Source organism: Gossypium arboreum, chromosome 5, assembly GCF_025698485.1.
Source record: "Gossypium arboreum isolate Shixiya-1 chromosome 5, ASM2569848v2, whole genome shotgun sequence".
In the NCBI taxonomy this organism is placed as follows: domain Eukaryota; kingdom Viridiplantae; phylum Streptophyta; class Magnoliopsida; order Malvales; family Malvaceae; genus Gossypium; species Gossypium arboreum.
Genome location: NC_069074.1, coordinates 79,507,810 through 79,579,898, shown reverse-complemented (window position 1 = coordinate 79,579,898; position 72,089 = coordinate 79,507,810). Strand labels below are relative to the sequence as shown.

Sequence of the window (72,089 nt, the reverse complement as noted above, 5' to 3'; positions counted from 1 at the left end):
ACTTCTTTGTGATTCCAGCATTTGATCCCTCATTTCCTGCTGGATTTTAGCTGACTGTTCTTGCATTTGTGCTTGCATCTGCTCCTGCATCTCTTTCTGCATTTGTTCCAGTGTTTCTAATTTTTATCTATTGCTTGAGTTTTTCTTCTTGTACTATAGGGATGTGCACTTGAGAGGTTTTCGTTGGTTTCCAGATTACTAAAACATTTTTAATTAATTAGAATCTTTTTATGGTCTTTAATGCATATGAAGTAATGTAATGCAAATGCATGAATGCAAAGGAGGCATCAATTTTGATTCAATTCCATTTAGAAAACTTTACTAGAAAATAAAAGTCTTTACATAAAACTGAGTTACAAATAAGACTTCACCCTAATGCTCAGAGCCTTAATTTTCTTAAACAATGAGGCTAGCTCCTACCCCCGATCTGACTCCAACTCGTATTTCACGCCCAGTATGTCTTCTTGTACTGCCAAATCTTGCAAGTAATCAGCTACCTCCCGAATCTGGGTTATGGCTTCTCCCATAATATAATCTCTATTTCTGACTTGGTCTTGCAAATAGTGAAGCTGTTCCTTCCAACGCTCCTCATTTGCTTTAAAAAACTCAATCCGCATCTCACAATTTTGTAATGACACTTCTAATTCTTCAATTTTTTCTTTCATTTCTTCTACTTTGCTCATGCTTTCTCTCAACTCTATTGCAGAATTACGACTTCAGTACAGATGAAGAGATTTCTCGAGTTTCGCCACTCTAGCCCTCGTTCATTTCTACTTTCTGATAGACTCTTCTCTAAATCCTTATTTCGTGCATGAGCTTCTCGAAATTTCCTTTCCCATCGGTCGGCTTTGGTCTTTTCCTCTCGAATTTCCTGGCGCCATTATTCTGATGTTTTACCTAACCCAGTAGTCCTCATAGACAGGCGTAACTTCTTATAATCTGTCTTCAAACTGTCCAGATCTTCTTCAGCCTTACTTTTCCCTTTTCTTAACTTTTCAGCTTCTGACCTCTAAACCTCAACGTCTAACCTCAGATGCATCTTTTCTTTCTCCAATTGTTCGATCTTTTTCCCAAGATCAGAACTCTTTTTCTCGAAGTCTTGCTTTATAATTTCCAACTCTGATGGGGTGACTTGTAATTGTTCCTCCATTGGTCGGGTTCTTTCTACACTTGGTCTAGAGATATTATCATTGACTCTTTTTCTAAACCATCTATTTTATTCAGGTGTCACCATAGAACCAACAGCCAACCTCTTCATCCAGCGTGTTTCCTTCCAAGCATCCGATAGTTCCCGAACTTTCTTCTTATAGTGGTCACCTTTATAGAAGAATTCACACTAAACGAGCCCGTAAGTCGTGGGTACAAACTGCCTCGAAACCTTGTCCACCTTCCAAAAGTGCCCATGAAACCACACTATCAACAGCTGCGCACATCCAATAAACCGCCCATCACCTGACTTCCGACACATGCTCAAGGATCTGAACATCTCAGCCAATATCGCAGGTACATGTGTGATTCCCTTCTCAAGATGATCGAATAAGTCAGTGACTGCCTCATCCACGTGCCTTAAAGCCTTAGGAAAAATTACCAATCCATAGATGCTTAAGGCGAAGATATCGACCCTCTTTCTTTCATCCGGATGTATTAAAACCAAATCTCTCAAATTCTCCCAAGGGATACATTTACTATCTCCCTTTTGTTGAATCCGAGCAGTGACCCAACGCTCGCTCATCCCTGAAATATTCATCAATTTCTTCGTTAAGGTTTGACCATTAAAAACCTTAGCATAAGCTTTTCTAACTTGCATTTTTGGACACCTGAGCAGGGTAGTATATTCCTCCACGGTAGGTACTAAATCCACTTCCCCAAAAGTGAAACACTTGTAAGCAGAATTCCAAAATTGAACCATAACTCGGAATAGGTACTTGTTCACTTTAATATCTAGCAAGTAAGATATATCACAATAGCTTTGATAGAACAACTATTTGGTTCCTTCATCCCAACGAGCCCAGATATCTCTCAACTCTTGCAACTCATTCTGTGCTACATTGACGCGAGTGAATTCCTACAACTCTGATGTATATCCTTCTGTCAAGCTATCCCCTTTCTCCGATTGTAACTTCTCTGACCATGCGCGGACGGCCGTATTATCCTCAACTTTATTAAGAAATTCATTCTCTATGTTAAAATTTCTAACTTAGTAATTGAATACGAATCAACACCTCCTTTAGTATGCAATGTCATGCAAAACACAATCAAAACACAAGTTAGTATCGAATATAAGTAATAAAATACAAGCACAACAAAGATAATCATAACACACATATGGGAAAATACTAAGGCTTGATGCAGCTCTACCCAAGGATAGCTTTTAAGGTTCACTATATGTGGTTCGATTCTAGAGTAAGGGTACCCGAACCAACAGATTCCTCGATCCTCACCCATTATAGGCTCATATGGATCGAGTTCGATTTGGGGGAATACATTTCCCTATGACCATGCGGAGATGAAAATCTCACGAAATCATAGGTACGGATGTATCCCGGAAGCAATCCACTAGCCCATGCAGAGGTGAAAACCTCACGAAAGCATAATTTCTTACTCCTACTTAGAAGGTGTGACCACAACAGTCATGCAATGCAATGCAATATTATTCTACAAGACCCGAACCATAACAATCATACAATCGAATGCAATTGAAGAAATCATGATTTTCAAAACAAATTTCCAATTCATTGACAAAAAGACAGCAGATAATAAATTTTATGGCTTGACTCTCTTATTGGTCCCCAGTGGAGTCGCCAAGCTGTCGAAACCATTTTTTGAAAACGGGGATCGACTTTGGTTTTGAAAATGAAAACGAACATGGGAGTCGCCACCGATATTTTATTAGGTGTGATGATCGGACCACCTCATAATTTAATTGTTTTAAAAAGTTTTGTTTTACTAAAACAACGATTTCGTCTACGAAAATAAAAAAAATGGGTTCGGGAGTGGTTACGTACGAGGAAGGATTAGCACCCTCATAACGCCCAAAATTGGTACCAAATTGATTAATTACTGTCCTTATGTCTAAGATTTAAAGTTATTTTTAAAATATGGTTCCTTAAAAAATTTGAATAATTCAAGTTGGTCGTCAAAATTCTCTTATTTCAAAAGAATGCAGCATCATATCCAACACGATAGGACACGATGTTTTATTAACTTGAGAACACGATAAATTTTTAACTTTCAAAAATCTATATATTGAAAATTACAAAAGGATGTCTAATTATTTAGTTCAACGAGAAACCGAAACCCAGCACGGTAGGGCATGATCCCTCGAATTTCCAAACATTAGACATTGCCTTGTTTTAGAATTTAAAGAATACGAATGAAATTCTAAAGGAACATTTGATTATTTTGAACAAACGAGAAATCGAAACCCAGCACGATAGGGCACGATTCCCTGAATTTTCGAGCATCAAACATTGCCTTGTTTTAGAAAACCTTATCTCGGGATAACAAAATGTCACATCCAACACGTTAGGACACGACATTTCGAATTCTCGAGAATAATTTTTTTTAACTAAAATTTATGTATTTTTATTTTTTTTGATAAAAAAGGATATTCAGTTATTTAGATTAAACGAGGAAAATCGAAACCCAATACGTTAGGGCACGACTTCTCGAATTTCTAAATACCGGATATTGCCTTTGCAAAAGAATCATTTTTGTGTCGAATAATGGTTAATATAACATGAATTTGTAATAAAATGCAAAAACAGGCTACGGTGATGATATGTACAAACAAAATAAATGCATTAATAGAAAATTATATAAGAGACAAGCATAAAGGAATTAGCAAGCACACGAACTAATTACGATCAAAGATAACCAAAAATAAAATAAAGAAAAAAATACATAAATAAATGACGATAAGAATAAATAATGAAAATAATGATACAAATAATGAAAAATATTAAAATATAATATTAAAATATTAAAATAAGAATAATAATATTTACAATAAAAAGAAAATAATAAAATAATGTACTAATAATGTAATAATAATAATAGTAATAAAATATAATAGTTAATATAATATTAAAGCAATACTAAATATAATATGATAATAATAATTATAATCCAGTACAAGAAATAAATAGAATATATTAATAATATTAAAAAAGTAGCAAATAATAAGTAACAATAAAAAGAAAAATATTAAAATAATGTACTAAGAATGTGATAATAATAATAATAGTAATAAAATATAATAGTTAACATAATATTAAAGCAATACTAAATATAATGTGATAATAAAAATTATAATGCAGTACAAAAATAAATAGAATATATTAATAATATTAAAAAGTAGCAAATGATAAGTAACAATAAAAAGGAAAATAATAAAATAATTACTAATAATGTAATAATAATAATAATAAAATATAATACTTAACATAATATTAAAGCAATACTAAATATAATATGATAATAAAATTGTAATGCAGCACAAAAAATAAATAGAATGTATTAATAATATTAAAAAGTAGCAAAGTAACATAATCATATTAGAAAACAATAACGGTACCTACGGTAATAAATCTAATAATAAAAAAATATTAAATATGATATAATAATTATATTAATATTAAAAATAATTAATTTAATGATAAAGACATGAAAATGAACAAAAAAAGGACTAAAATCGCAACAAAAACATAGTTCTGGGGCCAACTCAAAAATAAAAGTAAGAGGAAGGATCCATTTGAAGTGCGCGAATGACATGGGGGACTAAAAAGGAAATTTTCCCTTCCCTCCAACATGTTGCGCTTTACACGGGACCAAAATGAAGACGAAACAAAATCAAATGGGCGAAATTAAAAGCATAACAAACTTAATTGTAAAATGATAAAAAAGCGGAGGGACTGTGCGCGTAAATTTCCCATTTTCATAAAACACGCGGATCCTAGCTTAACTGGGTTGGGTCGGGTCAGGTCAGTCTACTCAAAACAACGTTGTTTTGACGTCTGAGGAAACCGACCAAAAAGGCGCCGTTTTGGTCCTTTATAAAAGCTTAAAATTTTTTTAAAAAAATCATTCTCCCCAAGTTTTAAAAAAAAAAAACAAAAAAAGGCTTCTCTCTTCTCTCTGGGTCAGCCCAGATTCCGGCCAAGAAGCCAGCCAGCCTCAGCCGTCCTCGCCGTCGCCAACCCGCCGCCAGTCACCGCACACGGTGGCCAAAAATCCAAAGGGGTGAGATTTTTTATCCTTTTTATGCCCCTTTTTTTACTTCGTATATATATATATATATATATATATATATATATATATATATATATAACCAAAAAAATAAAAAATCAAAATAAAAATGAAATCTTTGTATTGTATATGACTATTTAGAAAAAAAGAAAATGAAATATCGGTGTGTATGTATGGTTTCAAAATAAATGAGAAAAATTGCCAATAAAAGAAGAAATACCCTTAAATGTTTGCTTTGTTTTATTTTTTTTTCTTCAAACCCTTACTGTAATTTTGTGTTTTTGGGGATTACTCTAAAAAATAAATTGCTTGTATTCTTTCCAAAGAAAATCCAACCTTTATAATTTGATCTCTTAGGCTTTTATATAGCCACTACATATATTTTCTATTATTTTTCTTGTTGCTTGCGTGTTCCTCTTGCAGGAGCAGTTGGGGCGGTGGCAGGTGGCTGACAAACGGTGGAGCAAGTGGCTGACAAGGCTAGGGCGGCGGCTAGCTTAGGGTTTTCTTAGTTTTTCCTTTTTTTTTTAATTATTGTGGGCTAGGGTTAAAAGGATTTTAGGTTGTTGGGTTTAAGGGATAGTTGGATTTAAAGGATAATTGGGTTTGGGCCAGGCAAATTGGGCTTGTAACAGCTTATCAGTTCTCAACATGTCGATGCTGGTGAATTCCTTTTTCTTTTTGTTTTATCTAAGAAGCTGAAAATTAATAATATTATTTTATCAAAGCATATTTGTTATTTTGTCTCTTAAAGTCAAAACAAAAGCCTGCCATTGCTATCAATAGTTTATACTTCATAACGACCACTTCCCTTTTATACACTGACACGTACATATCATCTTTAACCTCAGGAAATTTTTTATTATCATTGTTGATGAAAAATATTGAACTTTCTTTTTTTTTTTGGTTCTGTTCAAGGGAATGATTTTTTTTTTGAGCATAGAAGTAAACAGTAAAAAATGCATTTTCATATGAAATGCCATGCACTAATTAATATTAGTCCTAATCTAATAATTAAATTTATTTTATATTTTTAAATAATGGGTTGCAAGGAAAGCTGGGGAAAGAAGCATATTTGGAGGACTGGAACTCTACAATAACATCGGCAGTGGCTGGAGGATCTAAATTCGACGTTAACTTTGATTTCGAGGAGGAAATCGGATTACCTGGAGCTTTCCTCATTAAAAACAATCATTACAGTGAGTTCTACCTCAAAACTCTCACTCTCGAACATGTTCCAGGTCATGATCGGCTTCACTTTGTCTGCGGTTCTTGGGTTTATCCCGACAAGAAATACGATAAACCTCGAGTTTTCTTCACTAACAAGGTCAGTTCTTCGATTGTTTTTCTCTTTGGGAGTTTCAGTTTTTCTTTTGGCTAAAATCGTAGTTTAAAATGTTTGATTTTTTTTTTTAGACGTATCTTCCGCATGAGATGCCGAAGCCGCTGCTTCAATACACAGACAAGAGCTGATGGCCTTGAGAGGCAATGGCCAAGGAGAGCTTCAAGAATGGAATCGTGTCTATGACTATGCTTATTACAATGACTTGGGGAACCCCGACAAGGGCCCCAAATACGCCCGCCCGGTTCTCGGAGGATCTGCCAAGTACCCCTATCCTCGTAGGGGAAGAACTGGTAGACCTCCGACCAAGTCAGGTGAGGATCACAAAATAACAAATATGCTTTGATAAAATAATATTATTATTTTTCAGCTTCTTGGATGAAACAAAAAGAAAAAAGAATTCACCATCGACATGTTGAGAACTGATAAGTTGAAATGGAACTCTTTTGCCTAACAGTTCATGAAACCCATCAAGAAAAGATGCATGGAAGTCATTGAAATCCAAAACATTTTTCTTCATCAAAATAACAGTAACTTTGATCTTTTCCGGTTTCATCTTCTTGTTCCCATTGTCGTTACCGGCTAGGGTGTGGAGCAAATGGCTCAGCATCTCCGAATAACACGAAAAGGAAAAGGAATACAAGGACGGTGGTGGTGAAATAATATGTTCGAAACTTGGTTTAACTAAATGTGAAGACTTGAGATAAAAAGGGGCTGGGGCTTTGTAGGAGTATTTATAAAGAAAAAGATGCAACTGGGAAGCTTCATCTTCTGTTCGTATTGGGGGTAGTAGTTTCTGTTAATTTTCCCTACAATCAAAGGGTATACCATTTTTGTTTTAATTAAGCCACTTTGGTTTTTTTAACCTTATCTTATTTCATATTCTCTCTTTGAAATGACTCACCAATGAAGCCAAGTCCCTTTTGGAACCCCTCCCAAAATAAAATATAAATATATGAAGCCAAGTCATATACCTTGTTTTAATTTTTTTAAAACGGTGGAGATGTGAGGTAAGCATTTATCCAATTACAAGAAAGGTAAGATATATCTAGAATAGCCCCGAACCTTTGACATACCTCTATTCAACTAAATGTAGTTCTCAATGCCTTAAAAGTTAAGCATTTATCTGTCATTCTGGAAACAAACATGTTGAGTACGACAATCCTCCCTATTAAGTGTTGAATGACTTTAATAGTCTTCAGGGATGATATATCTAGAATATCCCCGAATCTTTTCAAGGTTCGCCTCTATGCCTTTTTTTAAAGGAAAGTTATTTTTAATTCAAGGCTTAAGACTGTTTGTTTCCAAGCTAAAATTACAAGGCTTTTATACGGATCTCAAAAATTAATTTTAGCATGACTTCCTCTTAAAATTATATTTAAAAACTAACAAAAAAAATTAGATATTTTTCTAATTACAGGATTTGACAAAATCAAAATTTGAATTTTTTTCATCAGCCACCAATTTTGCAACTTTTCAATTTAGTCCATTTCCTTGCTTTTTGTTCCAATTTAGTCTAATTTACTGATTTTTTTAAACTTCGACATTCCAATTGTGTCCTGATAAAATTTAAACAAGAAAACACAAGCTTAGTGGCATTCTATTCAAGATTTTTGACAAAAAATAAGTACAGTAAACACACAAAATTAGCTTGTTATCAAACCTCATGTTGTAGGTGTGCAAGATAGCGAATGCTTCAAAAAAATCCTCAATGTGCTTTTTTAAAGTGGTACTCTTCACTAACATATCATCCACATAGACCTCAACACTGGGACTAATTTGCAATTATAAAATTTTATTAACCAACTTCTAATATGTTGCACCTGTATTTTTTAGCCCAAAAGGCATAACCCTATAATAGAACAAACCTCCTCTGTAATAAAGATCATCTTATCCTGGTGCTCTAGAGCCATAGAGATCTAATTGTACTAGGAGAATGCATCCATGAAGCTCATGAACCTATGACCAGATAAAGCATCTACCAGCCTATCAATTAAGGGCAAAGGAAAACTATCTTTTGGGTAAGCTTTGTTCAAGCTAGTAAAATCGATGCACATTATTCATTTTCCATTAGCCTTTTTTTTTCATCAGAACATTTGACACCTAGTCTAGGTATGTCACTTCTCTAATAAACCCTGCTAAAAGTAATTTACTTGCTTCTTTTCTGATGGCTTCCATGACCTGTGGAGTAAACCTTCTATTTTTTTGCTTAACCGACTTGACCTCAAGGGACACATTCAGTCGATGTACAATTACTTGAGGGTCCACACCAGGCATGTCCGCTGCTGATCATGAAAAAATGTTTGAGTTCTCCTTTTAAACACTGTACCAAATCCTTCTTTTCTTCTTCTGTTAATGTTGATGATATCTTTACCAACTTATCCATGTTATCATAAAATAATTGCAGAGTTTCTATAACTTCTATTGCCTCTGGCTTGCGAACTCTTTCCTCTCTTTTAACATCCAAACAATCTAAATCTATAACTTGGCTAGCCTCCTCTGCCTGTTGTGAACTCTGACCCTGTGGCTCTTGCTTATCAGTTTGTTTAACTGACAATATGTGACATTGTCTGGCTATCCGCTAGTCAAGTTTCATGAAACATACCCCCACCCTGGTAAGGAATTTGATCTTCATAAAAAAAGTGGCTATCATCATTTTGGCCATTCTCATAACTAGATGCCCAAAAATGGCATTATAAGCCATATGGTGGTCTACCACAAAGAATTGAACATATTTTGTGATAGTGTGCTCGTCGTCTCCAAGAGTAACAGGTAAAGTGATGAATCCTTTCACATTAATTTGATGGTTAGCAAAGTTATACAAGGGGCTCACCTTCTTTAAAGCTTACTCGTTCAGACCCATCTTCTGATATGTATCTCAAGTTAAAACCTCTACAGCATTTCCACTATCAATCAGAATCCTTTTAACTTAAAACCCTGCAATAATTGCTAACATAATCATAAGGTCATTTCCTTCCTCATCACATATTGAATCCTCATCTTCCTCATTAAAATTCTACCTTCCACTTCTCTTGTTAACGTAGCCTCTTCGACAAACTGGTCGACATCACACTTCTGAGGTGAGCCTTTCTTTTCATATTAGAAGTCGTCTATTCTTAATATATACCAAGTATCACATGTATGATGCCTTTGACTTTTTGTTTACCTTTATTAACACCACAAGAACTCTAATCTGAGGGTGAAGCATCCTGAGCCATAAAATCTTTTAGCTCGTCATTTTTAACAACCTCATCTATAGCATCCTTTAAAGAGAAACAATCCTCAGTCTTGTGTCCCCTATCATTGTGGAAACTACATCTATCTCCCGAGTTGGACCTTGACTGGCTACTTCGTATAGGTAGTGGGCTTGGTAAAGGCCCAAACTTCTAATCTGATTAAGAATGTAGGTACGTGAAGCATTTAAAGGAGTGTAAGATTCAAATTTTCCATGGGGAACATACCTTCTTGTATGTTCGCCTTGAGGTCGAACACCTTTGGTAATTTATTTTGTGAGCAATTCCTCTATTGTCCCCCACTTTGGATTCGTAAACTTTGAGAAGAAAGACTTTTTTGGCTACGTGCACCCTGAAAATCCCTAAATTGCCTATCATCCCTCTAGAAAGTGTTGCGAACCACTCTTTTAATTTCTTTTTCCTCAACAAACTTGTAGGCCCTCTTGTATAAGTCTCTCAAACTCTATGGTTTGTTATCAATAAATGAGTACTAGATGTGTTCATTTTGAACTCTTATAATGAAGGTATTAATAGCTCATTGGTCCTCTAAGTTCTTTGTGTTTAATGTGGCTGTATGGGATCGTTTGACATAATATTGCAAAGATTCTCCATCTTTCTGTTTTACTGACATCAAACTCATAGGAGTGCTCATTATCATCCTATGGGCACGAAACTTCCCCAAAAACTTCTGACCCAATTGTGAGAAGCTTTGAATGGAGCCTTGTGGCAAAGAAAAATACCAATCTTTCGTATTTCCCTTAAAAGTCGTCAAGAAAACTTTACATTTCACTGCATTAAAAGCTCTTAACACAGTCATGTAATCATTATACTACATGAGATGTGCCTGAGGATCTCTTCTATCTTTAAAAATCTCTTTTGGCACTTTAAAATAGAACGGTAGGATCATAGCTGCCACTTTTGGAGATAAAGGGTTGTTAGAACAAAATAACCAGTCCATGTCTTGTACATCAAGGTGCAAAGCTCGCACATCTCTACGCAAAGCATCCATCTCATTCTGCTATGGCTTTGCATGTGCTCCCACAACCTCCTCCTAGAGAGGCGTGACATGGTCCTAAATATCAGAGGGGTCGAACTGCACTTTTCTTCTCAGTTCTTCATTCTGTCTGAGCAACTCCTAGTGAAATAATTATTACTATTCAAACCTGGAACTTTTTTGAGTATTTTTTTCTTTTATTAACCTTAGGTATTCCTGTAACCCAAACAACTATTGTTGCGATGCTCCCTGATCAGAGGGGAAGGATGACCCCTAACTAGAAAGGGAATTAATATTAAAGGAATTAGAATCACCTCCTTGGCTTAAGTTGCCTAAATTTTTTAGCCAATCAGCAAACCAACCAGTGAAGAGATCCATTTCTCAGGGTTAGTTGTCGGTGCCGAAACCTCCTGCTTGGTCCGACGGGAAATCGCTAGGGAAATTCTCATTAGGGTAAGTCATCTTGGTTTTCTGATTTTCTGAAGGTCGAAAGTCTGTCTACGCTCACCACACCAAATTGTTGAATGTTTTTATGTGTTTTTCTCTCAAAAGGGTTAAATTCTCTATTTATATTATACGGTTACTGTTCATGGATGTGACGTCGTAGTAGGTCTCCATACATACCCTATTTCTAAGGTTAACAAGTGTTTCTTATGTGTGGGTTTGCATGCATGATGGTGCGAACCCATATCGTGCAAGCTCATGAAAGGATGAAAATACCTTACGTGCGAACCCAAGAGACGAACCATGCAGGTTACAGGTTGATACCCAATCCGGTAACTGGGTAGCAAGTCGGTAATGACGAGTACGATAACAAGACTCTAATTTTAAAAATAAAATTCAAGTTAAAATCTTAAAATTAAAACCCAAAACTTTGTGATAAAATGGTAGAATCTCTTATTTAAAAACTCAATAAAGATAAATAATATATATGTTGGACAAAATACGTTAGTGAACAAAATAAATAAATATAAATAACCATATACAAAATAAAATATAACTAGAATGATTTATATTTAATTTGTTAAATACGAAAACAAAATAAAACGTAACATAAGTTAAAATAAAAAGGGAGGAAAAAGATTTTACGATATGTTGAGGCTTGTGAAAACACAGTTTCCTTAAGACAGATTTGGCTGCTCCTACAGTACTTGGAGGAATGTTGGTCGAATGTCTCCTAGGACACAACAATAATAGTGATCAAAGTAGTAGCACCTCTACAATGATCAACAAATGAATGTTGCATTTTTCTATCACTGAAACATTTAAAAAATTTGGAAAAGAAAAAAAGAGTTTTGATAGCAACAGAAAATTGGTGTGAGAGAGTGGAAAATTGAGTAAAGAACTTTGAATAAGTCTTAGCCTTTTATAGGCATTTAAAGTTGAGGAGTTTATGGAAATAAATCTTCATTAATGGGGCAGCTGAATTAATTTGATTAAAATCAAATTAATCCTTTTATATCAAATTATATATATCTACTGAGGAAAAATTAAATTTCGTATTTGTAGCACCCCAAACCCGGCCCAGAAGTTATGGCCAGATCTGGCATGCCACATAAAAAACGTAAAAAAAAATTTCCATTCTAAGTTCAGAAAATTGTACTTGATGTTCAAAAGATTAATTCATTAAGGGTTAAAGTGAATGGAAGTCGGCACCGTGTAGGAAACCGAAAAGAGGTGGTGAGTCCATCTGATTGCTAAGTACCAAACTCCTTCGGATCCAATCCTAGACATGCATACCGCCATTGCCACACCTTAACGTCATGAATATTTCTAGGAAACCGATTCGATTAAGACATTTTAGGAAAAGTGATTAATTTTGGAAAATACTTTCATTGCGGAAGCTTTGCTTGTTGTCGTGTTATTTTGAAATCAACTGTTGTTTTTGAAAACGCGCCTAAAGCTATCCAATTTCAACAGTTAAAATAAGTATTACCTATCTTAGTAATACATATTAAAAACCATCAAAATAAATAAGCGGCCTTATTACATTTAAAAGCCCAAAACCTCAAACGTAATTAAAAGGATGTCCAGTTCACCGAAGAAAATCAAACTTTCGAACGGTGGCCACTCCAATTCCTCACGACTCCAAGCCCACTATGGTTGGGGATTTCTGCGTGGATGAAAATAAAAGGGTGAGTTTGGGGAAACTCGGTGTGTAAGGAAAACCCATTCAAAGTCCAAGTCACTCAAGCCCATTGGGCCTAAGCCCATTCAGTAATGAGAGTATTGGGCCGAGCCCTTTTCAGATTATAATAACCGGGCCTTAGCCCTTATTCAGATAATAAAGATGGCCCATAGGCCCATTTCAAAATACATGCAACATCAGTAAACATATGCAAGCCTATTTGGGTAACAGTGGTACTAGGCGAGCCCTTTTCAGATTATAATAAACCGGGCCTTAGCCCTTATTCAGATAATAGTATGGCCCATAGGCCCATTTCAAAATACATGCAACATCAAGAAACATATGCAAGCCCATTTGGGAGACTACTCAACCCACCAACCACTACACTCCACTCGTACCAGCCATACACTCCATGTGGGGATAGCTCAACCCACCCAAATTTAACACTCCACAGTTGAGCATTCTTTGCTCGATTATCAAAGAATTGAGGCAAAGCCTCCAAGACGTGGACAAGCCACTTTCAAGACTTCCTCCGTCAATATCCCAATCCCATGCATCAGATAATAACAACATGGCATGCAAGAAAAAAACAACATCAAACATGCATTTAAGTCAATTTAACCCTAGGGGTATTTTGGTAATTAATCTCCTAGGGTAAAGCGTAAATTTTCCACTTTTAAAGGTATTTCAGTAATTTATCTATTTTAGGGTTTTTCATGCATTTTCCTACTTTTCACGTACTAATGAATCACGCATCGAGGGTTCTTACGAATTGGGCCGTTGGCCCATCATTCCAATTTTGGCCCATTAAACCCAAAAATATCGAGGGCACGTAAATCATGCACTTTGCAGTCCAAATTTTGCAGCTTACCAAAAACATTAATCGATTTACCTCACGAGCATTCGTGACACTCGCAAATCTACAAAATACCGATTTTCGGCATTTCGACTTTTCGACTTTTGCTCGATCTAGACTAAGAAAGAGGGTGTTAGTTACACACCTATTTGCATTTATATATCGATGGCGAGATCCACACACGAACTGCCTACAATTGGATTACTAACACGTTAATCTAACTATTCAAATACGAACTACGTATTAACCCCTTACAATATTCAGCCAACCACACCTACAGATCATAGTAAGCTTATAAGAAATCAATAAGCAACTCGTTAACAAATTTTTGTCAATGTTTACCACATAATCATAATTTCACTGCAAGCTGTCTTCCTGAGCAACAGTCACTAAATTATTTATAAATGGAGCTACGAAACTCCAAATCAAGTTCCGTTAATTTTCCTTGAAAATAGACTCATATATCTTCTATCCATAAAATTTTCAGAATTTTTGGTTTAGCCAATCAATACCAGATTTTTCTCAAAGTTTCCCATGTTTCACTGTTTGACTAATCTGACCACTCTTCATTACGAATCAAATTTCTCATTGTACAGAATTCAAAATATGTTCTTGTTTATTTCATTAGAAACTAGACTCAATAAGCTTTAATTACATAATTTATTCAGCTTCTAATTCATCTCCCACAATTTATGGTGAATTTCCAAAGTCACATTACTGCTGCTGTCCCAAGCAGATTTATTACCAAATCACACTTTCATACACCTATCTTGCATGCATGTTATTTAAACATGTATATCACCAATCAATCATCACATATCTATGATTTTTACTTAAGCATAATCTCCATTTCATCATTTCAAAGCACAACATGTTAGCCGATTTTTCCCTTTAGCATCTAAGGCACATGCATGCTCATTTGTTTGGCTCAACTTCACATATCTTCCATTTTTCATCAAAAGAACATGAAACAACAACCATTTCCTTCATTTTAATTCATGACCAAATGCTCACAACACAACTAAAAATCAAAATATACTTCAAGAGTTAAGGTAGAATCAAGAAGAACTCATGAACCTCAAAATAGAAGCAAGGTACCAAGAACTTACCTTCAATTTTCCTCCTCCTTATGACCGAATACTCAAGAGCTTTCTCCTCTCCTTTCTCTTCTCTAACTTTCAGCTATGATGAACAAAGATAGACAAAACTTTGTTCTTTTCACCCCTTTTTCTTTTAATAAAACTTCATATTTCATCCATTTAATTCTTTAATACAAAAGACATGATATTCTTATCATGAAACGTTTACCTAATCCATTATCATGAAACATTTACCTAACCCATTATCATGGAACATTTACCTAACCTATTATCATGAAACATTTACCTAACCCATTATCATGGAACATTTACCTAACCTATTATCAATTTGTATCAATTTGTACCATAAATTATGGATATCAAGTGTACATTTTGTCTACAACAACATGATGGCTGGCCACTTCATGTAAAATGGGAGGTTTGTCATGCAAATCCTCCTATTTTGCACTCCTATTTATTTGGCCACTTCAATTTAGCCTATAGCATTTTCAAATATTTTCACATAAGTCCTATTTCATAATTTCACTCCCTTTTTCTTATGGAACAAAAATTAACTAAAATTACCGGGTTCTATCTTAAGCTTGGGCCTTCTAGAGGCCCACAAACATAATTAAATCTATGCCAACATTCACAGAATTCCCAAAAATTGGGGCGTTACAGTATTAGGCTAAAATATTCATAGGCTCACTATAAGCCCGACCAATCCAAACATTTCGCGTTGCCCATGTCATGCAGGTGCAACCCAACCCGTTGGATTTAAACCTACACCTCCTTACGCAGAAGGCAAAGTTCCAAACTTATTATTCAATGACCTTATAAGAGGGTTCCCGAATATAAATACATTTCACACTTAGTATTTAATTAATATGGGATCTAAGCTTTTACCTTTCCTCAACAAATATTTCCAAGTAGCTTACTTTGAGCATCAATTTCTCATTCATTACTCAACCATTTTGAGCTTATGATATACCATTGTAAAGGTCTCATGGAGTAGAATATGAAACTATAATTTTATGATTCAACTCTCCACCTTTATTTATTGAGAATACAGCTCAAAGTTTCATAAAAATACAATTTTTCCAACAATATATTATGAGACCCAACAAATGTGTTAATTTTGACTAGTTGTTTTGAATGACAAATATATTGACCAGTTGTATAGATGGGGTTGTTTTTATTTAATAGCATTTAGCCATCTATTAGGTTTGGTGATGGGTCATTTAATTTTTCTCGCAAATCTTGACTTTTTGAAAAGTGTATCAATTTTTCTTTAAAAAGAATCATTATACTAGTGATGAACGTAACTTGAGACAGTTATCAAATAGTACAGCTATGATGTAATTAATTATATTAAAAATAAGTTAGTAAACAACAACAAATGTTGATAGAAAAAGGGATGAGAATTCTGATAGATCCAAATTGAGAAACTGAAATGGTTTTTTTTAATTAAATGGTTTTGATCATGTTTTATTTTGTCTTAATAATATTTTTATTTTAATATAAAAATATTTTGTAAATTAAGTGTAACTTTGCTTATATTTTGTATTTTTTATAGAAACTATTATATATTTTAATATAATATAGCCATTATTTTTATCAAAAAGATGAAATGATTTAACATAAAAGTTTTATTATGATATTATTAAAAGTTTCACTTAATTATGATATTATTCCACCCAAAAAAATTCAATATATAAATTATTAAATTTATTTAGGGTAAACTATAAAAATAGTCACTTAATTATGCTTTCGATTCTATTTTAGTCATCTAACTACTATTATTTTTTATTTAATCACTCAACTTATTAAATATTTGTGTTAATATGCAAATTTGTCACTATGTTTTAAATGGAAACTTAAAATTACCTCTATACTTCACTTTAATTGAGATTTGTCATTGTCCATATGAACTAAAGATAAATTTACCACTATACCTTAACTCTATATTGAATTTTGTGTCTTTATTTTTATTTGATTGAAATTTGTCACTAAAGCTTTTTTTTTAATTTCGCTAGTCAATTTTAATTTAAAATGATTTTAAATCAAAATTTAATAAAATTTTCATATTTTACTTTTGTATTTAAAATAATAAATTAATAAACATATTATAAAAATTAAATAAAAATGGTTGTTTTATAAAAATAAAGTTTATTCTTTTACATACATGTATTTTATTTTTAAGTTTTATTCCATTAAATAGAAATTCTAATGTAGTTTACTAATTTTTAATATTATAAGTTAGATTATTGTTGTCTATTAAAATAAAATATTTGAAAGATTTTTTTATTATCAAACTATGTTTTCAAATCATCAAATTTAATATTAAGTGGTGTGGAAAAGTTTAATAAAATTCAAAGTTTATGAGTAAAATTCAATCACATAAAAGTGAAATGACAAATTTATTCGTAGTTTAAAAATATAAGGCAAATATAAATAAAAACAAAGTATAGTGACAAATTTCAATATTCACCTATACTATGATGGTAAATTTGCACTTTCACCCTAAATATTTTAGTCACTCTCCCGTTAGTTAGTAATAGAAAGTTGAAGTGGGCCCTTTTTAATATTATTTTTTTAAAACTTTTAGAATTTGAATTGAATTGACAAATTTTATAAATGTTGAGGCTAGATTTATTATAATTATTAGAACTAGAACTAAAATAACAAATTTTGTAAACATTGAGGGCTAATTTTGTTTAATTTTTTAGATTAAGGACCAAACTGATAAAATATGTAAAAATTAGAGGACTAAATTTGTTATTAGGCCAATAAAAAAAATCTCACGTTAGCTTTCAGTCACTCATCTAACGACAACTAGCTGGGGAGTGAGAAAAATATTTAATTTCAAAAGTTAAATGATTAAATTAAAATAATAATAATTAAGTGACCAAAATAGAACCAAAAGCAAAATTTAGTGACTATTCTTATAGTTTCACATATATTTAACATAAAAGATAAATAATTTGACGAATATTAAAACAATAAAAATCAATTTCAATTTTTTATCCTAAACAAATCATGGTCAACTTATTTTATTAGTAATTTATTCTATTTCAATTTCTTAAAATTTTTTATTTTCACCTATTTTTCACTAAATATAATGATATAATAGAAAATATTTGGTATATTACGAATGGAGTTTTAAATTCCACAAATAGACTTTTTTTTTTACTGGCCCCTTTAATTCTTAAATTTTTTAATTTTAATTTATTTAATAATTTAATCCAAGGACGTCAAATTCACATTGCTGTTCAATTTTTTTTTTTAGTTCAGTGTAATTTTCAACCTAACAAGGGCAGAATCACGCTCTGTAGGATTTAAACCTACGATATTGGGTTTTGGAGACCCACATTCTACCGAACTGAACTCATAGAGCTTTCTTATCATACTAAATAAGATTGTAAAAAAGAGGATTCTTTTATTTTATAACCCCAATTTGACAAATGTCTTATAGAAGTATAGTAAAATTTTAAAACAAATATTTTAAAAGAATGCATAGCAATTTTTAAGGTTGCTTGGAAAAAAAAGTACACTACCAATTTACCAAACATTAACTCATAATATAATATCAATATAACTTTTAAACTAAAACTTTAAAACCATTATTAATAATATTAATAAAATTTTAGATTAGTATTTGGTATCTTGGTAATATGTGTTTTTTATTCCACAAACAACCTCCAAAAATTGACATGTGTCTCATGAGTTATTTTAATATTTTATTGTATCCCTACAAGATACTTGTCAATCCTCTAATCCTGCTTGTGAAATATAAAACTTCTGTTGACAATAAACCAAATATTTTCCTGAAAAAAATATGATAAGTTGCTTTAGATATAATTAAATAACATCAAAAGAAAATTCTTCTCCTCTTAAATTAATAACTTAATACATTTACACATTGAATATTTTATGAAGCTTGTAAATATTTTTATTTTCTACTTTTACCTTTTTTAAGTAAATAAGATAGAATATTATTAATTTAATGTTTATACTAAAATAATAAATAATAAATAATGTTTTATTAAAATATTAATTAAAATAACATATTAGAAATTACTTTAGCTATAGCAAAAATATTATTAAGCCTCTTATAAAATTAAAATACAAAATGTTTGTTCATCAAATAAAAAGATTATCTTGAAAAATAATTTAAAAATGGTTTCCTCGATAAATAAATAAATAAAATTATTTTATTAATAAGTTTGTAAATTACTTTCATGTTTCTTTTTCAATACAATTGATAAATAATGTTTAAACTAAAAAAATTATAATTTATTTTATAATTGACATTATATATGACCAAAAATATCACTCATACCTTATCAAATACAAATTCTTTCTTTATAAATCAAAGTAACATTATCATTTAATGCATTTATAATATAATCATTTTATTTACATTGATTTTTAATGATCAAAACAATAAAAATGGAAGAATAGAAATATATATATATTTGAATAATCATTACTTAATTAATCAAGTATATAAAATTAAAATATTTGTAAAAATAAAATAATTAGATACGTAGATTCATGTTGTAGAAAAAAAACCTAGTTTCTTTCAAAAATCATTATTAATTTGAGAGAGAGATTTTGTGTAAACTTAATTAGAGATAATTATGGAATGGATTGAAAGAAAATGGGGAATTATCAAACAAATTCCAACATGTATTTTGAATTACTACGTGAATGAATATATTTTGAATTCCTACATCACTTGTGTATTATGATTGAAGCAACATATATTTACTACCTATACCCTTGGTATCCTTGGTATCGATACCCGGATAAAATTTAGGCAAAAATCAATTTAAAAGTTCACTAAACCCCCTGCAATATATAGTAGATTCTTCTGATCAACACTTAAGACCAATTCAAAATGTATTAAAACTATTTAAAACCATTTGAAATCAATCATAATCATCATATTAGCAAACCACATTTGCAAACATACTTATGGTTTCAATAATTCATTTCATATAGAACCAAAATACTTCAAGTAAAATCAAAATAGATAGAGTTTCAAGAGTTTGCATTTTAGTCCCTAACACATAGGAACACACATAGGAACATATTTAGTCTACCTATGTACATGGCGCCATTTTAACTCAAACTATAGTATCTACTCTTGCAGCTCTTGGGGATGTGATGAGATGAGAGATCTCCTAGCCCGACTCTATCTCTTCGAGTCAACTATACCTACGCATTAAAATAAACGTGTTAAGCCGTAAAGGCTTAGTAAGCACGACAAGAATAAATAGGTAAATGAATCGTAACATATTGTTTTAAAATCATTCAATTTAATACATGTTACACACATACTAAATTCATATAACTATATCTTGCTTTAACAAAATTTAACTTACCTTTGAAAGTTACTAAACTTACCTTAACACTTTGATGATTCACCATTGTTTACATTTCATATGTTTAGCCCATAGTAGACTTTTATAGAATATACCGAATATACAAAACAAATACAGAGGTGAATTATTATGCACTAATGAACAATGAGCACCAAGATGCTATACAGATAGCACAAATGTGCTAAACGAAGAGTACTAATGTGCTAATAATCGGAGAACGCGCTTAGGTCCCTTAATGGCGTGCCACTAATATCCTAGTTATTCTAAATTTCGTCTACTTGGGCATTAAAGCTGAATTTCAAACATTTAAATACTTTACATAAGTATTTCGGAAAAGATTTCACATTTCTCCATCATCTACAATTTAGTCCCCATTTCACAAATCATAAATATCACACCTTTTTCATACATATACTTTTACCACAACATAATTACTTAGTGTTCAAACAAATATACCATTTCATATTCTCCCACCTATAATTTTCTTTACAAATTTCATAATTTCATAATCTAATCCCTTTTTATTATCTATTTACAAATATAAATATATATTTTACATTTTTAATCTAAGTAATTCCATATTACAATATAAGCATTTTGTTAGAATTAAGTGACCGAATTCTTATTTAAATAAAATACGATGGAAAATAAAATAAAAGTAAAATCCATATATAACTAGACTTCTTTTATTTTATTTTAGATTAAGGTTTTTAAACCTTATTAAACTCCATCTATTTTATATTGATTAGGATAAGGTGTTTCAATCCTACTAGAATATGGCTTTACGAGCCTATAAATAGACATAGTCTATTCCTCTTGTATTGATTCAAATTTTCGACATAGTGAATTTTCTTCTCCTCTACCCGTGGTTTTTTCCCGAAAGGGTTTCCACGTAAAATTTGTGTGTTCTTTATTTTATTTTATTTTTATTTCTCTTTTCTTTGCGATATATTGTCATTACCGATATTATATATTTTCTCAAATTGGTATCCGAGCTTCCGGGTTGTTCATCTCAATCACGGTAATGGTGTCTTTAAGTATGAAATTTCGCTATTGGATAGCAACACCAGATTTGCATTTTGGCAGATTAAGATGCAAGCAGTTCTCGCACAGATGAATCTGGAGGATGCCCTGTTAGGGATAGATAAGATACCTTCGACATTAACAGATGAAGAGAAGAAGCGTAAGGATCGAAAGGCGTTAACACAATTACATCTGCATTTGTCCAATGAAATTTTACAGGATGTGATGAAAGAGAAGACCACCGCTGCATTATGGAAGAGGCTAGAACAATTATGTATGTCGAAAACTTTAACAAGCAAGTTGCATATGAAGTAACGCCTTTATGCTCATCGTTAGAGGAAGGTGCGTCTGTACACGAAGACTTAACAGTGTTTAAAAAAATTCTCTCAAACTTGGAGGCCATAGAGGTTCAGTATGATAAGGAAGATCTAGGGTTGATTCTCCTTTGTTCGTTGCGCCCGTCATAATCAACCTTTAGAGACACGATTTTATATAGCCGCGAGTCTCTCACAATTGGTGAGGTTTATGATTCTTTGACCTTGTATGATAAGATGAAGCATCTTGTGGTTAAACTCGACTCTCAAGGAGAAGGTCTCATTGTTCGTGGGAGACAAGATTGGAATGCTGATATTGATCGTGGAAGGACACAGGAACAGAATCCTCACGGTAAATCTAAGGGTAGATCAAAGATTTCAAACAGAGGTAAAACTTGTAACTTCTGCAAGAAGAAAGGGCACATTAAATCTGAGTGCTATAAGCTATAGAATAAGATTAAAAGGGAAGCTGCAAATCAAAAAGGAAAACAAGCAGAAAATTTTGGTGAAGCTGATGTTGTAGAAGACTACAGCAATGGTGAACTTCTAGTTGCTTCTATCAATGATTCTAAAGTAAGCAAGGAGTGGATACTTGATTCAGGCTGCACCTTCCACATGAGTCCCAATCAGGATTGGTTTACAACTTACGAAACAGTGTCTGAAGGTATTATCTTGATGAGAAATAATGCTTCGTGTAAAACCGCAGGTGTTGGAACAATTAAAGTTAAGATGTTTGATGGAGTTGTCAAAACACTTAGTGACATACGACATGTTCCAAAATTGAAAAGAAATTTAATTTCATTGAGTACTCTTGATTCAAAAGGGTACAGATACACAGCTGAAAGTGGGGTTTTAAAGATTTCCAAAGGTTCCCTTATTGTGATGAAAGGGCAGAGAAAGATTGCCAAGTTATATGTTTTGCAGGGTTCTACTGTTACTGGTGATGCAGCTGTCGCTTCCTCTTCCTTGTCAGATGATGATATTACTGAACTTTGGCATATGCACCTAGGGCATATGAGTGAGAATGGCATGGCAGAATTGAGCAAAAAAGGACTTCTTGATGGGCAAGGAATTTTGCAAACTGAATTTTTGTAAGCATTGTGTTTTTGGGAAGCAAAAGAGAGTTCGATTCACCAGAGGAATCCATAACACAAAGGGAATGTTGGAGTATATTCATTCTGATCTGTGGGGGCCATCCAGAGTACCTTCGAGAGGTGGAGTTAATTATATGCTAACCTTTATTAATGATTTTTCCAAAAAATTTTAGGCATTCTTTCTGAAGTAGAAAAGCGATGTGTTTTCTACATTTAAGTTTTGGAAATTATGATTGAAAAACAGAAGGGAAAACAAATAAAATACCTCCGCACAGACAATAGCTTAGAGTTCTATTCTGATGAGTTTAATAGATTGTGTAAGTTAGAAGGGATCGTGAGACACTTGACAGTTCGCGATACTCCACAGAAAAATGGCGTTGCAGAACGAATGAACAGAACAATCATGGAGAAGGTTCGATGTATGTTGTCAAATGCCAATTTACCAAAGTCATTTTGGGCAGAAGCAGCCTCTACTGCATGTTTTTTTATGTTGCCATTGAGAAAAAGACTCCACAAGAGGTATGGTCTGGGAATCTTGCTAATTATTCTGATTTAAAGATTTTTGGGTGTCCTGCGTATGCTCATGTTGATAATGGAAAATTGGAATCGAGATCTATTAAATGCGTTTTTCTTGGTTATAAAGCTGGTGTAAAAGGGTATAAGTTATGGTGTCCTGAAAATAGAAAAGCTGTGATTAGCAGAGATGTTGTTTTTGATGAAACTGCTATGCTACCTAACTTATCTCTTAAAGAATCTTCTAATAAAGAAAATCAAAAATAGGTGGAGCATCAGATTAATACAGAGTCAACTCCTCAAGCCAGTACAAAAATTGAGAATAGAGTTGTTTCTTCACCACAATACTCTATCGCCAAAAATAGAACTAGAAGAGAAATTAAACCTCCAAAGAAGTATGTCAAAGCTGATTTAGTTACTTATGCTTTAAATGTGGCTGAAGATATATATGCAAACCAAGAGCCATCTAATTATTCTGAGGCGGTTAGCTGTGAAGACTCAGAAAAATGGATGTTTGCTATGCAAGAGGAGATGGAATCATTTCACAAAAACAAAACATGGGATCTTGTGAAACTTCCTAAAGGTAAAAAGACTGTTCGTTGTAAATGAGTGTTTAAAAAGAAAGAAAGGACTCTAGAAGTTGAAGAACCTAGATATAAAGCAAGGCTTGTTGCAAAGGGTTACAGTTAAATTCCAAGAGTGGACTTCACAGATGTGTTCTCCACAGTTGTGAAGCATAGTTCGATTCCAGCTTTGCTTGGCATTGTGGCCATACATGATTTAGAGCTTGAGCAGTTAGATATAAAAACTGTATTTTTGCATGGAGAACTTGAGGAGGATATTTACATGCAACAACCAGAGGGTTTTACAGTCTTAGAAAAAGAGGACTATGTTTGCTTGTTGAAAAAGTCCCTTTTACGGTTTGAAACAGTCACCAAGACAGTGGTACAAGAGGTTTGATTCATTTATGACTTCTCATGATTTCAAAAGAAATAGCTTTGACAGTTGTGTTTACTTTAAGAAAAACAATGATGGTTCTTTTGTGTATCTACTCCTTTATGTTGCTGACATGTTAATAGCAGCAAAAGATAAAGGAGAGATAAGAAAGGTCAATGCCCAACTAAGTGAAGAATTTGAGATGAAAGATTTGGGACCAGCAAAGAAGATACTTGGTATGAAAATTCTCAGAGATAGAAAAGTAAGTAAATTGTACCTAAGTCAGAAAGGGTCTCTGCAGGTTCAATATGAAAAGTGCTAAGTCTGTTAGTACTCATTTAGCAGCTCATTTTAGACTTTCATCGGCTTTTTCTCCACAATCAGATGATGAGATTGAGCACATGTCACACGTTCCATACTCTAGTGCAGTCAATGCAGTTAGCAGATACATGACGAATCCCGGTAAAGAACATTGGAAAATAGTTCAGTGGATTTTAAGATACTTACGAGGCACTACTGATGTTTGCTTACAGTTTGAAAGAACTAAAGATGGAATCATAGGGTATGTTGATGCTGATTTTGCTAGAGACCTTGATAGAAGAAGATCTCTCACAGGTTACATCTTTACAATCGAAGGTTGTACAATTAGTTGGAAAGCCACTTTGCAAACTATAGTCGCTTTGTCTACCACTAAAGCTGAGTACATGGCGATTACTGAGGCTTGTAAAGAAGCTATTTGGTTGAAGGGACTATTTAGTGAACTCAATGAAGACCTTCAACTCAGTACAGTATTTTGTGACAATCAGAGTGCCATCTTCCTTACAAAAGATCAAATGTTTCATGATAGAACAAAACACATTGATGTTCGGTATCATTTTGTTCGTGATATTATTGCTCGTGGTGATATTGTTGTGAGCAAAATTAGTACTCATGAAAATCTTGTAGATATAATGACTAAGTCACTTCCTATAACCAAGTTTGAGCATTGCTGAAACTTGGTTGGTGTTCATTGTTGAAGTTAAACCCTTAAGGGGTTTTATGGAAGAGGTGGAGAACTTGTTCATTGAAAGTTCGCGATGAAGAACTTGTTCATTGAGAATTTGTGTCAAGGTGGAGATTGTTAGAATTAAGTTACCCGAATTCTTATTTAAATAAAATACGATGGAAAATAAAATAAAAGTAAAATCCATATAGAACTAGACTTCTTTTATTTTATTTTAGAATAAGGTTTTTTAAACCTTATTAAACTCCATCTATTTTATATTGATTAGGATAAGGTGTTTCAATCCTACTATAATATGGCTTTACAAGCCTATAAATAGACATAGTCTATTCCTCTTGTATTGATTCAAATTTTTGACATAGCGAATTTTCTTCTCCTCTGCCTGTGGTTTTTTTCCCGAAAGGGTTTCCACATAAAATTTGTGTGTTTTTTTATTTTATTTTATTTTTATTTCTCTTTTCTTTACGATATATTGTCATTAGCGATATTATATATTTTCTCACATTTAAATAAAAATAACTTAAAAATCTTGTAGTACTTATAAAAAAAGTTGAGATGAAATATCCTCTTCTTCCTTCACTCCTTAGCCTTCTCTTTCCCTTTTCCTTCAATTAGGTCCTCTCCTTTCTTTTCTTTCTCTTCAATTTTCATAACAAATATATAATATTTATATGTTAAAAACCACAATCAAGTGACTTTCCCATACTATTTAAAATAAATAAACATGTATGGTATGATAATTTCATCATCTCTTACCTTAGCTCTTTGAAAACCCAAAACCCTAACTCATACTTTTCTCTCTTTTAACCTATATATGAAAGTTTTCTCATGAAATAAAGTTGTTCACTAGTCTTCTTTTTAGTTTTTACTAAAGAATTTTCAAAAAAAAAAAAAAAGGTTTGAAGCTTGAATGGTTCAACAATGGAGGAAGGACATGATGGGAAATAGAAGAGAAGTTGGATGGAAACTAGGAGAAAAAGTGACGACCTATAGCAAAATAGGTTTTTAGCAGCATTTTTAGTGGCGTTTGGACAAAAAATGACGCAAAAGTTATATATTAGTGGCGCTAATAGGAAAACACTGCAAAAGGTCAAGCAGTAGCTGCATAAACACCGTAAAAAAATAATTTTATTTAAGGGTTTAGGTTTTAAGATTTAATGTTTAAGGTTTAAGGTCCATGGCTTATGGTTTCAGGTTTAATGTTAAGTATTTTGGGTTTAGAGTTTAGTGTCTTAGAGTTTGGGGTTTGGGGTTTGAGGTTTGAGGTTTAGTGTGTTGTAATTAGGGTCTTAGTGTTTAGGGTTTTAATGGTCAAGGTATTAGGGTTTAAGGGTTAGGGATTTTGATAAAAGTGATAAAAAATAAAGTTATTTTAGGGTTTAGGTAAGCAATAAGGTTTTTTTTTAATTACTTTTATACTTTGTAATATATATAGGGTTTAGGGTTTAGGGTGTATGATTCAGGGTTTAGGATTTAAGGTATATGATTTAGGGTTTAGGATATAGTGTTTAAACTTTAGGGTTTAGGGATAAAATTTGAGAAGTTAAATTTTATAAAAAATCAATTTGGATAAATTCTATTAGCTTCACAAAAAAAAAACTCGTGGACACAAACTCTTCGTAAGGAAGTTTGGTTTCATTTTTTATTATTATTTTCGTACACAATTATAAAATTTTACAAATTAAATATATTGTTTGAAACAAAAAAAAATTAATTTAAAGGAATTTAAGAAATAATTAAACTATAAAAATTTATTACTATCAAAGGCGCAAAATAAAAAAAAAACATTTTACTTTAAACAAAACGGCGCCGTTTCTATAGCGGTATTAGCGGCGCTAGGTGAAAAACGCCGCCATAGATCAAGATGACCCCGAGGATATTACTGACGATATCCCTTCCTTTTATGAGAACCCACCTTTTCCGCCACCGCCAAGTCACAGACCAACTCATGCAGCTGCTTCATTGACAGAAATTTTTGACCACCTGGCTCGATTCGAGCAATATTGCACTCAGCGATTCGATAGCATAGAGGCTACTCTACAGCAGATTTGCCAGCATTTCCACATCTCGCCTCCAGCACCACCACCTCACGATCCAGCTGCCGATGAGGACTTTTGAGTCCATTTATTTTCACTTTGTTTTTCTTTTCCTTTTGTTTTATTTTTATTTTCATTTTTCATGTTCTAAAAGACTTTTATTAGTATATTTTGAACCTCTTAATTTTATGGCTATTCCTTTATGAGTAACCATAACAACCCCATCAATATAACTCCTTAAAACATTACTGGTGATATCGCAGTTTCAAAAGGTTCAGTCGATTGGTGCTACTTAGGAATATACAAACAATCCTATGGGGAAAGATAATCCACGACTATCATGTCCTGCTCGATCACGACCATAGCCACCACGAACCGACCACCAAGATAACCTCTTCGCTTGGCGCTGTGATTGTGGAACCCAACCTCTACCACCACCTTCACCTCTGCCTCGTTCCACATGCACTTCATTCACAATGTCTATAAACCCGCTTTTGCTATTCCAAGGACTACATCCAAATTCAGGGCAGTCGCTTCTCCCCTTCTTTTATGATATTATGCTTATATTGTTATTATCTATCTTTGTACATTGAGGACAATATACATCTTAAGTGTGGGGAGGTTATGATATTATGATTATCAGAAAATCCCTGAATTATATATTGTTCTCAAATAATTTCCTCATATTACTATTAGAATAAATTTTGATTGATTTATGATTTTTATTGATATGTTTCGGATTAAAACGTAGGTAATTATGCATTGATTATTTAAACTTGAGGACAATAGAGAATCCAGCATGATAAGTTGCAATTTTGAGAATTAAAATTGCTAGGTTGTTTCCCTGAATTGATGTATTATCTTAAAGTTTTGAATTCACAGGATTGATATCAAATACCCATAATTTTCATGAGATTTTGAGCCTTTTAGAGCTTATATCTTTCTTGCTCACTTTTATTGATGATTATGAGTGAGTCAATACTGATTTGTTATTCTAAAACTTGCAGCGATTATACATGTCGAGACCACACCTTTGATTTGATATACTAAGATGATGAAGGCACTTAGGTTTTAACCCACTTACTCCATAAAAAGCCTACCCACATAATTAACTTTTAGTGGACCCCTTTGAGCCTTAAACATCATTTCTTGATTTCCCTTTAATGATAACCCACAACTTAACCTTTTTTTATTCGTTAAGAATTTATCCTTTTTTATTGACTCCCTTTTTATCGAGATTTAATTTGATTAGTTACCTAACTATGTTCATTCATTTCAGTTGCTGAATTATTCCTTATTATGTACTTTCCATTATTGTACTTGTTCTTATTCCTAAAAAAAAAAAAACTTATATTTATATTCATATAATTACATATTGTTATAAAGAGCTTGGATAAGTTAAAGTTATTATATTGAGAAAAAGCTCACTTCATTAGTTTTGGATAGTTTTAATTCTGGCACTTGTTTGTAATTCAGTAATTAGCTTTATTTTTCTAAGTTTGGCAATTTATTAAATTAATCTCGATTCTAACCCTCTTTTTCAGCCTTTATCCACACCTTTAACCCAAGCCCCATTACAACCTTGTTAAAGACCTTTTGATTTGTGTATCATCTCATTTATAGTGGTGGAGATTTGATTTTCATGCAAGCCTATGGTAATAGCTTTTCATGTTTAACTATTAAGTGTTTAATTATTAACTCTTTAAACTTTGAGTGATTTGCGTGAATCTTTAGTGAGGATGTCAACCCTTGTCGATTTGGAATTAAAGGTAATTACTTAGATAAATAGGGGTTCCTACGATTTTATGATTAAAATACTCAACTTGGATTGTTTGAGACTTTTAATGTTCTTTTAACTGAATTCTCAATGTATAATTATCTGTGGATTATTTTGAACACATTTTTTATAAAAATTATAAGTTGAGAAGAATGCATTTTAATTGTGAGTTGAGGATTTTGCTTGAGGACAAGCAAATGCTTAAGTGTGGGGATATTTGATAAACCTCAAATGTAACATATTTTAATCCCATGCTTGGCATATTTTTGAATGATTTATCATAAGATTCAGTGAATTTGATGCTCCTAATCCTTTAATTTCATATTTTATATCCAGATGATCATAGGAAAGCGAAAAGTGCAAGAAAAAGGCCAAAAACAGACAATAGGTTATTTCAGTGTTGCACACTGCCCAGATACTTCTACACAGGTAATCCACATGCCCGTGTGAGACACACGAGAAGACCACACGTCTGTGTGTCATGGCGGTGTCGACTTAAAACCATATCAAATTTGCACACAGCCTGAGCACCATCACACGGGGGTGCCACACGGCCGTGTCCCTATCGAGACCTATTTTAATTCTACTCAGAAAAGGCTAATTTTAGGCTATTTTGGGCATTCCAAAGTCTATTTAAACACATGAGAAGAGGATCAAAGGGGACATAGAGAGTAGAAGGCAGAAAATACTCGAAGACAGCCATTGGAATTAGCTCGAAAGCAGGATTTACTTCAAGACTGAAGATCTCTATTCAATTTCTACTGAAGTTTTTGGGTTTCTTTATGTTTTGTTATTTTCTCAATTTTGAGATGTTTTCCCCCATTGTTATGAACTAAATTCCTTAAATACCTAGGGCTAATCTTATTATCTTTTGAATTATATGATAAATACTTGTTCTTATTCTTAATTATGAGTTTTAATCCATACTTTAATATTCTAAGATATTAATTCAGGTTTTGATGTGCTTATTCAGTAGAGCAAAAGTCCTTGTTTAATAGTAGATCTTCTATAATTAAGCGGAGTTGCATGCAATCCTAGAGATAGGACGACATAAATCTGTCAGATTAGAGTCAAATATAATAAAGGAATCTATAGATCAAGTTAATGCGACAATAGGGGTTTTAATTAGAAAGAGATTTCAATTAATCAACCTAGAGTCAGTTATTTTTAGTCTCGAGAGAGATATTAACATAGGCTAGGGATTTCTACGGATTAAGTCAAGTGAATAAATCGTCTAATTCAAAAGTAATAAGTGAAGTCTAAGTGTATTCTTCCTTACGTATTGTCTTCTCCATCGGTTTTTCAAAAAAAAATATTTTCCAACTTTTATTTCTGTCGCGTTATTAGTTAATTAGATAGTTAATCTTAGTTTAAAAATATCCCTTTAATTCTTAGGCTAAATAATAAAAAGATAGTAATTACTAGTACTTTTAGTCCTTGTGGATACGATATTTCCAGTCTCACCATAACTATACTATTGTTCGATAAGTGCGCTTGCCCTAGTCGAATTTTTAGTTAGTTTAGCGACTATTAGTGACCTAAGTTAGAGAGTTACACGGGCTGGAACACGGCCGTGTGTCCTTACTTCGAATGTCTACATGGCCCTATGACCCCTGCACTGTGAACAATTTCATCTTTTTCCTTAAGGTTCAAAATGTTTTACAATTAGTCCCGAATCGATTCTAATGTATTTCTTGGGCCTTGAGGGCTCGAATAAGGGACAATATGCATTTGTTTGAATGAAATTGCTATGAATTATGAAATTTTTTGAATCGAATTTTTTTAGTTACGATTTTACGAGAACGTTTCATAATCCTATTCCAGCGACAGATATGGGTTAGGGGTGTTACAAGAAATATCATCTTCTTCCTTAAATTCTCACCATCCACCATTTCTAAACAACTGAGAAAGCTTCAAACCCATTTAGTGCATTTTACCATTATTGCATTTAAGTCCCTAAGTCATTTTTCTTTGGATTTTTTATAAATTTATGATTATGGGAACTTGATTTAGCTAGACCATGTGTTAGTTTGTTCAATTGTTGAAACTTTATCAAGTTTTCATTGTTGAGAAATTGATGAATTAAGCTTGAAATTGATAGGAATTAAGTTTAGATTATGATAAGGACTAAATTGTAAATCTTATTAAGTTTGGTTGTTAATTTTGTAATATTAGGGGCCAAATTGAATAAATTAAAAATCTATTATGAAATTATGTTAGGAATAGAAAGTATAGGGTCCCTAATGAAAGAATGTAAAATCGAATTTTAATTCGATGCTAAATATCAAAAGATATGCATATCCCGAGTTTAGAGACTAAATTGAATAAAATACTAAATATGTTTGACTTTGTATTTAAATGTGAATTGGTTGAAAATTGATATTGTTTATCTATTGTATTATCGTGCGTAGCTAAAGATGAGATCGAGCAATCGAGGGGGAAACGAAAAGTGAGAGTTTTCAACAAGTGACGTGAAATTCCGATTTGTACTTTTATGATTTGAGATCAATTTAATTTTTGCGTATTGCATGATTGAGAACCGAGATGAGTATATAATGGTTATATGAATTTATTTGTTATAATTGATATTGAATTCGAGATAGTGGGCTGAATTGAACAAAACAAAAAGTAGCAAGATTCAATTGAAACATAATATGTTAAATGAAAATGGTTTGAACTATGCTATGTGGTATTGGTTTTATATGTGAATTGGTAATGATGATATCCAAATTGGTTATATGATGTAAATGAAACATTGATTACCCTATTAGTTGTAAGTACAGGGTCGGATATAGTTGGCATGCCATAAGGTCACGTTTAATAATTTGAGACCATCGTTGCCGGGCAACCTGGGTTGGTAGAATGTTCATATATAGTCATCGTTTTCAGGCAACTAGGAATGACAAAATAATCAAATTATGTAAACCATATTTTTCAGGTAACCCATGGTGATAATATGTACATGTTTCAGAGTCATCGTTGTCAGGCAACCCGAGGTGACAAAGTATTAGATCCATGTATCTATTCTAATTCCGTGTTTGGTTAACAGGGTTATAAAAACATGAAATGGTAACATGATAAGTGAGGTGAATGTAATTGAAATAATATGCGTGTATACATTTGATATGTGGAAAAATGACATCATGTGAAAGACCATATATTCAATTTAAACAAGCCTTAGGGCCTGATTTGAGTATGAACGAGCCAATAGGCCTGAGAGTGATTGAAACGATGAAATGAAATTGAGCATTTAAAGTGATGAATATTTATGTCTATGTATATGCACATTGATGATGATATAAAATGAATAAGTAGGATTTGAAATAAATGGAAAGCGATTATGTAAGTATTAGAAAGCATGGTATGAAATAATCATATGAATTGGTGGATTAGATTATGCTTTAATTTGGTATGCTATAAAATGAAAATGTTGGTATCCTAATGTTGAATGGTATGATATGGTAAGTTTAAGTGCAAATGTTTAGTGAATTGGTGTGCAAATTTGCTATATATATTCACGTCATGTCTTCATGGAAACTATTGACATAAATGGTATGTGAATTAGTTAACATTAGACTTGAATTGATTGTGTTCACTTGTTAATGTTTCATTGACTTGAATTATGAAAGTATCACTGAGCTTTACCGCTCAGCGTACGGTTTGTTTATTCTGTGCACAAGTTTAGGTGGATCTCGAAGTCCCAAGACTTGATTCAGCATCCAATCAGCAATCTTCGACTCTACAAAGTTTTTATAGTTCTTTATAATTTGAAAAATGGCGGGTACCTAGGGTTGAACCGATTATTAGGTTGCAAATGGCCTATTTTGTGTACTTGAGTAATGGATGAATGATAATGTAATAGTTTATACATAACTGAGGCCTATTTGGGTTGAACCATGAAATTGAACATATATATATTGTTGATGTCATTTCGAGTCTTGGGATTATGCTTATTTTGTTAAATGATAGGTTGAAACCAAATAGGATTGAAATTGTTGTATTCTACCTACAGAGTCGCGACACCACCCCATGGATGTCACAACACTAGCTTTCAACATCGCAACGCCCCTTGTTGATTCACAACGCCAATTCGATAAAGTTTGGAAACTTCACATTTTAGTCCTCACCTATTTTGGAGGTTATGACATTGCACCTCTAAAGTTGCGACTCCAACTTGAAATGTTTTGAAACTTTGCAGTTTAGTACTCCAATAACCTGGGTTATGAAAATAGCTTTCGTAAGCTTGTATAAACCCCAGATAGGATATTATATTATAAAATAATGATGTAATGATCATGTCAATGGATATAATATGATAAATCAATAGAAATTATGTTACGATTAATTGGGGTTACTCTAGCAATGAATGTGACATCCTGTAGCTCAGACCCAGTGATCAGGTCGAGAATGGGGTGTTACACATTGTTTGTCAATTCACCCCAAAAAATAGATGGAAAAGTTAACGTTTGTTAACTTTGGTAGCGTGTCATACATGTGAATGGTCGCATGTCATACATGTGAATGTTCGCGTGTATGACATGTTAGCAATTAATTAATTTTTTAAAAAAATTAAAAAATTATTTTAATATTATATCTTCTAAATAATTTTAATAATTTTTTAAATTTTTTATCATTTTAATTTTTAAAATTAATTAATTGCGTAAGTGGCATATATATGGCAATTAACGCAGATGCCACATTAACAAAATTAATTAAAGTTAATTTTTCCATCCATTTTGGGATAATTTGACAAATAATATAATTTTAAAGGTTAAAAAAGTGATAAATTAAATTGAGGGTTAAATATTTTTTTAAATACCGATCATTTAATAATAACTAGTAGTTAATAATTATAATGCACTTTGTGCTACGTTTAAAGAATTCCTCGTTATTTGTTAATTAAATATAAATTTATTTTTATCAAATATATGATTTATTTAATTACAATCAAAGAAAAATATAAAAATATAATTCTAATTTTATTGAATTAAATTAAGTTTACGAACATTAAATAAAATTTTACATTAAAAAAATAACTCGCACATCGTGCGGGAATATTCCTAGTTAGGTAAAATTCCATTTCTCATGGTTTAATATCCCTTGAGGTCCTCATATATTTTATTCCCTTATGGTCTTGCTTAACTTGCTAATTTGAATAATTTACCCGTCTAATCTTTTCAATTGCTTATCCAATTTCAATTTAATCCATACCCAAAATTTGCAATTTATAATTTTATCACTTTTTAATGCTTTAATGAGCAATATTAATTTATTCTCATAGAAAATTTTGTATTTATATTACCAACATTTTATATATTTAATAACACCGAAATTATTGGTGCGTTACAAGATGTGAAAGAGAATGGGGTCTAATGGTTGTTATAGTAAGACCAACTCCAGTGGAGTAGATGTGATAGCTGAAGGGCTAAGTGAATTGGGATTGGAGTGTAGGGTTTTAAGTGCCATGACTATCACAATATTTGTTAGGAAGATTGGTTTCACTGTTGGGAGGGTTATTTCAAATTCAGGAATCAAGTTAGTTTTAATGGCGAGATCCATAGCTCTTTCCTCATTCTGTCAGCAGTGCAAATGATAATGATGATTTTTTAGAATAAGAGGTTGAGGGTAGTTTTTGAGAATGGCCCGAGTTTGTGGTTTAGTACGCTTTCAGATTCTGAAGTTAAAAGGCAGGGATGAATGTTAATAACAAATATTATAATAATAAGGCCTAAAAAAATGTCGAAGATGAACATATTACCTATTTAGTTGGAATATCTCTGGATTTTAAGGTTGTTGATTATAATATATGTGTGGACATTAGGTTGTTCCTTGTGTCACAAGCTGCAGAATCAAGGCACTCTTTAATCCCTCTTATTTATTGGGGTCATTTGGTGAGGTATGACTGACACATTGCTTGGAAGAAATTGAAGGTTCATTTACTTGAATTTTAAGTAAAATGTAAATACTAGGTAAATTTTATTTTATTAGGATAATTATTGTAAACCCTAGAAGATAAAGATGTATAGAGTTTTAATCCTTTATAAGTTTCTTATTGTAGATGGGAATTAATCTTAATCGTTGAGGTATTTCAATTTACACCGTTAAATCTAAAGAAGCTCAACTATAAATAGAAATATTCCTCTCTTATTTTTTAATTATTTGATTAATAGTAAAAATAATTTAAAATTCAATTTTTATTAAATAATAATTAATTATTCAAATTTTATTAATAATGAAAATTAAATTTATTATACTTAATTCACAATTATTTGGGTCAATTGTTTAAACTCATTGTTAAATCAATTAAAATTTTCAAACACATCATAAATAATAAAAAAGTTTACTAACATCATTTAAAACTAATAGAGATTTAATTTTATAAAATTTATTACTTAATAATTATTTAAATATTTTATATTTCAACATTTTGAATGTGGATTGTAAATTAAGTCAGCAAGCAAAACAATAACTTTAAATGCATCTTTTAAAAATAAAATTTAGTAAGTAATAATTTTAAAAGAATTAAATCTCCATTAAAAATTATTTAATTACTTTATTACATTCTAATATCTTAAATAAATAAAATGAGACGAACTGAGATTAAAAAATCAATAAAAACACTCAACCTGAAGCAATAAATTATATGAACACGTTGCAAATATATAAATATATACATATATAAAAGAATTATTAACATGACTTGTATATATCTATAATTAATTATTAATTAACTCAGTGTTCGATTGAGTGAAAAATTTCAAGTTCGTGAGTCTTATTTTATAATCTTAACTCAATTTGAAATTTTTTCAAATCGAGTCAAGTGAAATAAAATTCAAGTCAAGTCAAATCAAATAAAATTGTTCAAGTTAAATTTAAAAAATTAAACATGTCAAATAAAAATATTGTTACAGTATAACTAATTCTATGTTAAAGCACATAAATTTGAAACTATATATATTTGAAAAAAATTTAAAGCAAAATAATAAAAATAACTAATTCTATTTCGGTACTAAGGGTGGGCTAATAATCCACAACGGAAGGCATTCTACCCAATAAGGCAGATACTTCGGATCCCATGATATTGTTTATAGATAGAAGTACGTCTTGTTCATTAACATCTCGGAAATATTCCGCCGTAGTTAGTGCAATCAATCCAACTCTCATATGAGCTCTTGGTGGTTCATTTATCTGATCGTAGACTAAAGCCACTTTTGATTCTGCAAGATTTTGTTCATTAATTACTCCATATTCTTTCATTTCATGTAAAGATAATTTCCTTCACAAGCCCATTCACCTATTCCGCCAAATACGGATACGCCTTTATGAGCTTTGGCAATGTTGTTGATCAATTCCATAATGAGTATTGTTTTACCTACTCACCCCCCCCCCCAAAAAAAATAGTTCGATTTTTCCTCCATGACGATAAGGAGCTAAAAGATCGGCTATTTTAATTTCTGTTTCCAAAATAGATAATTTTGTATCTAATTGTATGAAAGCATGCGCTAATTTATGAGTAGGGTACAATTAAAATTATTATTTTAAAAAAATTAAAATTTTAACCTTTTATAATTTTTTCAAATTTTATATTTTTTAAAATGTAAATTTTGAAATTTTTACAAATATTTTGAAATTTAAAAATTATTTTGAATTTTTAAAATTATTTTGAATTATTTTTTGTAATTTTGTTGAGAGAAGGATCAATTTACTTATTTTCAAAGTTGACAAGGACCAAAAGGGTATTTACACTAATATGTTATTTGAATTATTCGAGTAATTTAAATTGCGAAATTCAACTCGAATCAAGTTATTTGAGTTGGTTCGATTAACTCAAAATTTTAATTTTTTTTTATTTTTCAAATTGAATCAAGTTTTGGTTAACCTTAAACTCAATGCTATAAACTTTGTTAAAAAATTCAATAACATAACAAACCTACTTTTACATACAATTATGAAAAAAAATATAGACAATGTATTAGAAATAAATTAAAAAATCAAACAATGGTAAAATATACTAACAATCACTTAACTTTAATTTTAATAACAAAATAATCACTTAATTTTTAAAAAATAACAAATTAATTATTAATGTTATCGAAAAATGATAAATCAATCATTTATATTTTCCGTCATAGGCCTAACCGAACAAATGATATAACCAGATAACTAACTAATGTGCCAAGCAGTGGAAACCTAATCTAACTCAAGCCCAACTCTAAATTTTGAGATAAACCTAAACTCATCTCTATTATAGCTCTAGATTCACCCTAATAAAATTCTCTATAATGAAAGTCTGAAACCTCCAAACAGAATCTTGGCATTGGTAATCGGCCTATAGATTTCTAGAGAATATTGTAACTCCCCACTACCCTTATTTTCAGCTTGAAAATATTTGGGAAAATTTCCAATTTCTAACTCAAAAACATAATTTTTTTTCGACTTATTTGATTCTGGGTCACCATAAAATAGTTTACTTTAGCTAAAAGTTTCAATCTTTGTTAACCCTTTTCTTCATTTAACATAAAATAGTTAACAACAAGAGAATTGGTTAAGAAAAAAACAAAGCAATAGGTTCAATTAAGGTAATAAAAAAATGAGGAAGGCATTGGGTTTTTGTTGGTTCATTTACCTGGAAAGAGGGTCTTGTTTGAACATGTTGAGAGGGGGCTTAGAGTGAGACAAAGCAAAGTCGATAAGGCCTAGACAAAAACGTTTGCTGTGAGCATAGGAATCCTTATCTTTGACGGCCATCTCGTGGCCTGTTTCAACGCACTTGAGTCTGCCGTTAGGGAGTTCCGAGAAGGTTGCAGGTCCGAGCAAATTGGTCCCTTCTTTCTTTCCGCCGCCGCCTCCTTTCTTTTCTTCACTTGCCTCCTCCATTGCCGCTATTAATTGTTATGGCCATTGCCTGGGTGTTCTCTTCTGCTTTCCCTTAAATTGCCCACACCGGAATCTAAGTCAGCGTCTCCATTTCTCCTCCTCTTTTTCTTCTTTTTCTCTTCTTCTTATTCTACTGCCCAACTAAGGTTATTAAATTGGACTGTTTAATTGACAACAAGCACTTCAACGTGACAGGTTAAATGTCAAGTTAACTTTCTGTTCCATCTATAATGGAAAATTGTTACATTTGTTATTTTTTAAAAGTAAAATTTATTATTTTGTTATTAAAATTAAAGTTAATTGATTAATGGTGTACTTTTACCTATCAAATAATTGAATGATCTTAAAGAAAAGCAAAAAAAAAAAAAAAAAGCCAGAGCAAAATCTTGTATAACTAGTATGAACATAGTACAGATTGCACGACATATATAGGTACATACAAAAATCGAAACATTGTGGTACTAATACCACGTCGTTTTACACATATTTATATGGTATTGACTACCCTTGCTGTACCACTACCACTATTCTTCAAAATTTACCTTAATATTTTATAGCTAAACCTAAACTTTTTCACTTATACTCAAATAAGCCCTTTAACTTCAATTATAACTAAATAACCCCCAACAAAAATCAACCTTTCCCTTGAAATAAGAGCTTACTTAAGTATAAACCTAAAAGGATTATTTAAGTGTAAACAAGGACTTATCTTAATAAAGCAGTAAAGTTCAGAGGCCTTTTTTCAATATATATATATTAACCATGTTTTATTTATCCCCCATAGAATTTCTTCTGGACTTGTTTCTTACACTCCAAGTATGGTTTAGGAACTTTAATTTCCAAGACTGATCAGTCACTGCATTACTGAGTTTATTGGAGTTGTTCACCTCATTATTATCTTCTTTTCGTCGCTCAATCGTGATTGCTTGATCAACTTGGTTGCTTGAATCCAGCACGATGTCAAGTTTCTGAGTTTCGGTATTGCCACTCGAAGCTGTGGAAACAGGATTGGAAGCCGTTGGTAATCTCTTGTCCGCGGGGGATGACACTGATTCATCACCAGAGGATTCGGATTCTAGCGTAAACTCTTGGTCGACCATAGATGATTCAAGTAATTTGCTTCCTTTAATGGAAAGAACACATTTGAGCCGACTAGCAGATTTCTCGGCATGTTTTAGAAAACTCTTTGCCATACCTTTCATTCTGCTAGGGCTTTCGGAGCTGCTTTCATTAGAACTCGAGCTTTCTTTGTTTGAGACCTTTTCGGTCGAAGGTACTGGAAGATTGTCATCTGGGGCTAACTTCACAGCATCTTCCTTGTCATTAACAGCTCTGAGGTTAGAATTTGGAGTTTGAACCACCTCTTCTAGGCTGTCCGAGTGACTTTTGGAACTGTTAAATGCCAAACTTATCTTCTGAAGACCGCGCTTAACTCGGTTTATTTTCGCTTCGGGGGAACTGCTGCTGTCACTTTTAGGGGATTCAGATCCTCCTGAAAGGGTACCGCCAAAAGAATCAGTAGACGCCCCATCAATCTGTGTTTCACTGCTCCTACCCTTCCCTTTTCTCGGTTCTTCACTTCTTGGCTGGTGAACCCATATAGAGGTTTCTTGTTGTCCTTCAATGTTTATAGGCTCAAAATGATCTGGTAAGTTCTGAGGTTTCTTCAAGGGTACAGGTGAGGATGAACCTTTATCAGAAGCTTTAGCTGGTAAGGCTTTTTGTGTGTCTTCTTTGTTTAATGCTTCGGCATCAACTGTGCCATTATTTCCCTGTGTAAATTGTCCACAGACTCGATTTTAAGTTTTGACACACTACTCTTTACTTCTTAAAAGCATTTTTCATATTTAAGATTGCAAAGAGAAGTTAGAATAAGTTAGCTTAGTGTTATCTTCAACCACGGTTATTGCAAGATGCAACCTTCCGGTTTTACCACTTTGAAGAGTTAACCACATGTCATGTCTCCGGCCACCACGAAAATCATGGATATTCACTGTGCATTTACTGTAAATTGTAGCAAATTAAATTATTATGTCCGATAAGATCCAAAACTAAGTAGTATGATTAAGCAACAACGGCAACCTAAGAGGAAATGAACATTAAGATCACAAAGCAACAATTAATAATCGCAAGCCTCACGGATTACTACTGGTAACAAATCCCTTTTTTTTTTCAATTGCAACAATGCCACAATTGTGTAAAACCGGGGCAAAGAATAGATCCATTTTCATAGAATTAAATATAAGATATGGAAACATGTGCATTTCACAATTTTCTTGAAGTGTTGAGGCCAAGGTAATCGGAAAGAAGATGCCATTCAAAGAATTCAAAAATGAGTACAGAATGCAGTTATTATAGAGGTTCAGAGACAAACCCAAGGGTATCATCGACAAAATGATCTTTATCGCGAACTACGATAACTAGTAAATTAGGTGACCTCCATGAGGAGATGGGGATCATGAATTCCTCATGCCATTTTGGAAACAAAGTTTTCTTATGTGTCTTCGTCTTGAATCTATATGAGCCAAGTTGTCCCTTCACATATGGATCAGCCAATCCTGAAAACTTGTATCCAGTTCCCATCATTGACTGTAAAACCAGACAATACATAATGGGAAAGTTGAGAAACGGGATTTATAGCTAACCATTAGAATCTGAAGGTTTCATATCTGCTGCTTCGACAACTTCAACCTTGGCATGAGCACGAGGTCGATTCTCATTAACAGTAAACCAATTTTCTGGAGTACATAACCAGTAACACGTATTAACTCGCAACAATCATTAATCGGTTATGAAATCAGAAATACCTGGCTGGGGTGAAGCAAACTTCAAAACGTCAACAACGAGCATATTTGGCTGCAAAACAAGGAAACATTTAGAGCTAATTGCATCTGAAAATGCAACTTGTTTGCATGAGAAAATGGTTGGTGCACAAAGTTGACAAAACTGACCTCAACGAGTGTCTGTTCAAATGCTAGAGAGAGAAGCTTATCCTAGAAAAAGGGGATACACAATATGACCCAGAGAAAAGACGAGAGAATAAAAAGAGAAGATAAAGATTTAGCCTAAAGGAAATGATTATTACAAGCCATGAAGAAATTCCTGGAACTTCGGTAACATCAAGTCCATGATTAAAGATAGGTTTCACAGTCATCTGGAAATATGGAAGCTCAACAAAACATAATCGCAGACGACTAAGGAAAGGCCACTGCCTGAGAAACTTCACCCCAATTTTAACCTGCAAGACCAAAGAAAGGACAACGAAAAGAGTAATAACGGAAATTAAATAATGACAACTTAAAAGAAATATATATTTGCAAAAAAATGGAGTTAGAACTAAGTAATGCCATGTCTTGAATCTTAATGCAATCTGACACTTATGTACATATATCCAGATGCAGTCCTACAGTTCTTAAACATTGATAGTCAATACTATGGCGAAAATAACAGTCATGTATTTATCGGTACCTTAATTTCAACATGCATGCCTGTTATATGCAACTTTGCCCACATCCCGAATCCCAATCTTTTCCTTAGTTTCACAGCAAGAACTGCATTCATGTCATCCGCTGTGAGAAAATTCATTCCCAACTCCATTACCTGCATGCATTTTATTGTAATTTCTACCACCATACAATTCGAGACTGGAAATCACAGAAAGTACCAAGTGGTCGTCATCCGGGGATTGGTGAAGAACCCTCATCCCTGTAAACAACGGTGCATTTCTTCCTAAATATAAGTGCTGAACCACAGCTTTTTTCTGCATGTATAACATCAAAAGCTCACAAAGTGGATCGAAATAGATCATCTATTGGTCATTGCAAGTAACATTCACAGGCCTAAACACGAATGTCGGTATTGTTAATTACTAAGAAAGAAAAAAAATCATACAGCAGTCCATGGTTTGTACTTATCCAAGAACCACGGTATGATCGGAAGCAGAATCTTCTGGGACACAATCCGTTCTATACAAATCGGCCATATCTTCTCAACAGCATGGTTTAACCAACGAACCGACTCCGACTCCGAAAACACCTGAAGATAAAAGATAAGGCCAACAAAGCATTCAAGGGACAGATAATATTACAATATCAAAATCAAGAATCGAAAACTTGAACCCATCTCCATTAAACCAACATAAAAGAAAATAAATTAACCCATTAGAGCCAATGTAAAGAAAGCAAAAACTCCATTAATCATGAATAAGAATTACCCAGTTGCAAAATTATATCTAAAATGACTGATAAATAAAACAAACACAATCAGAATATTACAAATCTATAGAATATTAAAAGAAAAAAAGAAAGAAAGAAAGACACTGAAAATTACCCCCCTTCTATAAGATTGCTTTCTTTCCTTATACTCCAATTTCTTCCTCAATCTCATTATATACCTTGCATGAACCTTCAATCAACAAAGAAATGAATAAACTAACTGAAATTTGCGCAACAAAAAAAATCCAATAAAAAAAATCAAAAGAAATTTCTGAAATTACCGAGTAGAGATAAACGAGAGAGACAAAATAAGCAACTGCATTGCAAAGATTGAAGCAAGAGAGCAGCCAAAGCAGCATAAAAATCAACCCAATGTGATGCATTATTGAAACCTCCATGAATTCCATTTCTAAAATCATCTTTATATTCCAACTAATTAAGAAAAGATCCTTAGCTTTTTCAGTCACTTTCAATAACCCAAACCACCACCACCATTAAGAAAGAAGAAAAGAACTTTCCTGGAAATTTCCAATGGAAGAAGAAACAACAAAGAAGGAATGTGAATGAAATGACTTGAATTGAAGGGAGTTTGTTTGTCTGAATTTGATTTAAGGTATCATACGAAAGGATTGACAGTTATTGAAGTAGCAATTTTGCATTTTATACTACGACAAACATGAGACCAGTAAAATTGTTAGCTCAATAAGGGTACTATTGTCATTTAGAATAATTCCATGGCTTAGCTTAACTGTCTCTGTTATTTGCAAATAATATGTATATATTTTAAGGTCTAAATATTACTCCGATATAAGGGTGAGCATTCAATTGAATCGAGTAAAAAATTTTTGAGTTGACGAGTCCTATTTTATTATCCTAACTTGATTAGAAATTTTTTCGAATAGAGTAGAGTGAAATGAAATTCGAGTCAAGTCAAATTGGGTTAAATTAAAAAATTAAACATGTCAAATTAACATATTGTTATAGTATAACTAATTCATGTTATAGCACATAAAATTGAAACCATATGTATTTAATAACTTTTTCAAAACAAAATAAAAAATACTTTAATATGGTAAACTTAAATCTTTAATTAACTTATTTAGGTTTAAAAATAATTATTCTAGAAATTTTAAATGTTTTAATTTCTTTATATATTTTTATAATTTTTATAATTTTAAAAAATATAAATTTTAGAATTTTATAAATATTTTGAATTTTAAAATCATTTTAAAATTTTAAAATTTTAAAATTATTTTATTTTTTGTAATTTTGTTGAGGGGTGACCAATGTGCTCATTTTCAAACTTGGTAGGGACCAAAAGGGTATTTATATCAACCTATTATTTGAATTATTTGAGTTATTCGAATTGTAAAACTCGATTCAAAATCGAAATTCAAATTACTTATTTGAGCTGGCTTGAATAATTCGAATAATTCGATTTGATTAACTTAGAATACGATTTTTTTAATCGAATCAAGTTTTGCTCACTCCTACTCTAGTCCCTATTCTATTCGGGCTATTGAAATTTAGCCGTTTTACTTTTATTTTCAAGAATTTCATTTTTTTCTATTTGTTTAATTTGAAAATTAAAGCTTATAAAACTCTTAATAGATTTTCATTAAATTTAAATATGTGATGTTTTAATATTCAAAGTTTCATTTAAAATTAAAGTCCAATTGATGATACATATCTAAATTTAACGAAAATCGATTAATAGTACTATCAATTGGACTTTAATTTTTAAAATCAAACAAACAAAGGGACTACATTCTTGAAATTAAAAGTAAATGTTTTAAATTTTAAAAGTCCAAAAAGTACAAGGATTAAACTAAATTATTAAAAAAACACCATTTTTTTTTTAAAATTTACCGAATTTGAAAAATTATGAGACTAGGTGATTTCAGGGTTTCACATGTTTTCTTAAGCGATGTGGGATGTTGGATATAGGCATATATAGACTTATAATTCATTTATTGCTTATTTTCTTAAGCGATATGGTATATGAGATATGATTATATATAAACTTAATTAAAAAAAAAAGAAGACAAACTTACACATGTAGTAACACATAATATTTTATATATAGATATTAAATTCTTGAACTGTAGGCCAATCTGATGATTTTTTGAAAAGTATATAATCATTCCAAATCACATTTCTTTGAATATAATTATCCTATGCATGCACTTAAATTAGTAATTTTATCTAATTAATTAACAAATAAAATTTTCATTGAAATAAATAAAACATTACATACTGTATGAAGAAAAATAATCATGAATCCTATGTGGTAGTTTGATGGTTAAGAATGTTCACCGTCCTAGGTATAGCCTGAGTTTGAGTTGTATTAATCACGTTAATTGTTCGGGCTTTACCATATTATTGTAATTTATCTAAATAGAAAAGAAAAATAATGATGGTTGACTATTTAACTTAAGGGTAAATTTCCCTTTTATTAATTAGAATTCAATTTTTGTGATAAAAGAAAAACTATATTAATTAGAATTGTATTCGATCATTTATCTTCTTATGTCATATCTTATATTAATTATAAATATAAATATAGTATCAATTTTTCATATAAAAATATAATATAAATTTCTATTTATATGTCAAAACTATATAATTTCTATAAATAATTATTTGGTGCGTTAACAACAAAAAAGAATTTAATTTCACAAATAAATGGAAAATTATCATATACCTTTGAGTCGTATTTATAAATTAAAAAAATAGATCGATATTAATATTTCATGTGGAATTAAAAATTATAAAAGAGAAAAAAGTTTTTATAATATTTTATATATAGATATTAAAAATATTGTTATTGTCACTTCTAGTGTTGATAGTTGGCAACGTTTTGGTAAAGTTAGTCTAGTCTTGTAAGTTTTAAAATAATGGCTTAATTCAATGATTTTTTTAAAAGGGCATTTATTACTTAATTAAACTATTATTAATATTTTTATCTTAATTTTTAAGAAATATTATGAAGATCCTCTTTTAAAAAATGAGGGAAGTATGGATATTATATTAAATAATATTATGAAGTAACATGCTTATACTATTTATAATTAAACTATATTGAATAATAATAAATAATTATGGGTTAGTATTTAGTTTATTGTCAGTATAATTTTTATTCTATAAATAATCTTAAAAATTTCATGTGTCACATTTTTAATATTTGACTATATTCTTATAGGATACTTGGCAATCCCTAACTCGCTTGTGGAATCTAAAATCTCCATTGACAATGTATCAAATAAATTTTCATATTTTTAGTCAATATATATTTTCCAAAAAAAATTGGAAATTAGAATTCTACAAATTTTTATATCCTTATTTAAATCATAAAAAGAAAAAACTGGAAACTAAACATTTTATTTTAGTGAGATTGGATATACATTCATTTTGATCCAAAAGTTGGAAATATTTTGGTTCCAGTGATTCTCATTTAAAAAGTTTTTACTATAGTTAGCGTCTAATTTTTGTCTAAAATTTTGATTTTTTTTAAATAAGAAGATTACTGGAAATTAAAATTTAATAAAAATTTTTATAAGGTAAATTACACATATAGTCACTCAACTATCAAAATTTTCATTCTAGACATTCAAAATAAAAAAGTTTGCAATTCAAGCATCCATGGTACGTAGTTCAGATTGTGTGACTATCCGGTACGTAGTTCGGATTGTGTGACTATCTGTGTAGTTTACTCTTTTTTATATTGTTATTTGAACAAGGAAAAAAATAAAGGTTAAATTCTACTATTAGACTCGGTACTTTACGTAAACTGTGAATTTAGTATCTGCATTCTAATTTGATCAATTTTAGTCCTTTTACTTTTCAGATTTTGAAATTTTAGTCCTAACCCAATAGTAACAATTAAATCTATTTGGTTCAATTATGTCATTAGTCTTGTATTATGCCTAAAGTTATAGATTTAGTCCAGTTCACCAATTGGACGATTCTTAGCGACTATATTTTTTGAATTTCAAAATTTTAGTCTTAATGCAAACATCATCCATCAAATCTATTAACTGATCTTTTTGTGAGCAATATGTGAAAATAATAAATAGACATAACATTACACATGTGAACAATTAGATTGGGCTTTGCTACTGTTGATAATCTTGAAAAATATTTGGGAGTTCCCTTATTGCACAAATGAGTAACCAAAGAGACTTATAGTTATGTGGTTTAGAAAATACACTGTCTATTGCAGGGTGTATCACCCTTGTAAAGGCGATGTTAGCTTCTATAATGATATATGTAATGCAAACAATAGTTCTCCTTAATAGGCTTTGCTTAATATGGAAATATTGTTACGTAATTTTGTGTGGGGAAAGACAGATGACCCAAAGGGGATCAGCCTTGTCAATTGGGAAACTTTGTGTCGTGATACGTTCTTTAATCAACATATACACATGCACATATATACTTTCTTTCAAGAACTTCCCTTAATATACACTCGATTACATTTAAATACTAATCAAGCCAAATTAACTTTAGACATAACATATTTTAGTATGGACTTTATCTGATAAAGAACTCTCAAAACATATGCGAAACTTTCCACACAAGCGAATAACCATTATCTCCCGCACAAGTAACATTGGATACATCAATGAGACTATAAAGAACTCTTGCCATACAAATTACACAGAATACACTAGAAAGGCTAAGTGAATCACATTACAAGAACAGTGCAAAAAATCACGTGTTTACTATCTCGATGGACTTTCACAAATGGTGCCATGAGTTTTTTTTTTCCTTATAGACTTATACATAGGTTGATAGTGGTCAAAATTTTCTATACATAATAGGTAAGGCTAATGATGTGATCCGAGATGCAGATAGTTTGTGGTTTCTAGGATTTGCTAGGAACATAGGGCTGTGTAAAGCATGTGAGGTAGAAGTCTAGGACAAACTTGATGGTCTTGAACATGCTTAGAACCTTGGTTGTCAAGATGTGTTGTTAAAATTAGATTGTTTGGAAGCATTACACCATATTTAGGGGAACTTGATGTTTAACCAGCTGGAATCGCACGCTGTAAATATGATTCGAGATTTGTTGAGGTATGATTGGAATGTCAACTTAACTCATGTGTATTGGGAATACAATAGGCTTGTTGATTGTTTAGCATAGGTTGTAGAAGGAATGGACATTTGCTTTCACCTTTGGTCTAAAACCCTTGATTTTGCTCTGAATGTGTTGCATGAAGACCTTATCGGTTTATCTGTTCCTAGATTAATTATCATGTAATAGTCTAAAATGCTCCTTTTTTAAACAAAAAAAATGGTTACTTTCCATTTTTGTGAAAAATGCTACTATATTATATCATATATATTATGTTATAAAAAATCATTATATTTTATTGACTAAATTATCTTTTGTATACTCCAAATTACACCTGCTCATGAGTCAGGTCATTTGTCCAAGCTTGAATGCCAACTCAAAAACTGAGGGAGTTTGGGCAAAAATACAATGCCTAAAAATGAGTTTGGGTAAAATTTAAGGTTCGTTTTCTATATGGACTGAATCTTGGGCAAGATTTTCTCGATCCAAAGATATTATGTTATAAAAAATAATTATATTAATTGTATATTAAATAATAATTATATATATGTTAGTTCGGAAGGACCAACTTGAGATCGCCGATAGGGAAGTTGAATTGGCCTTTGAGATGTTGTGGTGGAAGCAATAAAAATTGTGCAACAAAGAACACAATGAATTATAATGGTTCGACCCAAATTGCCTACTCCACTACCTTAGCTTACCACAACTAAAGATTTTCCCAAATTCACTAATTTGGTAACCTTTGAGGATAAAGTTTAACCTTACAACTCCTTTAAGATTTATGCCCCAAAATCTTAAGATTGCACTCCCTTAAGGTTTCTACTCAAACCTTAAGAATTAACCCTCTCTCAAAGAAAACAAATAAGTAAACTAAGAAGTAACCATTCCAAGATCAAAATGTTTGCCAATTAAGCACTAATACAAAGAAGAACACTTGAGCTAAATGAATTCAATAAAAGCTCACAAGTGTTAAGAAGAAAAGGTATGAAATAATTTAAGCTCTTAGGATGTTTTGATCGGTCTTTAAGCTTTACACATGTCTCATGTTGTTGTAGGACCTTTGGAAGATGGTATTTATAATGTCTAATTGATTTCCAACCGTTGTGGTTGTTGATGAATTGAATATAGCCATTGGTATTGAAATACCAGTTCATTCAATTCACTTGCAACATCGAATATCGGTACATACTAAAAGGGTATCGATTTTTTTTAATCAATGCAGATTTCAATGACTGTTGGAGCAGAGATATCAATACTTGCTAAAAGGTATAGATACTTTTTGAAAAGGTATCAATACTTTTTGTCATTGTTTGAAAAATCATGAAAATAGAATGTCAATTTGGTATCGATTTTAGAATTAGTATCGATATCTTCAAAACTATCGATACGCCAGGCTAAAAAGTATAACAATTCTGACTTGTTTAAAAACAGTTTTAACATGATTGAAAATGTTTGATTTAATTGAAACCATTTCAAATTGATTTTATCAATGTGTTCAACTTAACTTTTATTCAAAAACATTTTAATTTGTTATATCAAAACATATTATCAAATAAGTCTTAGTTTAACAATATACATACATATATATTAAATCACTAACCCAATAACAAATAAAATTCATTACCCAAAACCTAAAAAGCTTACCAAACAAAATAACCCAACCCAATATATAAAATTTTAAAATTATATTTAATACAATATAACAATTATTATATTTATTTTTAATATAATAAAATATTTATTTTATTTACAATAGTTTTTTTAATGTGTTAGAAAATTTTTATTTTAGAGTTTTTAATGCGTTTATTGTATTATATTTAAAAAATTATTTAAATAAAATAAATCTAAAAAGATAAAATATGAAAAGGCTAGCCCGAATTTATTTTTTTAAATTGGATCAAATTAAAAAAAATTATTTGTTAAACCAAACTAAACCTAAAGTAAAAAAATTAATTTAGATAAACCGAGCTACTATTATCCAAATGCTAATGAAAGTCTTGATATCCAAATGTTAATGAAAGTCTTGTTATCCAAATTCCCTCTTTTTTTCCCTATAAATTGTAGAAACCAAATTCAAATTTCATTCTAACATCTCGAGAAAAAAGAAAACCCCAATTCTCTCCTTTCATCAAACATTACTCCTCTGTTCCATCCATGGCGGTGGTGTATTACAAGTTCAAGAGCTCCAAAGATTCCCACTCCCTTCCCATCGACGGTCCTTTCATTTCACTCTCCGATTTCAAACACCAAATCTTCGCTTCCAAACGCTACGGTAATGGCAACGATTTCGATTTACTCATCTCCGATGCCAAAACCGATCAACAGTTGGCCAATGGCTCGTCTTTGATCCTCGCAAACTCTTTCCTTTTGATCCGTCGTGTTCCTCGACCGCCTGGATTACCCATCGTTATCGGCGGAGAAGAAAAACCCAATATCCAAACCAACTCACCATCTGTTGTTGTGAAAGAGGAGCTTCAAGAGCAAGGCTTCGATTTCGATGATTTCGGACTTGATTTTACTTCTATTTCCAACAACTCAATTGCGAAACCAGGAGATGCCCATTGTAAAGAAACCAAAATCGACCATAGGTTTAAAATTTCATCTGTTAAAACCCAGGGGAAGTGGCGGCCAATTCCGCCGCGGAGTTATGTCTGCCATCGATGCAATGTGGGTGGACATTATATTCACCATTGCCCTACTAACGGTGACCCTAAATTTGACCGTAAAAGGGCTTCCAACACATCCGATTCGAGCTCTAAAAGCTCTGGGATTTCGTACGCTTCGATTTCAACAACTTCGAGTAGCTGTAATTCCACGACAGTACCACCCGAACTTCACTGCCCTTTGTGCAAACAAGTACTGGAAGATGCTGTTTTGACGAGGTGCTGTTTCGCTAGTTTCTGTGAAAAATGCGTGAGAGATCGCATTGTTTCAATGGCTACCTGTGTTTGCAGAAGACAAATTGTGGCTGATGATATTCTTCCTAATATGACTCTTAGAGGTACTATCAACCGATTTCTGAATAATCAATCTGGAGGTGAAACTTCCGCCACGAAAAGGAAGCTCGTTAACGCAGAGAATGAAGATGAGGAACAAAGGAAAAAGACGAAGAAGACAGAGCAGAGACCGGTCATTAAGGCATGATAAATGAAGAAAGGCAGCAAAAGCAAGACAAGTTGAGAGAAGTAAAAATGTTTGAATGTATAGGTTGTACGTAAAATAGTTAGTATATGTATTGCATTTTTCTTTTTGAATATAAGCAAATATTGAATTTATTTTTCTGTTTCTTTTTCTACTCTTTTCTTGTGTTTCCAAATCCAATTATGGCATTTCTTGTATATGTTTATATGATTTTTTAATTATTATAAACTTATAATTACATATTTAATTCTCAATATTTACATACTTTATCAATTTAATTGATTTTAAAAATTTTAATAAATTTTAATTCTCTATATTTTAAATTCTATCAATTTAATTACCAATTTTTTCACCAATCACATTTTATTTTATTTTACCGCCAAATTCCTCCACACACTGGACGGACATATATTTTTACTAAAACAAACAAATTGTAAAGCCATTGACTTTTCCTTTGGTGACAACAAATTATACTCTCACCTCAACAAATTATACCGGCACGAGTATGCAAACAAAACTGTTATTTCTTTTTACTATTTTTTTTTTACTATTTTGTTGCTATTTTCTTATTATTTTTCACTATTTTGCTACAATTTCACTATTATATTATCATTATTTTGTTGTTATTGGATATTGTATATCTCTTGTTTTATTGTTACTTTTATTACTATTTTAGAGGTATTTTCTTGTTAAGTTGCATCTATCTTAATGTTATTTAAGTATACATATTTTTTAAAATTTATTTTCAATTTGTTGGGAAACATTCATGTTAATGTTTTTAGTATTTTTGATGTATTATATTTTTTAAAAATTAATACGAACAAGTCGAGTCAGGCAGGACTCAAGTTTTAACATTTTTATTCGAGTTGTGCTTGGGCAAAAATTTAGGCACATTTTTCGGGCTGGGACTGACTTGAACCTAACAAACGGGCCTAAAATTTTAGTTAGACCCGGCCCAAAATGTAACACCTAATTACCCAACCCAATCACCAAGTCTGAGCAACGGGATATCACATTTGTTGCCGGAGCAACCAACATCATTCGTTCCATAAAAAAATCTCAAATTGTACATTTAGACACATAGCCATGTCATAATTAATATACCAATATCTTAACTATTTCCTATTTATTTATTTCAATTCATGCATCCTCTATTCCAATTATATATATAGCAACATCAACACCAAACGTATACATGATATAAACCATTATCAACTATCATACATGCCTATTTATAAAACATCTCAAATTATGTAATAATTCTCCAACTAAGTTTAATATAACATAAAATCCTATAGGTGCATGCCTACCAGATTAACAAAAATTTCACCCACTCAATGAGTGTGAGATTTTCTAATGGATGCTGATAAAAATGCACATGATTGAACCTAATTTGCACATGGAAAACAAACCGAACATTGAGCAATTAACTCAGTTGCATTTCTATAACTAATATTATAATATGACATAAATTATGTAAAGACATAAATAAAATAAAATAAAATCAAAGGTACGTAAGCAATTTAATATGTTAAATTATATTACAAGAACATAATCCTTCCAAATCGCATTTATAGTCATACCGATTAGTTGTCACATATTCATCTTCAAATTCCTAACCTGTAAACTCTAAAAATTCAATTAAACATTGAATAATCGCTTACATTCATATAAATCATTCTTTGCAAACAAAATCAGGCTTAAAATCTAGCAGCTCCATAAACAAACAAGGATTAAACATGGGTCACAGGTCGTGTAGTGCATGATTGAACCATTAAGTATAAAATTTCATGCTTAAACTCAAATCATTCCCTAATGGTGACCTTTAGGTATCCTCATAGATCTATAAAACAAGCCAAAATTCTTCAACAATTCATCTATACCATAACAAATTTTATTACCATGTCTTAATTGACACCAAAAAACACCATTCAAACCTAATAACACAAGCATTAAACGGGAAATAATCTCAATTAATAGTTCTCAACTTTGACAGCATAAATGCAACCGAAACTAGCATAATTTGGACCCATCATCAACATAACTAATATTCATTAATAGCTAAGTTTAGGCATATGATCAGCATAAATAATTCTATGTATAGCAGGGGCGAGACACATTATAACCAAAAGATAAATGCCGAAATTTCAGCAGTCGGACAACCCCTATTTTATTTCCAGCAGCACTTAACATTTTGCAGTTAAAGTCAATAAACAACAGCAACATTTAGCATTTAAATCAATAATTATTCCTCCATTCGGACAACAGCTAAATCACACAATATGACAGCATAACAACATCACAATTGGCCAGTGAAAATCAACACATTTGAACAGCTTAATTAATTAAATAAAACCACATAATTGACAGCACATTTGGACAGTGAATTTAACACATTTGGATAGCTTTATTGACTAATAAAACAACATAAATGACGGGACATTAGGACAGTGAATTTAACAAATTTGCACAAGCAATTAAATACGACAAAACATATATAAGTAACCTATACCCTGTTTTAGACAACATTTATACTCCAATTAAACAAGTATTTACGCTCGGTGATCATAGCAAACATGTCCTGTTTTAGACAGCTTCAACCCTTCAATTTATCATGCATTCCAACAACTTTAATTTCAAAAAAATAAAATAAAATCAGACAACATTAATTCACAGTCATTTGGACGGCAGTAACAACATTCGGACAGCACTGATTTGCAATATTCATACATCATTAATTCACAAGTATTTGGACAGCAGTAACAACATTCGAACAGCATTAATTTGTACAAAAATCGACAGCATTTAAGCACCAATTTGGACAGCAATTATATGCTCAAAAATGGACAGCACCTAAGCACCAGTTTAGACAACTTATGAATTTATAATAACCAAAATTAGCCATTACAAGACAGCATAAAGCCATGCAAATTTAAAGTACTTTCCAACCATTAACCCAAAACCGAACCATCAATGTTGACCTAATAGAAATTTGAGAATGAAATAAATAGAAACTAATTCAAAGAAAACTCACAAACATTTTCTCAATCTGCTTCCTACCTCCTCAAGCCTGTTCCTTGTCTTTCCCACAATGCTCTTCACTCACCTCTTTAGCTAAACATAACCAGCCCCAAGTTAAGAAAAAAAAAATGGAAACATTCCCTAAAATATGAGTGAGTTTGGATGATTTGGTTGTTACTCTTTTCTGTTTTATTGACTATCCCTTTTTGTCGAGATTTGCTTTGGTTAGTTGCCTAACTATGCTCTTTTTTTTCTTTTTTTTTTTCTGAATTATTTCTCATTGTTCTAGATAAAAAAAAATACTAATTATTAATTAGTTATTTGTTGATTGAGCTTGAATAGTTAAATTCATATTTTGAGAAGAAGCTCGTTTTTTTTTTTGAATACTCTTGATTGATGCACTTGTTTTTAATTCAACATTTGTTTATTTTTCTTCTAATTATCTGGTAATTTATCAACTCGATCTTGATTATAACCAACTTTTCTGGCCGCTCCACACCCTTAACCTAAGTCTCATTACAACATCTTAAAGACCTTTTGATTGATGTGTCATATCATTTTATAGTAGTGGAGATTTGATTTTCAAGCAAGCTTATGGTAATGATATTTCTTGTTCGATTGTTGAGTGCTTATTTCTTGAGCCTTAAACACTTTGATTGCCTTGAGCGAATCTTTAGTAAGGATGTCAATTCTTGTCGATTTTGAATTAAAGGTAATTACTTAGATAAGGGGAGATACCTATTTTTTCGTGCTTTAAAAATTTTCGACTTGGATTTTCTGAATCTTTAGTGCCCTTTTAGTTGAATTGTCAATGCATGATTATTTGTGAATTATTTCGAAACATTATTGATGAGAATTACAAGTTGAGAAAGATTAACTTTAATGTGAGTTGAGAATTTTGCTTGAGGACAATCAAATGCTTAAGTCTAGGGATACTAGATAAATGATAAAACTAGCATATTTTAATCCCGTTCTTAATGCATTTTTGGATGATTATTTATGCAAATTGGTGAATTTGATGCTCTTAATCCTTTGAATTCATGTTTCTATACTTAGGTGAGTATTTGGGAGCAAAAGAAGCGAAAAATGATAACAAATCAAAAAAAAATAGTAGATTTTAAGAGCCACACGGGCTGGGCCTTCCAACATGGGTTGGACACACTCCCTTGTGAGCCACACGGCCATGTGTCAGCCCGTGTCGATTTTACAATTCACTTCCCAAACACGTGGGAAAATGCAATTTTTAGGCTTTCTGAGCATTTTAAAGTCTATAAATACCAAATAGAAGAAGAGATATGAGAGCCATCAGAGAATATTGAAGAAAACAACTCGAAGAACACCATTGGAGCTAACTCTAAAGTATATTCCCACCAAGATCGAAGACCTCTTTTTAATTTCTTTTGAAGTTTTTATGAGTTTCTTTGTTTCTTGTGGTTTTCTGACCTTAGATGTTTTCATATAGAATTATGAACTAATTCCCTAGATACCTAGGGAAGATGAAACCCATGATGAATTCTATTATTCAATTTCTATTTTACTTGATAAATACTTGATTCTTGTTTTCAATTATGTGTGCTCATTTCTTGTTTTAATATTTTCGGGATATTAATTCATGTTTAATGTGCTTAATTCAGTGGAGGAAAAGTCTCTATTTAAGAGTAGATCTAGCATAATTGAGTGGAGTTGCATGCAATCCTAAAAATAGGGTGACATAAATATATCGAATTAGAGTAAAATCTAATAAGGGATTCCATAAATCAAGTTAATACGACGATAGGGGTTTTAATTAGAAAGAGATTTCAATTAATCAACCTAGAGTCAGTTGCTCTTACTCTCAAAAAAGATATTAGCATAATTTAGCGATTTCTAGGGATCAAGTCACTAAGTGAATAAATTGTTTAATACAGATTCATAATAATAGATGAAGTTTAGGTGGATTTTTTATAGGATTGTATCTTTTGATTATTTTCTTAATTCATTCTCTGTTGAGTTCTTAGTTAAATTTAGTAATTTTAGTTTAAAACCCATCATTCTAAATTGTCAGCTAAATAATAGAAAAACGGTAATTATTAATACTTTTAGTTCTCGTGGATACAATATCTCTACTCACAGTAGCTATACTATTTATCGATAGGTGCACTTGCCTTTGTCGTATTTTTAGTTAGTTACGTGAGACACATCAAAATAACACCAAGATAGATGCAACTTAACAAACAAATGACTCTAAAATAATAACAAAATTAACAATAAAACAAGTGTTATATAATCTCTAAAGAATAACAACAAAATAGTAGTAACACAATTAGGGATTTAAATAACGTTCAAATAGTGGCCTCTATATAGCAGAAGTGATTGCGTCCGAAACCGCTACTGCCAAAAATAGCCGTGTGAAGCAGAATCACACCAATAATGGTGGATTGCGGCTGGAATTTAACGGGTAATGGCTAATTACGAAAAATGGGCTGTTATTTTCGTTATTGTTCCATTATAGTAAAATTAAAAAAAAATCCTACTCCTTTAAAAAGAACCAACAGAAATATAATAAGACAAAGGGAATATATTATTCACCTGTAAAATCAAATAATTTTCAATCAAAAAAAGAAAAAGCATTCCAAAATCAATGAGAAAAAGCAATCCAAAAGAAATAGAAAAATATGAATTGGTTATCGACTTATGGGTACAAGAAATTTGTTCAAAAAATAGAAAAACGGTCCAAACTCTAAACTTTCACTCTCAAATTTCACTGTTCAAACTCCAAATCAAACAAAATCACAACACAATTACAAAAATCTCTAAACAAAATCTCACTTGCACTTTCAAAAATTTATAATTTTCAAGTAAGTACTTGAATTTTTTTTTTGTCTTGATTCTTGCTTCTTTTTGTTGTAACATGCAAAGATTGATGAGAAAATTTTGACAAAATCTTGGCAAATCATCTTTATATTTTTTGGGTATTTTGGTAGGAATCAATGGTGGCCTAAGTTTAAAGAAATTGGAAAAAAAAATGGAGAAAGAAGGGATAGATCTTGAAAAGAAAACCTAATTTTTTTCCTCTTTTGTTTTTTGCTCTCTGCCTTACAATAGAAGAAGACGAAGGGGGTTGGGCCCTGAGGGGATTTGGGGAACTTTTTGTTTTATTTTTTATTTTTTGGTTTTGGGTGACCAGGTAATAATGGGTTACGATGGGTTGTTGTTGTTTTTTAAAAAAATTATGGATTATGCAATAAATTTAATTTTTCAATGTTAGTGATGTTTACATTTTTTTTTGTATTATATTGTTGATAATATAAGTAATGAATTGTTTATATTTTTAAATATAATTTTATGTTTCTTGTATATAAATAAAAATAAAGCATGCCACCACATGAAGAGTTCCCAACTAAAGGATTGGAGGGTGCACCAAGTAATGATATAGGTTGCCACTTTGGAACTCCAATGCCAAATACGAAAGGCAATGTTGTATGTAAACTTTGTAGAATTCAAATGAAGGGAAGAATTCAAATGAAGTGCTAGTGGTTGGAGTAACAATTATGAAGAAGGGCGATCTTCTCATGGATCAGCAGGAGAATATCATGGAGAAAAAACAAGTAAATCCATCCCAAGTGAGTCTGAGTTTACCTTAAAAGGAGCTATACCTGAATTGGCGAGAAGCAAAAGCTCAAAGCAACTAAAGATTAGTGGCTCTTTTTTAAATACTTTACGCAGGAAGATAGGTGAAGTAGTATCTAAATTTTTAATATATGAATGACTTCCTTTTCAATTAGCAAGCTCTCCATAGTTGTACAACTTAATTCAAGTATCAATAAAAGTTGGACAAGATGCAAAACTCCCAACATCTTATGAGGTTTCAGATGTGTATTTGGAGTTAGAGTATCAACGAGTTCGTGATTGGGTAAATTGACTAAAAACTCTCTCTTTTTTGACGAAAAATGGACTGAAGACTCATTGGAAAGAATTCAGTGCAACTCTAATGTGTGATGGTTAGACTAACAATTTGAATCAAATGCACATAATTAATTTCCTTGTTTATTGCAATAAAGGAACCATTTTTTGGACATTTTGTGGATGTCTCAAGTGTTCGTAGTAGAGATGTTGAATTTTACTACAGTTTGATAGATTCAGTTGTAAAAGAAATTAGGGAATGTTACATTGTCCAAATAGTGACTAATAATAAGGCAACAATGAAAGCCGCTGGAAAAAAAAAACCTAATGTTGAAAAGAAAGCATCTATATTGGACCTTATGTACAGCTCACTATTTAGATATATGCCTTAAAGATATTGGGAAAAATCTCAGTGTAGCAAAAGTGTTAGATGAGGATAAGAAAGTGACTTGCTTTATATACAATCACATTTGGATTGTTGATTTGATGAAGTATACACAATGGAAGCAAATACTTTGACCTGCTCTTACTCGATTTACAACTCATTTCATTCAACTTGAAGAGATAACAAGGCAAAAACAAGGTCTGAGAGAAATGTTTAATTCAAAGGTTAGCATTTTATAATTAGTTAATATAATTACTTAAATATTATTTTAAAAATTTTCTTATGAATATATAGGAATTTAAAGAATCAAATTGGGGATAGCAAAAGTCAGGGCTTGCTTATGAAGCCAAAAAATTGTTTTGGGAACAGATTTTTGGAAAGAAAATCAATGACCTCATAAAAGTTTACGAACCCCTAGTAAAAGTATTAAAACTTATGGATGGTGATGAAAAACCAACAATGAGCTTTATTTATAAGGTTGTTGATAGAGCTAAATGAGCAATTCAACAAGATTGTAGATATTTCACAGAGTACGAAAAGATTATTGACAATAGATGAAATTTTATGCATTCTGACTTACCTGCAGCTGGTAAGATAAAATGTTTCATATAATTAAGAACTATTTTTATATTGTATTATTTTAAGCTTTAGATTATTATTATTTGATGATGATATTATTATAATTATGCTTAGGTTATTTTCTCAATCCTCAATTTCAATTTGGGGTGGAGCATTTTGAGAATGTACTAATAGAAACTTTAGAAGGTACAAGACCAGTAATTGAAATATTAGAACCTTCTCTTGATACTCAAGTCATAATGGTTAATCAAGTTAGATTCAAGTTGTGACAGTCCTAAAGTGACCCTAGTCGGAAAGCGATTTTGGGACCGCTAAACCGAGTCACCAAATTATTTGAACATGGTATTTATTGTCTAAAATGTGTGATTATGAATGTGTGAAAGTTTTAGGCTTCGATTTAGTAAATTGCATGCGAATTTAGTCAAAAGGACTTAGGTGTGACATTTTTGAAATGTGATAGGCTAATCTACAAGGATCTAATAGTGCATGTAATCAAAAGGGAGGACTTGCATGTCAATTTTCCCCCCCTAATATGTAGTGGCCGGCCATGAGCATGGGTGGACAAGGTGTTATGGCTAAAAAGAAACATGTCATAGACATGTTGGCTTAATGCATTATGTAAGGAAAATAAAATAATGAGCATGGTAATTAAATAATGAAAGGGAGGAGTGATGAAAAAAAAAAAGAAATGGTCTCATCCATGCCCCCCATTGCCGTGAGTTGAAGGAAAGAAAAACAAAAAAAAAGTGTTCATCCTTTGGTTCATCCTTGGCCGAAAATTTTAAGGAGGAAGGAAGGAGAAAGGTTGAAGAGGTTCGGCCATGCATGTAACTAGGCTAAGGTATGTTTGATGATGTTCTATGAGATGCATGCATGTTTTAGTTGTTAGCTTGAGTTCTACCTAGCCCATGGTCTAAATCTTGCTATGTGATGAAGATGATACTCGGCCTTGGGTGTTGTTTTCTTGGTTGGTGTTTGATGTTATGGTGGTTCACTAGATTAAGGGATGTGTTATGTTGCTTGAGGTGTTAGATAAATTTGAACTCATCACCAAGCTCTTTAAGCAACCCAAGTTAAAAGTTTTGATATTGAGGTATCTTGAGCATTCGGCCATGGTAGGAAATAGAAGAGAAATAAGGTTGTTGTTAGATGAAGTAGAGTCTAACAAAAGAGCTCGTATGTGCATTAGTTGCTAGATGGAGAAGAATCGGCTAGCAAGTTGTGTGCTAAGGCCGAATATAATTTTGTATATTATGGGTAATGCATGTGTTGAATTAATGGAAAGGGAGAGGATGCTTTAATAGTGTATATATGTGTATCAGCCAAGTTTTGAACTTGAAACAAATGGTGTTTAGTCAATACAAGTGACCATACTTGTAGAATGTATTAAGTGTTGCAATCGGCCTTAGCATAGATGTGTATGTTCGGCCACATGAATGAGTACATGAGTTGATGTGTATGTTCGGCCATAGGTAGCCTATTGATGGCTTTAGCTTGACTTAGAAAATTCGGCTAAGGGGAAATATTAGCTAGTATGTTGAATTCGATTCGTGATTTCGTACATATGTGACTCTAATGTCTAATGTATATATGGGCTAAGTACCTTGAGCTTCTCTTTTGATGTTCGAATGAATTGTATTAAATTGCTTGATGTGATTAAAAATGTGTATGATCATTGTGTATTTGAGCTAAAAGGTGGCCATATGACCTATCAAACTCCTTGTCATATTCGCCATAAGCTAGCAAAATGAGACTTTAATAAGTTAAATTTGTTTGAATTAGCTCAAGAGCTTAGGGACCACAGTTGGATAAGGGAAAGGAAAAAGTGATCGAATAGTCGTTGAAGCCGTTCGACAACATCCATGTAAGTTTTGAGTAATGGAACTTAGATTATGATTTCATTAGATCATGTTTTAAGCAAATCAAAATCATGCTCTTTGTGTGTGGCTATTGAGCCGAAATTGCAAGTGTGAAAAGTGCCTTGTGTTTGAGTTTTGCTAATGAAAATGAAATACGAATGTGTCATGATTTATTGATAAATGTGCATGGTTATTCGAATGATGTCCGGCTAAGTCCCAAGGCTTTGTGCTAAGTGACTATATCCAGACTAAGATCCGAAGGCATTCGTGCGAGTTACTAAATCCGGACTAAGATCCGAAGGCATTTGTGCGAGTTACTAAATCCGGGTTAAGTCCCAAAGGCATTTGTGCTAGTTACTATAACCGGGCTATGTCCCGAAGGCATTTAAACGAGTAGCTATATCCGGTTAAACTCCGAAGGTACGTGATTCGGGAATGAATGATCTTGCTGTAAAATTTCAGTTAATACGCTTGTGAAATCCCAACAATGAGGTATGTTTCAGATGTGCTTTGAATTAGTCGAGCCCTTACAAATAAGTATTCGCTCGTTGATAAATGAGCTACGGCCTTTGGCTAAGTTGATCTTTGTGTATGAATATAAGGGTTGGTAATGTGAAGTAAGTATGATATTGAGAATTTGTGCATATGAAATTATCTGTTTAGCTACATGAATGCTATACTTTGGTTGTGTCTAAATTCATGACTCAAACTTACTAAGCATTAAATGCTTACTCCGTTTCTTTGATTCTCTGTTTTATAGATTTTGGTTCTTCAGCTATCGGACTCGGGATTTTGAAGTCGAAGTCGCCCACACTATCAAAGCTCCTTTTGGTATACTTTTGGTTGAACTTTGAAATGGCATGTATAGGACTACCCTTTTGTTGTAGGTCATGTACCTTTCGGTTTTGTATAATTTTGGATAGCCATGCGAAAATGGCTTATATATGTTTTGAGCATAATGTTATAATCACATGGTATGGATATGGTAATTGAGAGGTGTGGATATGCTTGGCAAGGATTGGCCATTGGAATGGTTAATCACTATCATAATTTGTGCTATTTATGCTAAAAGGGCTAGTTGAATCATGGAAACTATGAAATAGGTAAAGTCTACCTTAAAGGCAGATGCTGACAGCAGCAGTGATGTAGATTTGAAAAATCACTAAAAATAGTAGGAATGGAATTAAATAGTGAATAAACTATGTAAAAGAACCTTGACGAGTCTATTTTCATAGGAAAGTAACGAAATGATCATATGAATAGTATGTTAAGAGATATTTAAGTTTTCGTGAGACAGGGCCAGAACGGCTTCTGGAGTCCCTGTTCCAACTTTGGAAATTCATTATAAATTGACCAGAGATAATTAGAAGTCATTCCATATATTTACAGATTCCTTTTCGAGTCTAGTTTTTGTGGAAACAAACGGAATCAGTATTGAAGCCCTGTACAGGGAGATATCCAAGTCGTAATGCATGAAGGTCAGTGTAGTCGCACCCTGTAATAGGGGAGACTTTAACTAATAAAATGTACTAATTGGCCCAACCAAAAATTCTAGAAAAAAATATGTAGATGGATATATGAGTCTAGTTTTGGGTAAAAATTATGAAACTGGTTTTAGAGTTGTGGAACTCAAGTTATGATTTTTAAAGTGACAGTGACGCAGTTAGCTAGCCGTCTGGAAAATTTTTAAATGGACTGTGAGAGTAAATGAATTAAGTCGGTTAGCACCTCGTGTTCGACTCCGGCAACGGTCTCGGGTACGGGGTGTTACACAAGTACTATTACTTTTAACTTAGTTACATAATTTGAAATGGAATTATTGTTTGCATTTAATTTTTACTCTATCTTTTATTTTGCAATTGTTACTATTTAGAGATAAACGTTGAGACATTAGGTACTCCACAAGCACAAAGAGCTTGGAGCAAATGAATCCGGGTATATAATTAATTAAATTATTTAATTTAATTTAATTTATATTATTTAATTATATTGTACATTTTGAAGTTATTTTGAAATTTAAATAAGATTATGCAGTTAAGTGGTAGATAATATATGAGACATGTGTTCCTAAGTTACAAAGATTAGCAATTAAAGTGCTTAGTCAAACAACTTCTACATCAAATAGCGAACAAAATTGGAGCACATTTAGTTATATTCACACCAAGGCAAGAAATAGGTTGAAGTATAAAAAACTTGAGAAACTAGTATTTATCTACTATAATATGAGGCTTCAGATAAGGCATAAAAAAAGAATGAACATTGTTGATATAAACGCTAGTTTTAATCCTATCAGCCTTGATCATATCTTTGAAGATGTTGATCCACTATCAGAATGGCTTCAAGAGAAATAGAATTCATTATTAGATGGTGAAAATGTCGTTGTGTTGCCTGTGGATACCTCTGATGATGAAATGAATGTTGATCAATCTCAACAAAGAAATTTGTCCTTTTCAAGTTCTAGTGCAACGCCAAGTTAGAGTGCCGATGGACTCGATGGTGGTGGTTTAAGTCCAATTGATGATGATGATGGACATAGTGGTGATAAAGGTGAAATTAGGTCTTCTAGTCGATATGGAGGAGAATATGGGGTTGGTACCACTAGTGGACATTTCCGTGATAGATTAGAATTTGATGGAAATATGTTTCTTGAACCTAGGAGAGATAGAAGTGAACCTAGAGCTCCATCAAAAGGAAAAGGCAAGAAGCATACTTCTATAGGCTCTTCATCTGGTAGGAGATCGAGTTCTAGTAACCTTGGGTATAGTGATTCATCTACTAGCGCTTAAGGTTTTTATCCACCGGAACAACCTTCATATTTTCAACCTTCACATGGTTATCCACAACCATATGGTTATTATCCACCATTTCCTAATTATGTTGTGCCATATTAGCCTTAAATGCATCCTCCAATGCTCTTAAAATGAATGTGAAAGATCTGATGTAACACCCCAAACCCATCCTAGGAGTTTAGACTGAATTCGGAACATTGACCACCGAAGTGATCGTGAGAAAATACCATAAAATGAGTTGCTTGAAAACCCATTTTTGAAATTGTTTATCTCAAAACAAATCAAAGCATTTAACAAAAATAAAAGTATGAGTAAAAGTTCTAAACAGTAACTGTACCACAGTATTATGTAACTTTACAGTACAACCTTAAACAAGTAGCAATTTAAAACGTAAAAATAGAAACCTATAACTAATTTCCACCGAAACTTTCGCCTACTGAGTCCAGTATCCAGACTCCAAATCTGTACTTGAAAGGGGAAAGAGAAGAGGGGGTGAGCTACTCGAGCTCAGTGTGAGATCAACCAATTAAACTAGAAGCCATTTGGAAATAGAACGTACTTACAGACTGATTAAAACAAATACAGACCATATGTAACTTTACAGTTATATGGCTCTGTCAGACACAGTAATGGTAGTTCTCAACAGTCACAGTTTGGGCCTAAGCCCTATTCAGAATCAGTACCAGTTTTTAAGCCCTAACCCATCTCAGTACAGTAGTAGTCATGTCTACAGAATTCTATTAGGCACGAGTGCCTTTCAGTCAATCAATCATTCACAAATAGTCAGTCAGACATATCAGACAAACACTATAGTCACATTCAGTCACAGTAACACATTCAATCAATCAGATTCAACCAAATGCATATGAGTGCGGATGAGTTACAAAATGCACCCACCCAACCAGCCAACATACCTCTCCATCCAACCTTGCCCTTATTGTGGGGATTTAATCAACCCACCCATCCCTACACTCCAAGTAGGACCTCGAAAAGCCCATCCAACCCTGCACTCCATATGATGTCATCCCAGGTTGCCCGGCAACAATGATCATCAGCATTGTCCACGATGCTCAGGGTATTGAGGACTATCAGTGTGCAGATAAACTACAAGTCTCATATATTACACAACAATGCCAGCGTATAAGTTGTAAGGTGCAATGTGGAATACCGCAGTATAGACATGCAGTATGAACTGCCAGATCATATATAAGTACGTAGCGTAGCTAATGTACGTGCAGTACGGTGCAATGCGGTATTCTGCTATACCGTCTATACGATGTCACCCTGGGTTGCCCGACAACGATGATCACCTATGCAATTGAACTGCCAGATCAAATCAGTCTTCCTTCTCTTCAACATCCCAACCCAAGATGGCTTATGCAAATGGATGTATGCAAATGTAACAACTCAGAGTACAATTTCAGACAATCATTTAGAAGCAGTCATTCAAAACGGTCAATCACATTCAATCAGTCAGAAAGATGTACACTCATGTATTCCATTTCAGTAACAGATTATTCACGCAATCAATCGCAAGTATCACACAAATCCAACCTAATTTAGAGTCATGATTACCCTCAGTCAAGCTTAGTTGAAAGTAGGAACACATTGATTTGCAATTGCAATCAAATTGACTTAAATTCAGAATTTGGCGAGTTAGGGCCACACACTCGGGTGGAGCAATTCAGGCCTTGTGGGGGTCCAAACGCCCATGTGAAGGGTAGTACACGGCCGTGTGACAGAGGCACACGTCTGAGTGAAGTAGGGACACGACTGTTTGAATAGGTCGTGTAACTCACTGTCCAAATTCGCTTAAATAAGGTGCAGGCAAGCACGGCCGTGTGAAGGTGTCACACGCCCGTGTGGCCACTAGCCACAGCCATGTGTCCCATAACACACGCCCGTGTGGAATCCCTAGGCCCCAAATCAGTCACATGGTCATGTGTCCCGAAGCATAGGCTCGTGTGGGAACCCTAATTTTCAAAATTAGTTACATAGCCGTGTGCCCCATAACACACGCCCGTGTGGAAGCCCTAATTGCCCAAATCAGTCACACGGCCGTGTGTCCAATGGACACGGCCGTGTGGTTTCCAACAAAAATCCTCAAATCGGCCACACACCCGTATGGCCAGGCCGTGTAGCACCAAAATTCGTTCAAAAACCCTAGTTCCCAAATCCTCAAGGCCGTGTGCCATGACGCACGCCCGTATGGCCGCTGGAGAGGTCACGAAACCACTCCAAAACAGCCCTAAAACATCGTTTTGGCCACCCAAACCGTCCCTAACCATTGCCTTATCAATAACCATCAGAAAGTGATGATTTCCCATCACTTCCATTGACTAAAAACCCAGAACCCACGAATAGCAAACAATAAAGCAAAACCGAACACAAACTTTGCAAAAACAAAATAGTGTAGTAAGAGTTTAAATCCCACACCTGTTTCGACGACAAAGAAAATGACAGATAAGCTGAAAATCGAAGCCCTTCGAACACCACAACACTATCGATTCAAAAAGAAAGGGGAAGAAAACAAAAAAAGAAACAAAAACTCAGAAGAAGAAGAACAAAAATGAACGTGCAAAAACAAGATAACCATAATAATAATAATAATAATAATAATAATAATAATAATAATAAGTAAAATTAATAAAATAATTATCTTAACTTAAAACATAAATAAATAAAACCTTTTCCAAAATGTCCACAGAAAGACTCGAACTTAGAACCTTGAGGTTTGCTAACACTCACTCAACCACCAGACCAACAGGCCCATTCTACCACTAAAATGTGCAACTAAACTCATATGTGTAGCCTCTTCACTGTCCCTATACTCAAATCCCAGAACCTCTAGGCCCAAAATTCGAGGCGTTACATCTGATCCTCTTGGTCATTCCACTAATTGGTTAAAACTGAATTGTATCACTACCACTATTTGTAAGGTATGTTTTTTTAAAGAAAACTTTTGTTAATATTTTTTAATTATAATGATATTAAAACATTTAAAATAGATCTATAGATAAATGAATGGAGTATATTTTATGAAAAGATTATTAAGAATTGAAGCATGTTAAACTATATATGAAAGTAGAATGAGAGTGAGAATAATATCTATTCCTTTTTTCCTTTTAACAAGATGTAAAATGCTTTGATATCTTTACCATCTTCAAAGTGTCAAGAAATATTAAAGACCTCTCTCATGTATGAATTTTTAATTATTTTATCTATAAAACTTTCAAACTTATTAAATATGATGAATGTTTAATATTTACTTTCTTTTACTTTGTTATTAGTTAATATAATATTCTTAGAAAATTCAGTAAATAAATTTAAGAATAATTAATATTGTAAAATTTGTGTTCTCATATTATTAAAAGTTCATAAGTGTTAAAAACACTCTAAAGATAATTAAAAGTGACTTTTTATAATTATAATTATAATTATTATGTTTTACCTTAAGTTGTGCGAATTTTAAAAAAATTTAAGATCACGGTGCCTGCAGTGATCGCAATAGCAACCGTTATGTCCCCAACCGCGATAAACGTAACGCGATTGAAAACACGACTGCAACCACAATTTAAATCCCTGAACATAATAGTGAAATATTCACAAAATAGGGAGAAAATAACAAGAAAATAGCATTAAAACAACAACAAAAATAACAGATTTTTTTGTCCTTTTTGAATTCGGGCCGGACCCGAGTCAAAAATGCCTTAACTGAGGCCCGACCTATTTTTTAAATGAGTCTTTTTTTTTTTGCCCAAGCCCATTTTTCAGACCTATATTTTTGTTAAAATCCTCCCACTTTTAAAGCGAGCATTTAGGCCGGGCCGGGTAACTCGACCTATGAACAGGTCTAAGCTTTATTTTAACATTTTTAATGCATTTAGTGTATTATATTTTTATAAAAAAATTATTTAAATCAAAACAAATCTAAAAAAATCAAATATGAACAAGCTAGATGGAGCCCAAATTTATCTTTCTTAAATTTGATCAAACTTAAACAAGAAAATAAACTCATTTTTTAAACCCAACCAAACCTAAAGTTAAAAAATTAATTTAGATAAACCAACCTATTATCCAAATGGTAATGAAAATCTTGTTATCCAAATTCCCTCTTTTTTTCCCTATAAATTGTGAAACCAAATTCAAGTTTCATTCTAACATCTCGAGAAAAAAGGAAACACCAATTCTCTTTTTTGATCAAACATTACTCATCTGTTCCATCGATAGCGGTGGTGTATTACAAGTTCAAGAGCTCCAAAGATTCCCATTCCCTTCCCATCGATGGTCCTTTCATTTCACTCTCCGATTTCAAACACCAAATCTTCGCTTCCGAACGCTACGGTAATGGCAACGATTTCGATTTACTCATCTCCGATTCCAAAATCGATCAAAAGTTGGCCAATGGCTCTTCTTTGATCCTCACAAACTCTTTCCTTTTGATCCGTCGTGTTCCTCAACCACCTGGATTACCCATCGCTATCGGCGGAGAAGAAAAACCTAATATCCAATGCAACTCACCATCTATTCTTGTGAAGGAGGAGCTTCAAGAACAGGGCTTCGATTTCGATGATTTCGGGCTTGATTTTACTTCTATTTCCAACAACTCAATTGCGAAACCAGGAGATACCCATTGTAAAGAAACCAAAATCGACCATGGGTTTAAAATTTTATCTGTTAAAACCTTGGGGAAGTGGCGGTAAATTTCGCCGCAGAGTTATGTCTGGCATCGATCCAATGTGGGTGGACATTATATTCACCATTGCCCTACTAATGGTGACCCTAAATTTGATCGTAAAAGGGCTTCCAACACATCCGATTCGAGTTCTAAAAGCTCTGGGATTTCGTACGCTTCGATTTCAACAACTTCGAGTAGCTGTAAGTCCACGATAGTACCACTCGAACTTCACTGCCCTTTGTAGAAACAAGTAATGGAAGATGCTGCTTTGACGAGGTGCTGTTTCGCTAGTTTCTGTGAAAAATGCGTGAGAGATCACATTGTTTCAATGGCAACCTGTGTTTGCAGAAGACGAATAGTGGTTGATGATATTCTTCCTAATATGACTCTTAGAGATACTATCAACTGATTTCTGAATAATCAATCTGGAACTGAAACTTCCGCCATGAAAAGGAAGCTCGTTATCGCGGAGAATGAAGATGAGGAACAAAGGAAGAAGACAGAGTAGAGACCGGTAATTAAGGCAGGATAAATGAAGAACAGCAGCAAAAGCAAGACAACTTCAGAGATGTAAAAATGTTTCTACATAAAAGGATAACTACTCATGCAATTGTAAAGAGTACATGTATTGCATTTTTCTTTTTGAATATAAGCAAATATTGGATTTATTTTTCTGTTTCTTTACTACTCTTACTTTTATCCTCTTTCCAAATCCAATTAATATGTTAAATATTTATCATGTTACTTTTTATAAATAGCTGGATAAGTTATATAATTAATCAGCGTGTTACTATTTTGATCATAGTTGGTTACGTATAAGGAAAGATTAGTACTCTCATAATACCCAAAATTGGTACCTAGTTGATTACTTGATGTCCTAACGTTGATAATTGAAAATTCGAAGAGCATTTAAAATACGATCCCCACTTTGCATGATGTTATTTAATTAAAATATCACTAACTAAATTAAATTTTGTAGAGAAGGCTTTATTTTGAGTTAATCGAGAAGAAAATATCATGCCCTATAAGTTAGGGCACGATGTCTCGAATCCTCGAAAACAATAATAATCGCCATTTGATTATTACCTAAATTCTATGTGTTTTCATTTTAAACAGGATATTTGATTACTTCGATTTAAGGAGAAAATCATACTCCGTAAGTTAGGAGCACGACCTCTCAGATTCCCAAATAAAGAGTATTAACTCGGTCCTAAATTATTGTTTTATGCGCTTATGCCAAAAAAAGGATAAGTGTATGTAGCAATATATACAATGTATGATGATGACAAAATTATGGTATTAACAAAATAACAATATAAATAATGAAATAAAATGACAATACTTTAGAAAAATACAGGGACTCAGAGGGCAATTATCTCAACCACATTTACACGTGCCATTCCCTCAGTGGGTCAATAGTGGGTCAGGGGACTAAATTGCACAAGAATAAAATAAAAGGGCAAAAATAGAAGTAAAATAGTGAACTGTAGGACGAAATTGGAAAATAGAGAAAAAGCGGAATGACCAAAATGGCAAGTTGACCCTTCCCTTTAAGAACACGCGTATCTTGAGGGGTTTGGGTCGGATTATCGGGTCAGGTTCAAAAGTCATCGTTTTGGGCGTCTGAAAGTCAAGCCCAAAATGGCTTCGTACCAGGACCCTTTATAAGCCAAAAAGTTCAAAAAAAAATCATTTCTCATTCGTTTTAAAAAAAAAAACTTTTCTTCTTTCTTTTTTTCTCTCGAGCCTCCTTTATGTTCAGCCATCGGGCTGTCATGGCTTTGCCATGGCCACCGATCGTCGGTCGAAAATTCTCCAAAATACCCTTTTTGACCCCCTTTTCACATGGAACCCCGATTCAGGCTAAAATTCCCCAAAAAGTTTGGTCAAAATCTGACTGAAAGGAAAGAAACCTTTCAGTTTCTCCCCTCTCCGACAAGGTCCTTAATGGAACCCCAGGGGATTCTGAGGCTTCTCGAGTCGGAGATGGGTTTCTACGATAGCGCGAACAGAGACATGTAAAAAAACTTAACCTTTTGTTTGTTTGTTTGTTTTTATGTTTGCGTCGAAAATAAAAATAGAGGAACAACCTTTTTAAGAACTCTTTTTTTTGTATTCTATTAATCTCTGGTGTGTAAAATACATATTATTTCTGTTTGGCTTTTATAGCCGAATCAAAGTACAATTTTATTTTTTTCTTTCTTTATTTTTTTGTTTGTTCACTGTCTTTGTTTTGTTTCCCTATATTCTTCTTTTTGTCTTCTTTATCTTTTTGCAGGTGGTGGTGGGGCTGAAGTCAATGGCGATGGTGGTAGAGAAGGTGTCAGACATCACGCTTGCTGACGTAGCGAGGCTAGGATGCGGGAGGGGCTTAGAGTTAGCTAGGGTTTCTAAACAAAAAATTAGGTTTTGGGCTTTCAGGCTTTTTTTTTGTATTTGGGCCAATCTATTTTTGTAAATGGACTTAGTATTATTAGACTTTTTATTTTTTGGTTTTTGTTTGGGCCGGATGAATTTAGGCCACTATAATCAAAATTTACATGCTTTATCAGTGTGATATGCATATTTTGGCTGACCAATCTATCTTCGGCGAACTTCCTTATGCATTAGACATATAAACGCAAATACATCATCAGTTATACTTATCATATAGACTCTCGATTTATTTCATGGCTAACTTCAGATCTTTTGAAACAATATTACATTTCCTTATCTTTTAAAACGACAGAGATATTTCTCCAAAAGGATACTCATATAGAGCCGACTTCCTACCATTTTACGCTTCGAATGCCAGATCCTCCTTCATCTCAAAATGGCTATTCACAGACTCTCATCCTTGGCGAATACCTTTTTACTCATTTTTCTTTGGCGAAATTTGTACTGAGTTTATCACTATCCATCTACCAATCAATTATTACTATAGATCAAAGCCAACTAATTCCCCTACTGACAATGAACTACTCACATTATTCAAAAGAATTCCTATACACCTCTATTAAAAAACTCAAGAATACCCAGATGGCATACATTTCGTATTCCATACAATTTCAGATTGAAACATAGAGCTATTCAGATAAAGTGGATACTTGATAATTCAGATTTCATTTTCACATAACACAGACAAAACTCAGATCGTCAAACCCTTATATCTTTCATAATTACGAATATGCCAATTCTCTAACTGGCGAATTACTATGGCAGATCCTTTGTATGCAAATTTGCCCAACTTGCCACAAATTTGGTGTATTCCTGGCTTTGCTCCTCATGACATCCTCTTTTGGCCAACAAAACTCTTCAAAAACTTAGTGAGTTAAAAGCATAATATAACACCCTTAACCCGTCTTCATCGGATTTAGGTTTCAAAGTATTATGGCACATAACGAAACAAATTACACCATAAAACCTTTCAAATTATAATTTAAATACCTAATATTGAAACTACAACTCATTCATAGCATATTTACACTTACGGTCCTTAAACCGAGCTTATGGGAGCTTAAAAATAGTTTGGGAATGAACACCCCTAACCTATGTTCGATGCCGGATTAGGGTTTGTAACGCCCTCACGCCCGAGACCGTCGCCAGAGTCAAGCTTGAGGTGTTACTAAACTTAATTCATCAATTTAACAGCTCAAACAATTTATTTCTAAAACTTCCAGACAAGCTGGCAATCTGCGTTATAGTCGCTTAAAAATTCATATCTCGAGTTTCGAAACTCAAAATCTAATTCCGTAAATGTTTCCTGAAACTAAACTCATATATCTATCTACTAATTTTTTTCTATAATTTTTGGTCTAGCCAATTAGTACAGTTTATTAGTTAAAGGCTCCCTATTTCGAGGTTCACTACTCGACCCTCGTGTATTACTTAATCGAAGAGGGATATAGAGATCACTCTGACCCTGTTCCACCAAAACTTAAATATCTCACAAAATATAACTCATATACTGTTTTGTTTCTTTCATATGAAAATGGACTCATCAAGCTTCGATTACATATCTTATTCATCATTTAATTCCATTTCTACTATTTTTAGTGATTTTTCAAATTCACATCACTACTGCTGTCTGAATCTATTTTATGGTAAATTTTATCTATTTCATGGTTTCCATGGATTAGCTAGCAATTTGACATACATAAATCCAAATATGATCATGATTAGCCATTTCAATGGCTAATCATTATCAAGCATTTCCATACCACTCAATAACCATATCATAAGACCATATATACAAAATGATTATAATGCTATACATTCCATACCCAAAATATACAAGCCATTATGCCAAGATGGTATACGGATAGTGTGAGTGAGCTTCCGACCGTTCCCGATTTCCGAGCTGACTTATCAAAACTACAAGGAATGAAAAGGAGGGAGTAAGCATAAATGCTTAGTAAGTTCACATGCAAATAGCAAGTAACATAACCATATAAGCAAACATAAAACATCATTTGCATAATCATCACCAAGACATTCATATCATATTTTCATTTATCATCTTACCATATTGTTGTTATATTGAGTTTTCAACCCGAGGGTTAAGTACATACCTGTTCAAAGTATCCATTTCACAACACTTACCAAAATGTCTCTTTCATCTCGAGTATTCCTCCATTTGAGTA

The 72,089-nt window shown here is 32.5% G+C and overlaps 2 protein-coding genes and 1 long non-coding RNA gene across 3 annotated transcripts; 2 read left to right on the top strand and 1 right to left on the bottom strand.

The window, feature by feature from the left end:
• The first annotated feature begins 4,946 nt into the window (after positions 1-4,946).
• On the top strand, positions 4,947-5,977 carry LOC128293208 (uncharacterized). The gene is made up of 2 exons (XR_008283326.1): positions 4,947-5,241; positions 5,671-5,977. It is a non-coding gene; the product is annotated as an uncharacterized LOC128293208 (long non-coding RNA).
• A 32,570-nt stretch (positions 5,978-38,547) lies between these two features.
• On the bottom strand, positions 38,548-42,684 carry LOC108450582 (C2 domain-containing protein At1g53590-like). Its single transcript, XM_053027594.1, has 13 exons — positions 42,338-42,684; positions 42,172-42,246; positions 41,734-41,877; positions 41,507-41,602; positions 41,311-41,442; positions 40,928-41,080; positions 40,794-40,835; positions 40,650-40,698; positions 40,488-40,580; positions 40,217-40,400; positions 39,724-39,846; positions 39,658-39,661; positions 38,548-39,614 (listed from the first exon to the last, which is right to left on the bottom strand). Exons 1-13 carry the CDS (start codon positions 42,473-42,475, stop codon positions 38,610-38,612), a joined length of 2,238 nt encoding a protein of 745 aa, XP_052883554.1. The 5' UTR covers positions 42,476-42,684; the 3' UTR covers positions 38,548-38,609.
• A 6,603-nt stretch (positions 42,685-49,287) lies between these two features.
• LOC108450849 (E3 ubiquitin ligase PQT3-like) lies at positions 49,288-50,277 on the top strand. The gene has a single exon (XM_017748620.1). It carries the CDS (start codon positions 49,288-49,290, stop codon positions 50,275-50,277), a length of 990 nt encoding a protein of 329 aa, XP_017604109.1.
• Positions 50,278-72,089: the final 21,812 nt, after the last annotated feature.

What these genes read in the sequence shown, in the direction of transcription:
- LOC108450582 (XM_053027594.1), bottom strand. Translation starts at nt 42,475, where the DNA reads ATGATTTTAGAAATGGAATTCATGGAGGTTTCAATAATGCATCACATT. An exon ending in AGTACAAACCATGGACTGCT is followed by an intron (nt 41,603 to 41,733) that starts GTATGATTTTTT and finishes TTATACATGCAG; the next exon opens with AAAAAAGCTGTGGTTCAGCA. An exon ending in GCATGCATGTTGAAATTAAG is followed by an intron (nt 41,081 to 41,310) that starts GTACCGATAAAT and finishes TTGGTCTTGCAG; the next exon opens with GTTAAAATTGGGGTGAAGTT.
- LOC108450849 (XM_017748620.1), top strand. Translation starts at nt 49,288, where the DNA reads ATGGCGGTGGTGTATTACAAGTTCAAGAGCTCCAAAGATTCCCACTCC.